The 71461-nt window shown below is 41.7% G+C and overlaps 2 protein-coding genes across 8 annotated transcripts; one reads left to right on the forward strand and one right to left on the reverse strand.

Annotated features, from left to right (window-relative positions):
• Positions 1-7667: 7667 nt before the first annotated feature.
• TBPL1 (TATA-box binding protein like 1) lies at positions 7668-22125 on the forward strand. Of its 4 annotated transcripts, XM_041469699.1 has the most exons (8): positions 8384-8489; positions 10150-10249; positions 13585-13771; positions 14399-14481; positions 15426-15489; positions 17237-17340; positions 17440-17534; positions 20440-22125. In XM_041469699.1, the coding sequence occupies exons 3-8, from the start codon at positions 13637-13639 to the stop codon at positions 20508-20510; spliced, it is 552 nt and encodes a 183-aa protein (XP_041325633.1). In that variant the 5' UTR covers positions 8384-8489; positions 10150-10249; positions 13585-13636; the 3' UTR covers positions 20511-22125. The 4 variants fall into 4 exon arrangements, with proteins under 4 accessions (XP_041325631.1, XP_041325634.1, XP_041325632.1 ...); XM_041469697.1 differs by lacking the exons at positions 8384-8489; positions 10150-10249 and adding an exon at positions 7668-7872; XM_041469700.1 differs by lacking the exons at positions 8384-8489; positions 10150-10249 and adding an exon at positions 7889-8018.
• Positions 22126-27522: 5397 nt separating this feature from the next.
• Positions 27523-58162, reverse strand: SLC2A12 (solute carrier family 2 member 12). Of its 4 annotated transcripts, XM_041469693.1 has the most exons (5): positions 57893-58162; positions 49165-50481; positions 31450-31572; positions 29120-29252; positions 27523-27814 (listed from the first exon to the last, which is right to left on the reverse strand). In XM_041469693.1, the coding sequence occupies exons 1-5, from the start codon at positions 58005-58007 to the stop codon at positions 27718-27720; spliced, it is 1785 nt and encodes a 594-aa protein (XP_041325627.1). In that variant the 5' UTR covers positions 58008-58162; the 3' UTR covers positions 27523-27717. The 4 variants fall into 4 exon arrangements, with proteins under 4 accessions (XP_041325627.1, XP_041325630.1, XP_041325628.1 ...); XM_041469696.1 differs by lacking the exons at positions 27523-27814; positions 29120-29252 and having other exon boundaries at positions 31522-31659; XM_041469694.1 differs by lacking the exons at positions 27523-27814; positions 29120-29252; positions 31450-31572 and adding an exon at positions 41633-42752.
• Between the last annotated feature and the right edge of the window lie 13299 nt (positions 58163-71461).

Below are 71461 nucleotides of genomic sequence, written 5' to 3' on the forward strand. Positions count from 1 at the left end.
GAAAATATTTTGTTTGCATTTTTGCTTTTCTGTACAAAGTGATGCATTTTATTATTTACCAAAATATACTTATACCCCTTTTTCATGTGGAAAAAAAGTTGACTTGGTTTATCTTTTTGTATCTACAGGGATGTAGATGCAGCTGTGTGAGTGTCTGTATACATTCCCTCCTAGTAATGTTTGAACTCATTGCCTGATTTCAGCTAGATTTGACAGAGGTCTCAAAGATAACTAAGTTACTATAATTTTTAATATTTCTCTGTGTGTGTGAAAACAGGCAGCTGAGTAAAGAAAAAGTCTATAAATTTTGCAACTGAAGGCAGGGTTTCAGCATGAGCTCAGCCTTTATTGGCTACAAGAGCATATAGAGCAGAGTGTCAGCTGTAGATGAAGCTCCAAATGCTGCTTCAGTCACAGGATACAAGTTCATAGAAAACTTGTTTATGGACCTACATGTTTTAAGACAAGAACCTTATAAAAGCTGTTTAGTTCCATTTGATTTTAATGCTAGTATTTCTTTGTTTGTTTCTTTGTAAAGAAACCAGTTTCAACCCAGCTACTTCATGACCATTTTTCAATTCAGCTAGAGACTAGCAAATCCTTTATTTGCAGTGCGGACTCAGTGCTCAGGCTCCTGGGTTTGGTACTGACATTGTGCTCTTTCATGGAAGCTTTCACAGTCTGTAAGGTCTTACAGAAAATACCTTTTAGGCTTATCTTATTCTCTCACTGGGATGGAAACCTGCGAGTCTGAAGCAGCATCGCAAGAATCCCACTTTGCAGACACCTGCAAAATGCCGGGCTACTCTCGGTGCTGACTGGGGCAGCGAGGCCACAGTGCTGGTCGTGCCCTCAAACGTCAAGGTGCATAAGGAGAACATGTGCAAGATAGCCTATTCTTTAAAGTGACTCCGAGATCAAAATTCCCAGCTCACCTTAGAAAATAAAAGACACAGAAAATCTGTGTGTTTTTTTCTGTAGGGAAGCTGGTTTGAATCCTAGAAATAATGATAAGATCACAAGCACAGCTTTGCTTGACGTATTTGTATTTGCAACCCCTCAGTTGTGTCTGCCTGAAAAAAGCTTGCTTCCTTTTAACAAATCACATATATTTTTCAAAAGGCAATTTTTGCCAAAACCCTGTTGTCTTTTCCTCTCATTATAATTTTTAGTTAAAAATTTTAAAATATGCAAAATACATTGGCTAATTGCAGGTTATAAACTTCCTAAGAGAGAACAAAACTTACACATATCTGGTGGAGTGGAGAGTATAATCTGATACAATTAATGGATATTTTAATTTTTGCCTGGATATCTGAATGCAGATTAGCACTCACAGTCTCCCAAAAGGGACAGGATTACAAAAGAAATTTCAATTACATTGACACAAATTTTTATTTCAATGAAATTGAAGTTTGTAGCAGCGAACAACCAAGCATTCTGTAATTGCCATGTATATACACACCTGGAAAATCCTCCATACAGAATTTCTCTAACAGTCAGATTCAAATTGCTTGTGTTCATTGCTGGCCCATGTAGCACTGACTATTCCCATATTAAGGCTGTGCTATCAAATGCAGGCCCACAGGGTAAATACCATCTTGTGCTCATTATTCAGCCATAGATTGCTTCATACTCTTCAGCCCAGCATAGTTCATGGATGGGAAGTGGCACAACCAGAAATAATGGCACTTTTCTGTTGCTAGTGCTGCAAAGCTACTGATGTGTTATCGCTTGGGGAATTTCTGCAATTCTGAGATGCCATAGGTCTGACCTAAGTTATGCTCCAAGAATTTATGCTCCAAGAAGGACGGGGAAAATCCATGTGTTACCTTTGAGAGGACTGTTGCCAGAAGACTGTGAAACCAGCAAAATTCTGCAAGTAACTGGTTTCAGTTTAGACACTGGTGTCTCCGAGTATAAAACTGACTTTGAGTAGGTCCAGGCATGGAAGTCATCCCATTTCCCAAATGCGGCACGGATATACCCTAGGGTCACAACAGTCCAGGGATGACGCATTTTCTTGCCTTAGGGTTTTGCCCTTAAACTGAAACTTGTAAACAGATGAAACGCTTTTTTAAGCCAACGCGCATGCGTGCACTCAGTTACACCATCCTCAAAGCCTCCTTGCAAGGAAAAAAAAGATCATAACAAAAGCAAGAAAATAAAAACCAGTGCAAATCTTTCCTTCACTTTAAAATTTAAGAGGTCCTTCTCTTTGAGCAAAGAAAAAACCCCAATCCTTATTTAGACCTCAGGCTGTTGTGTAAACTATTAGACCATATCCAACTGTAAATATGGATTATCTACAGTCTTGAGTTTTCTCTCGGTTGTTTACAAGTTGTTTAAGACACAAGGATCAGAAACACTAGGGAAAGAAAGCAAGGGTATAGCTACACAGCCAGGAGACAGGAAGAAAAGGAGAAAAAGGCATAGAATGATTCCTCTTCTTCTGATCAGTATAGCTCAGTCCCTGCAGCAGGATGGGTTCAGGAAGGGAGGAACTATCAGCAGCTCCATCACAGACGGGTGGAGCCAGACCACCGGGGAGATGGAAACCAGGAGGCTGAGAACTGCAGCTGCCTTTTCCTGGGAGGAACATCTGTGAAAGCCTGCACGGCAGCAGCAGGGGAGGAGGAGTGGGCACAGGCAGAGAGCGTTCCCAGGGATGTGCTCACACAGATAACTGTCCCTGGATGGTTTCCCAGGCTGCTGCAGCAGCACTTCCCTCCCCTGTCAGGGAAGAGGCAAAGACCATCGTGTGAGACAAGCAATCGAAGTGTCAGCATGGCCTCTTGCTGCAGCATCCTGTTTCCTGTGATGCTTTTTTGATGGCCGAGGTGACCAGAATGGGAACAGTTCTTCCTTGCTGATAACATGTTGTTTTTTTCTTACATAGGGACTTTTACGCTTTTGGCATCTCAGAGTCCATACACAAAGTACACAGCAGACAGGAGTCATCTTGCAACATTTGGCTGTCCCCTCATGACCAAATGTTTTTCTACAGGAGGCTGTTGCTATCGTTATAGAGATGGGAAGAAAAAAAGATGACAAATGACTGGCTGAAGGCTCACACCGAAGTTTGGAGTAGGTGCACAAACCTGTGGGCTGTTCTCCTAGGCACACTGAAATCAGCAGGGATGTTTGCTCTTTGAACTCAGTACAAAGATAGGAATCAGTAAGGTGTGAGGAGTGCTCCTCTCAGGCTGGATATCTATATCTATATCACTTACTAGAACAGATAAACCAGGTTATGGACCATGCTCTGCCTTCAGCAGTCAGTGCTGTGGCTGGGCGCACATTCACGCAGACCTGAGTTTTATTCTACTCACCAAAGGTTAAGAACAGTCCCTAGTATATGCTACCCCAAAACCATGCTTGGATACTTTGTGGGAAAAAGTCAGACAGGCCAAAGGCATAGCAAGGACCTTACTAAAACCCCAGCACAAAGAAAGATAAGCCTCAGCCTTGTTTTATTTATCAGTGTTACTGCAGCCTTAGAAACTACAGCAATTGAGATACTTGATGCCTTTTTCTCACTGTAGTCTCATGCTCTTCTCACTTGTTTTCTAGATCAAACTGCTTCCTTCTTTTATGGGCCAAAAATTATTTGTGGGGACCCTCTTTGCTATTTGTATTTCATAACTAATACACATGAAGACTAAAGGTCACTGGGAGCAAAAGGCCAAGTTCAAGAACAAGCATAACATGAGATTTAAATATTATACCCTAAATTACAACATTGAAAACCTCTGTTCATTTGTTACCTAACTCTGCAGTACCTTTACTACCTGATCTGTGAGTTGCCTGACATCAACATTTGAATATATGCTCTCATAGTATCTCTTTCTCACCATTGCCAATTAGCATCAAGTTAAGCTCATTCCAAGATCTGGAATTGAGATATTCCTCTACTTAAATCCATGGGAATAATTCAGAGAGCAGTAGGTGCTGTCTGCACATGCTTAACATCATTCTGCTGGGGTAGGAAGCAAGCTGGACAGGGGGAGCAGAGGCCAGCACCCTCAGTTTGGCTGCAGATAGACATAGCACTGTAGGGAAGCTGCTGAGGAACCAATGTTACTGTCTTCCCACAAATTTTTCTTCCTCATTTCCCTCACACTCCGTCTTCTGATTCTACTTTCACCACGCTTCTCTCTTAACTGCCAGCAGAAGTCAGCATGCATAATCTGTAAATACCATTCAGTCATAGAGGCTGAAACGACAGATATGTATTAAATTATTGCAAAGTTTACTAAAGAGAAGCCTCATTCTGATACTTTGACTTTTATGTTGAGGTACTTTACTGCCATTTTCTTAATATGCTTATTTTATATTTAAAAGTATACCTAGCAATATGCAATTATGCAATATACAGATATACACACTATGCAATACATATATACACTATATAAAAATGTGACATAAATATTTACATACTATGTAGTAACTATACTTATCTCTTCTATAAACAAACATAAAATAATACATATTGTAAAGTTAAACAATGTTTTAATATTGTGGCACTAGTATAAGTGCCACTTACAGCAGGGAGGTAACTGTTCAACAGAGCTGGCATGAGTTATCATGCTGTACATCATCAGAGAGGTGTGAGAAGGCACAGGGGAGTTTACTGTTTCACCTGATAAACTAAGCCCTGGAGCAAAGGATTCCCTCCCTGACTGACTTCTTGCTCATTCTCTGATGGCTGCCAGCCGGGGAGATAGCTCATAATTAACCTGCAGTATCACGTTTGCAGCTGATGACCATTTCACACAAGGTCATTTCCATGGAACATCCATGACACTGGTTGCTCCTGGTTACTTCCTCTTCAAACACCAATACTTTAATGCAGTCTTCCACTGACACACCACAGTATTACAACACAGCTGCATAAAACTCTCCAGCCAGCCTTCATTGTGGGCTGCCTCAGGGGGCCATCCAGCTTTCTTCTCTCCTTCCTACACTTTTCCATAGTCTACTTTGCACAGGATTTTATCTGATTGAAAGTTAATCCTGTAAAAATAGAAAAATTCAGATAACGAAGCATTTGCTTCAGTCTGAAGAGTGATTTCCTTTTACAGGAACCTGAAAGTACAGCTGAACAACAACATAATGAAAATGCATCTTCATTCAGCCTCACTGCTGTAATTACTGAACAAAAAACATGTGCAGTGTCCTAAACTACCTTGGTTTTACTGCACTCTTACTGATAGTACCAAGCAGCCCACAATTCCATGCTGCAGATTGTCCAAGCACAGGAAACACCCTCCCCACATCACCATCTCCTCTTCATTTTCCAAACAAGAGATTGCAAAATAAAGGCATAGGAGAACGAAACCATGTAGTAAGGAAGTGACAGTATCAGAAATGGCCTCAGTGCCTTCTCTGTCTGATGTCATACAGCATCTGGTAAGTTAGAACCGCATGAAGATCCACATCCTTGGCATCTCAGTCATACTAGTGAAGGAAGCCATGCAGCCAAGTTAGAGTTGCCTGGAGGAATGGAGACCAGGAAGAGGAGAAGGCAAGCAGAGGACAACCAGTTTTGTAAACTATATAGGTATAGAATAAAATTGCAGCACAACTGATAAACTTACAAGTCAGGTGCCAAATCACCTTATTTGCATTCCACATTTATGTGATCATAGCTACTTGCTTATATTTGCACATTTGCCAAATATATATCTAAAGATGCAATCTTCAAAACATGTCCTAGTCTAAACAGGAAAAGCTCAGGCTGACAAAGCAGTCAAAACTTTGAAATGATAAGGGTTCATCTCTTCATCAGCAAAAATAATTTTCCCAACATCCAGGAACGACTGCACTATTCTGAGGAGTATGTGCTAGAAAAAGTCATACCCTGAAAAGAGCAAGCATGTGAAGACAGGCTGTGGTACTGTGTGCTTGCAGACATTTTGTTTTGAATTTCTCTGGACCTTTAAGGTTATGCTGAAAAAAACATAAGCTTAATCAAAATTCAAGCAAAATCAGGGTTTATAAAGATTTTCTCCATAACTTGCCGATGTGATCAGATATTCAGAAAACAAAAAATCAGCATCTGTTGTGATACAGCCATCCAGATCCTGAAAGAACTGTCAGAGCGAAGACATCACAGCACTCTACCCCACTTTTGCTGTGTGATTGTAATGACTCAGAGCCTGAAACCCATGAAGAACAAAACCAGCCTTAAGGCACTCTGTAAAAATGCTGGAGATACCGTGCAGTTATTGAACTATGGTAAATCAGAGAGCCCTGGTTTCCAAGACCATGCCTTGCTTGCCTGTGTTCACCCGAAGGCGGGGGATCGGTGTCTGTAGGAAGCCACAGGGTGGCAGCGCTGCCCCACACCGGAGTGCAACCAGCCTGGGAACAGCAGACAAAGCATGTCCTCGCAGCCGATTCGAAGAACTTGAAATACTTATTTTTGACAAGCGAATCTAGTCATGCATTTCAAAGATTAAACTGAATCTAGCAGAAGAAAACACGCCAACTCTAAAGAATTCAAATTTTAAATTTCATAGTGTTCCTTCCTTCTATCCTAATTAAAGCTATTTTGCTACCACGTCACATAAGCAAAGTACATAATTACAGAATCTCAGTTTCAGAAAATTTTCAATTCAGTGAATACTCTGCAGGTCACCCATATAAATATACAATTATATAATTTTCATATAAAGACCAATATTCTTTCTAAATTTGAAATCAACTTGACATCTGTTTCATTTCTCAGCCTGGGTGGTGAGTCCTAAATGGGCCACATTGCAGGCACATTCCTGGGCTCCCATGTGAAGCACAACAGCTTTTCCAAGAGAAAATATAAGTGTAGCTGAAAGGTAGCTCCTCACAGGCTCTACTCCCTACAGACAGCACAGGTGAGACAGTGCCAGGTTTAGAGGACTGTCCTGGACAGAGAGAACCAGTGCTATCCAGGCACGCACACTGCGTCCACATGTCCCATTCTGTCCGTTCTGTTCCTCTAAGTGTGCACCATGCAGTGACCAGAGTCCTGCTGCAGTGCAACGTGCATGTTCGGAGCAGCAATTGCTGCAGCGGGCCCTGCTGCCTGCTGGCTCCTGTCAGACCAAGGCTGACCGCTCGGGTCGCTCAGGGTGTGTGCAGCGGCCAGGCCAGAGACCAGGGGGCTGCAGCAAGCTGAGGAGGGGCCAAGGCCAGAGCCCACAGAAATGCCTGGTGCGTGCCACGGGTGTTCACAGCGTCTGAGCCGAAAACTGCATCAGCTCCCCCGCGGCTCCGCTGGCAAAGGCGCTGCCTCGGACGTGGTCGAGCCGAAGCCTATTATCAGTTCTACAAGCTTTAGGGCACGAGACAATGGCGGAAACTGATGCACAGTAAGTTCCAGCTGAACATGAGGAAGAACTTTACTGTGCGCACTGGAACAGACTGTCCAGAGAGGTTGTGGGGTCTCCCTCACCGGAGATACTCAAGAACAGTCAGGACACAATCCTGTGCCATGTGCTCTGGGACGACCCTGCTTGAGCAGGGAGGTCGGACCAGATGACCCACTGTGGTCCCTTCCGACGTGCCCCGCTCTGCGATGCCGTGCGGAGCCGCTCACGGGGGGCCCGTCCCGGGGCGTACCGCGGCTCCGGGGGCGGCGGACGACAGCGGAAGCGCTGCAAGCGCGGCCCCCTCCGTCCCCTCCTCCCTCCCTCCCTCCCGCCGCCGCGACTTCCGGCGGCCGCTCTAGCCGCGCCGCGTCTATGCCCGCGGCGCTGGGGGATGTTTATTGTCGCGGGGAGTCGGCCCAGCACCCGGAACGCCGCCGGGCGACCGGCACCCACTGACCGGCACCGCGCCGCGCCCTGCCCTGCCCCGCCCCGCCCCGACCGCCGCCCGCCCGCCCGCACGGTAACGGCCGCCGCCCGCCGACGGGCCGCGCTCCTCCTCCTCCTCCCCCTCGCCGCCGTCTCGGGTCCGCGGGCCCGGCCGCAGCCGCCGCCGCCGTTGAGCCCCCGCGTCCCGTCCCTCTCCGCCGCCGCCCCTGCCCGGCCGAGGTGAGGGAGGCGGCGCGGGGCCTCCCCCGCCTCGCCGCGGCCCTGCCGGTGCCTCCCGCCGCGGTGCCGATCGCGCCCGGGGCAGGAGGGCGTGCGTGGCCGGGGCCGCCGGGGCAGGGAGAGGGAGGAAGGGGCAGGGCATCCTGCGGGAGAACGGCCCGTTCCCCCACCAGCCCGGCCGGCCCGCGCCCGGCCCCGAGGGCTTTGTGGCGGCCCCGTGCCCTGCGGCGGCCGATGCCCGCGCCAGCCGGCGCTGCCGAGCGGCGGAGCTCGGCGTGGCCAGGCCGCCTTGCTGCCTGCGCTTTGTTTGTGCCGTGCTGGCCGCAGAAGTTTCGGCTGGGGTTGAGGGGGGAGAAGAAGTAGTTGTTGGCCAGAGCGTTGTGACGCTGGCGCATATAGGGCTTTGAGCGAGATTCCCAGCAGCGGGAGTAGGAAGGGTGCTCGTGCTTCTTCAGCTGGGACGCGCAAATGGTAAAAATGTTTGACTGGGAGGGAGCGAGAGGCTTACCCGTTGCCGTAAAATATTTTGTTACAGCTAAACATTTTTACTTTTCTTACGACGTTTTATCATGTTGGAATGGCCACCGAACTTGTTGGTTCCGACTTTTGTCGTACTTACGATGATTTTCCACACATTATAAAGACCGAAAGGATTCTTCTTAATGCCTGTCAATCAAGTATTCCTGGATGTTCTAAGGGAAAGATGGCACAAACTTGAGTTCAAGTGCATCTTGCTTTGAATATGAATGGACCTTTTAATGAGAGAAAGATTTGAGGAAAATGGCGTGTAATGAATTATTTAAAATATGCTTTCTTGTCTTGCTTTATATACTCTTTGGTTTTATTCTTGCAAATGGATTTGTGTTGGACGACCCTACGGAGATGCAGTAGGCTTATCCAAGAGCAGGATTGATGTCCTACTTGCTCATGGTATAGCTGGTATTATCACTCTGTGCATGGATCTAATTGAACAAATCCCTGCTTTGATACTGGCTTTGCACATATTTGAAAATTTTCTCCCCCAAAATATAAATAATTATGACTGCAAATCCTGAAAGGTGAGAATAGTAGCTTCAAGATGGCCTTTTGCTTTAGGCACAGTTTAACTTGCCATTGCGACAGAAAGTAAAAGCATGCACCACTAGCTCAGTGCCTGGATCGAAGAAAGTTTTTTGGAGCAGAGGATGTTCTGCACAGACAATAGTAACTATGTTGCTCTTGTTTTCGGGGAGTCATTCACCAGCTGTTGTGACCTTACTGTGTCTAAGGATTCAAGCAGATTTCAGAGGTGTGTCACCTCCAGCTTTCCATATGGACCTGTTTCCTGAGGGGCTGAACACAAATCTTTAAAATTATATCTTCAGTGGGAGGATGTAATCATCTCTCCCCATTCCTACTAGCAGACTTTATTCATTCTCATATGAAAACGTCCTGTAGAGGTTCATGTTAGCGTCTTTAAAGATGCCTTTCAGGCATTAGTTTGATAAATGTCTACTGACACAGTAGTGGCCAATATCCCTTCAGCTGGGCTGTTGGAATTGTTTGTGGAGTTGGTCAGTTTGTGAACTGCTTTGGAGAAAGGTTAAAAATAACCAGTAAAAGTTGCTTATACTTAGGCTGATGGTGAAAAAGGTGTTTATTAAACTGTTCTGACACTAACATAACCATTGTTACATATCCCCCATCTACCTTTATAGCTCTTGAGTTTCTTGGATCAAAGGTAGTCAAGAGCTTAAAATAATACTTTGTTTATATTCCCCATCCCAAGTGCCTTTCCTTTTTCTTTGATGATGGTACTGTGGTTGGTTTGGAACTTTCTGAAGATAGACTGCTGGCTGTTTTAAGATTGTAAGATTTCTGTGCAGGGTGTTTTGTCTTCACGTGTGTTTATGGAGTATCTAAAATAGTATGTCTATGATTCTAACAGTGGATGTAGAGGTAATGCTTTAAGAACTTGAGTGTTCATTCCTCGTTCCAAAGTATTTCTTATTCTGTAGAGTTTCTCTAGTTTCAGTGTAGGATACATTACAGTGTCAAATATCCTTGCATTAGCTTTTGTTGTTGTTTTTATTTTTGTGTTATCATGCTTAATCTATCTACTGTTTTTTTCCTTCATTTTTTTTTCTCTTAGGGTAATATTCCAGATATATCCTGAAATCTATGTTGAAAAGAAAGAACAATCCTCTAAAATTTCCCTGATAAAACAAAATAATGCAAACTTCTGCAGAGAGGTATTTCAGCTTGTTTCCTCTGTTGGGATAGATTGTGTTAAGCTGGAGAAAAACAATTTGAAATCAAAGTTAGCTAGTTTCTTGTGTTGGAGAAAGTCAAGTGAAGTACATAATCTAAAAGAAATGCTGTACATGTAGACAAATTATTTTCAAATTTAGCCTATTATTAAATTAGCATTAGCTGGCAAAACATAATTTTAGAAATGAGTTTTAGACTGCCAAAATTCTACAGTTCAGATGAGAGAACCTTCAAAGGACAAAATTAATCAACAAAACCTAAGATGAGCTCAACTTAAGCATTTGCAAATCCAGAACTGGAAAGAACCTGTTGTTTGGTTTCTACTCAACCTCTCTGTTCTGCAAGTGTAACTGCATAAGTATGGAATATTAATAGGCTTATAAGTAAGGAGCAGTGTTTTCCCCACTTTGCAGAAAAGATATGGAAATGCAGAAATTCAGGTTTTGGGAAATAACAGTCAGTGCTATGGTAGTGTGTATGAAGAGCAGAGAATACAAGAGACAGCTGGGAAAGAGGAGGATCAGAATGTTCCAGCTGGTCATGCTTGCTGGAGATATGTGTAAATAAGAGCAACATCGTTCTTTCTTGGACACTGTTAGACCTTTTTTGCAAATATGTCCTTCAGATGATATTTTTTTTTTATGTAGCCCACGTATTTTTATTTTTTGAGAAAGTTTAAGTTGCTTCTGTTCTCGTGGTTCCTCTGAATTTGAAGTTATTCAAGGCTTCCAAAAGAAAGGTAACACAACATCGTCTCTGTAAATTATTTTTTCCTTTGTTGTCAGTAAGGTGTGAGACATTAATATGAATGCTTAAGTCAAAGATTGTGATATGTTAACACTTGCTTGCTGCTTGATCACAAGTATCCAAGCCTAGAAACATTTTGGTTATCCCAATCTTTCCAAACAATGCCTTGGAAGAGTTTAAACATTGTATTTGTATGCTTAATAGGAATGGGTGTGTTCACAATCATTGACATAATATATACAATTTCAAATTAAAAAGCCCCTCCCTTCGTATCTGTTGTCTTGAGCTTTCAGAACATGGCTAATTAAAATGGAGGCACACCACTGTAATCTGTGTAATTTTTCTTCTCTTAATATCTATGCAAGTAGATTGTACTTCTAACCAAGATACATTGTAATTGCTGGAAACATCCTTACTGACATCTCCACAGCCGCCTTTTTGCCTTAATAATAGATCTTTTCCTTTTAAATTGTAATTTTCCTCTCTTTTCAACCACTTTTGCCTTTGTTCTGAATGAGCATGTGACTTTTCTCCCTGGATCTTTTTAAGATAAGCCATCTTTTATGGGGACATTATCATACAATACTATGGTTTGCTTAGATGTTAGCAACCTTTCAATGGTGTTATGCTTGACACTGATGTTCTTCCAGAATGTAGAGGCTGAGTGTGCCAGCAAATGCTTGCTGATAATTGGGAGATGCTGCTGATTGGAGGTAACTTGTTGACAATCTTTCCTGGGTTCCAGTAAGAGCCAGGAGCTGGAGCCAGGGTGGAAAACAAATGCCTCTCTGAAGATGCCACGAGTTCCAGCTCCGTGCTGGCCCTGCCTGCATGCCATTCAAAATCTGCACATGTGCTATCTTTGGATCTGGTGCCATAAATTACTTTCCCAATCTGTAGTAGTCCATCAAAACCAGATGGGATAAGTAATTTCTAACTTTGAGGATTCATGTAATTTTTGGTTCAATAAAAAAGATTAAAAAAGGGATCTGGGAGTACTAATTAGTCACTGTTTGTTCTCTTCTTTGCCTGCATTCCCTCCACCCCCACACATAACCTTTGGTTTTTATGTTTTCCTATTGCTGTTTCTTCATCTCTTTTCTGTATTATCATCCATCTTGCCTTTTCTTATATTGGACAAGCCAACAATTACAGAATAATTCTTTCAGCAGGGAACAAGCTGCAGAGTGTAAGCAGTAACCACCACATGTACTGACGCAGTACATGTGCACATCTGCTGGGTAGTTTGTTACTTCTGTGTTGTCAGTGAGTGCTAGTCGAAGATGTACCTTGAGGTCTCCATTACCGACTGTGTCATGATGTTTAGGAAGGCATAGTCAGATGAAAATACTGATAATAGCATTAATGTTGTGTCTTGAAGATTTTTAATATAGAACATAAGGCTAAAACTTTTAAAGTGATATAAATACATCATAGTCTGTTAGGTATGTTACTGTTCTTGATGCACAGTGTCCTGCTTCTTCCATGGCAATGACCATGTGGAGCATTTCACATACGTGACAGTTTTTCTTTGGTTTTTTTCTTTACTTTCATTTATTTTGGATGAAATACTGCTAAAAGATTTACATAAAGTCCTTTCCACTGTATACCAATGATTTTGCTCTTGTCCCCTCTCATTTCTTCACCTGAGATCTGTTTGAGATGCCTGCTGTCTTGGCTTGGTATGGTTACAGAAGAGATGTCGGGTGTTCTTGGGCTGGGATGAGTGGTAGCCCAGCTGCTGGTGTTAGGATTCTCTTTCCCAGCTGAGGTGTGTGTGAGGAGTGTCACCTTTGATGAGCACGGGCAGCCTGGATGCTTCCTGGGTGCCGTAGGTTTGCAATGCATGCACTGGGCAGCCGTCCTGTGCCGTCACAGTTAGCCATGCTTTTCCTCAGGAACATTCCATCTCACTCTGCCTGTGCAATGCCTTCCTGTGGGCAGTGCAGACAGTCAGCCCAGGCTGCTGCTGCCACCAGGACGTTTTGTGTAGTTTGCTTTGAGCTATTATTGGGAGAGATAGGCCAAGAGTGCTGGATGAAGATGGGAAAGCTGTGGTAGCAGGCTGTCTACTGACTGCAGTTTGTGTAACTGGTGTTAGTTCAAAGTTACTCATAGGCTCATCCATTCCAACACAACTGTCAAACTGTTCAGAATGATCAACTTCAGCAGTCAGAGAAGTGTATTTTCCTGAGGTGTCTAATGACATCCTCAAATGAGCTGAAGAAAGATTATCCACTGGAGCTATGGAAGAAGTTTCAGTAATCTTTACAATGTCTCAATATACTTAGTAAGCATTGTAGCCTATTTAACTGGCAATTTAAAAAACTCTTGTATATGTGTGTGTATATGCACTTCATTTCTCTTAAGTCTGGCAATGTGGCTTTGAACAAGTTACGTCCTATTTTCTAGCACAAAGGATACAGACCTCCCCCTCCCCTCACATTGTTAAATGAGTCAGAGTGTAGTGACTTCTGCTTCTTGTGTCTTTTAAGGGGCAAATGTATACAATGGCATTAACAGGCAATTTTCTATTGGTATGTTTAATTTTATCATTTTTGCTTCTCAGGATGTGATCTTCGTGGTGAGCTGGTGGGAAAATTGAGTTGTAAATCACCCCAATGGATGCGGACAGTGATGTTGCACTGGACATTTTAATCACAAATGTAGTGTGTGTTTTTAGAACAAGATGTCATTTAAACTTGAGGAAGATTGCATTAGAGGGAGCAAATGTGATATACAAGCGTGATGTTGGGGTAAGAGATTCAGCATACCTCAATTATCTGGTTTTAGAAAGGTTCCTTAAGCTAAACATTCTTCTGCTTAATACCTGTGAATGGTGGATAGAGAAAAGCAGAATTTTCTTTCTCTATTTCTCTTGCTGTAGGTATTTAGTTACTAATACATTACTTGTACAGAAATAGGAGTGATGAAATGCTGTCTCAGGAGACAGCACTTCGTGAGGTGAATATTGGGTACAAGGTATGTGATGAGGCTTCTTATACCTCAGGGTCTGTTTTGCCTCCCAAAATTTGATGGCTTTGTCAAAAAAATGTATCTTGATACAGAGTCAGCAATGTCAAATCACTGTAATAAGAAAAAAAACAGCATGGTGCTTGTAGTTTTCAGCTTTTTATTCAGTGAAAAATACCTTCATTTAATCTATTTTGTGTACACTGAATCATTAGCTATTTCATGCTTATTTTGCTCTTCTCAGGAGCTAGGTTTTTTAATTAGTGAAAGAGATGAAGGAGCAGTTCAAGCCTATCAAAACTAAAGGGATTTTAGTGTAACTTTAGTTGATTTGGGTAACAGGTATTTTTTTTTTCAAGTATGAAATTTAATTACTGCTAATTACCAATTTTTCTACTTTTCTTTTTTAGAAGGTTTTAATGAAGCTTAGGAAACCTAGGATTACGGCCACAATTTGGTCCTCAGGAAAAGTTATTTGCACAGGAGCCACAAGGTGAGTTCATGAAGATTCTTTCTCTAGCTCTAAATCCTTGTGTATTTTAAAATACAACATTGTAAATGAAGAAGAGGTAAGTACTACCTCTTCTTCATTTACAATGTTGTGCTTAATTGGCGTAATTGTGCTGCTTAAATTGGCTCACACTGGATCACATGCAGATCCTTGTCAAGCTACGTATTTGGGAGGAAGTTTGCTATGTGAAGTTTTTGTGTGAATCAGTGTTGAAATCTTAAACAACATCAGTTTAGCCTTCTTGTAACAGCAGCAGGGAAAACTGCCTTGTTAAGAAAATCCTAAAGAGATTTGAGAAGCCTTTAAGAATTCTGTGTGTTTAGCTAGAAGTTGAGACTTGGGAAGGGATGACCTTTCCTGAGGCTATCTCTTTATTTTTTTCACAAAACCCCACCTAAATTTAATCAAGTTTTACAGTGTTGAGGGACTGGAAAGAAGCAAAAGCAGATTCTCAGTTCAGAGACATCTCACGCTCACTAAACTCTTAAGAGCTGAAATCCTTTAAGACATGTCTGCATTGCGAAGTAAGGATAAGGTAAGGTAAAATAGTAAATTTGCATACTTTCTGTGTCTGATCTCTGTTCCAAAATTAAAGAGGATTGTTCTGGATGTTAACTCCAGACTACCCATGATCTTATTTATCTGTTACGGGTACTTAAAATCAGGTATGATTAAAACATGTCTCTCACTTCAGCTTGAGCCAAGTGCCAAGATATTCTGCAAATAGGCCATGAAGGACTCCATTGGAATGTCTATCTAGTTAAAATGTAATACTTACAGTAGGCTGTCCATGAGATCATGGTTGATGTGCTACATTATATAATGGTTCATTTTGTAGTCTGAGTAGCTGTTGTGGTGTGTGTGTGTGCACACAACTATATACTCTATTTCTGTTAATGCTAGATCCTTTTCTTTCTCCTTTATAGTGAAGAAGAAGCTAAATTTGGTGCCAGACGACTAGCTCGTAGTCTACAGAAACTAGGTTTTCAGGTAATTCTGATGGAAAAGGACTTGCATGACTCAAGCAATGCTAGCAGTTTATTTTTTAGAAAGAAACAAAGAAGAGGGAGTATAATGATTTAGCAGTTAACGTGTTTTCACTCAAATAGCCCTTTTGTGTAGGAATACATTTTCCAGATGCTGGTTAAAGAGAAGCTGTTTTGTTTTGTGGATTTGAGTTTTGTTTGGTATCCAGCTCAAAGCAGTGCTTCTTCACTGGATAATGAACAACAAAATTAGTTTAATGTATGAACAGATGTGTCTTAGATAGAATTTACAATATCTCCAAAGATTTATTTGGAAAATGCTGAAACTTTACTGTAATTTGAGCATAATTTTCACTTGTTTCTAATGGAATAGCAGATACATTTCCATCTGAATAAGGGCAAGTTTGAGCTTCTTAAATTAAAGAGAAAAGTGCTCCTGCACTGTCATGTTGCACAGCTGGAAATATGCCAAATAAAATACTTAGGACAGGAAACACTCTCTTTTATCTGGGTTTGGGTTAACATTACCAGTCAGAAACACCACTTGCATTTCATAGTAAGGGTTGAAAAACAGCAACATGAACCACTTAAAATTACACGATTTGGTGCTCTAAAACTTCCTGATAGTCTGTTGTGCCGTTTACACACAGGTTCAATTTAGGGACAGACAACGAAATAGACACAGTAGCTGTCTTTTTCAGGGAAAGACTATTTTTGATTATAGTATATAAAGGTAGTGGTGACAGCCTATGCTGGTAATGCTGAATCAGACCCCAGCAAAAGTGTGACACTGCTACTGTCACAAATGTGTACTTTGAACACAGCCCTTTAAAGTAGGAATGGAATGTTAAGTCAGTAAGGTGCACAGTACTTCCAGCGTGGACACAACAAGTTTTGTCATAAAGTGAGCAGTTTGTATTTTGAAGGTTAAGTTGATTTAAGGCTGAGTTGCTTCTTTCTAGCTATCTTTCCAACTATCTTTCTAATATCTTTCTAAGAAGTGTAGATTGAAGAAAAATGGCCATTTAAAGTTCAGGCAACCTGAGAAAATGAGCAAAAGTTTCCCCAGTGACATTGCCAACACTGTCCTGTCAGCAGTGTGGTTTCTTTGTGTAGCAGTTATCTGTTGGGTACTTTGTTGTCATCTAAAGTGTCTGTGGTAGAGAATAACTGAGTTATTCAAACAGTTTGACTGGGGTTTCAGAAAGTTACGGAATAGAAAACCAGTTTCCTCTACTGGCTGCTGGACATTTAAAGCAAAACAGTTGTCATCTTTTTTCTTATTCTTAGCTTTAATACAAATGGTATATAGCAACAAGGCATTAAAGAAGTTTGCAACAATATTTAAGCTTTTTATCTGCTTACTTTGATATTCCATGAGCTCTTAAATTTAGTTTATTTTCAGTGGGGAGGCGTTTAGTACAACAGTTTCAGTTGTTTCTGTGTCTCATCCTTAAACTGTACTCTAACCATACTGCGATAGTGACCATGATACAACTGTGAGGTATCTAGTTCAGCAGATAGTCCACCACAGAAGGATAATGTAAATGTTCTGAGTCCATTAAGTACTCTTTAGATGCCTATTAGAAAAGCATCAGACTCAACATTCTAATTTTGACTCATCAAATCATCAAAATATTCTATGTAGTAGCGTTGTTTTTTGTTTTTTTTGGTGTTTTTTTTTTTTGTAACCCATGCATCTGACTTGATGTAAATTTCTAATGTCTTTTTTTCCCATCTCTTTTGAAAAGGTAATTTTCACAGATTTTAAAGTTGTGAATGTTTTAGCAGTGTGCAACATGCCCTTTGAGATAAGATTGCCAGAATTTACGAAGAATAACAGACCTCATGCAAGGTACGTAGGATTTTAAAGAATTTTAGTCCTGGAATACTTCTTAAGCTTTTATTTTTCAGTTCTAGATCTCTCTTTTTTACTTTTCATTTTGTTTTCTAGTTATGAACCAGAACTTCATCCTGCCGTGTGTTACAGAATAAAATCTCTCAGAGCTACCTTACAGATTTTTTCCACAGGCAGTATCACAGTTACAGGTATTTTAATGTCAAAAAATAAATATTTAACTTGTTGGGAATATTTAACTTCAGAGCCAGTAGGTTTGGGAAAGCAAGATTTTTAAAACAGTCAAACTATTATGTTGAAAGAATTCAGTTTCCCCGTGCTAGCACCTAGTTTGTTTTTGAGTGAAAGTGCCAGAAGAGTTGTAGAGAAAGTATTATTATTGGTAGGTTCAAAAAATTAGTTAGACTGAGTGTACACAGTCTGGTTTTTTTAATGAAGCCAAAAGTAAGGTGGCACTTAAGAATGCAGGCAATTATTGTTTATTTAAATATTTGAATTTTCTTACATTTTTCTTCTGTTTGCAGAGATGTTAACTACACTGCATTTAGTATTAACATTCCTTCCATAAATACCTATTTCCAAACTGCAGATTTATGGAAACTCTTAGGATATATAGCATTTTGTATAGTATAGCATAAATGAAGCTGACCAATATTTACAGTTCTTCAGACTTGTGCTCTCTTCTGTTAAAGCTCAGCTAAGAGAACCACCACTGAATCACAGGCATCAGTGATTTTTCCCATGTAATCAGAGACATGGTTGTCCTGGGTCTTGGAGAAGCCAGTCATTTTTTTCTTCTCTCTTCATCATTTTCATTTTTCATTCTCTTTTCTGTTTGCTTGTGAGATGTCCACCACCAGTGTCCAGATACAAGAAGTCAGTTTTTCAGAGCATACATGTTAAAATGCTATAAAACCAAAAAAATAATTTTGTATCACTTTAGCAGGAATTATGTCTTGCAGTTGCTAGAGCTCAGCTACTGGTTCAGAAGCTGGGTGAAGATTTTTTTCTTTTCACATCTTAATTCAAATGCCTGTGTTTATGCAGAACATTTCCCACAAGATATTGAAAGCAGTGTTTTCTAAAGAAGACAAACTTCCATCAGATTCAGTAATCTAAAAATGAAGGGGTAAAAAGTATTTCAAGATTGCACTGTATGTTTGAAACGTGCAACTGGCCTAGCCAAAACTAGAAACTAAATTTAAAATAAATAAGAAGCAGTATCACTGCAGTAATAAAAAGCTCTCACCATGTCTTGTGAGACTCCTAATGAGATTCAGCTTCTCTCTAAGATTCTTATTATTTCATTGCTTACAAAATCACTTCCATATTTTTAGAATTTTCCTTTCAAATAGGAAGGCAAATATGGTAAACATAGAAGTTTCACATCCTTCTAGTTTAGTTGTTGCAGTGAGTTTGAAAAATTAACTCAGACCTCTGTTGATTTTCTAGGCTTCTGCTTTGCCTCTCTTCTAGAGGAAAAAAATGTCCTGAGTCTTATGCTTCTTATTCTAAAAATTATTTAAATTACTTTTCAGCCATAGTGCACTCCTTCTCAAATGTGTTCAGATGAAGTTTCCTTTAAAGATTCATGTTTCTGTAGTACTAGTACTTGTAATACCTCTGCCTCAGAGAATTTTGAGATACATAATTAGAAATGTTACAAAAAACCCAGGAAGGTGAGTTCTTCTCATGAGACAAGTATAAAAAGATTTTGTTACTTTCGTAAAACATAATAAAAATCACTAGCATGTAATAGAAAGAATTATTGTTTCTTTGACTCCGAAATGAAAAACGAGGGGGTTGTTTAGGGGGGTTGTATTGTTTTGGTTTGTTTTTTTCCTTCTCTTATATGCCCTAGAATGAGGATCCCATTTTTACATCTCTTCAGCCTTAGAGAGAGTTACTTTTTATTGCTGGAACGATTTGCCTACTCAAAATCTCACTATTTGAAGGCTCCTCCTTTCCTGACTACTTTCTTTTCTAATAGCGGCCAAATTTAAGGAGGGTGCAGTATCTACCCAGAAGACAGGTATCTTTCACTAGGCTTGTTTTAGCTGGATGCTTCACTCAACGAGTTTGAAAATACAGGAAGAATCCTATTCTTGTCCATTTGCTTTCTGACTGAGCACGTAAAACAATAATTACTTAAGTATTTTATGCTTAAGTTATTGGTTTTGGGAATAATTTTGAACAGTTCTCTATACTTGGAAAAAGCTTTTGAAGTCTAAAGTGAGGTTACAAAAACCCTGCGTTCCTACTCATCAAAGCATGTGAGAAATTGCTGTTCTCCTTTACCTGCATCACCAAGCTTCTATCCAGAGTTAATATCTTCCAGCATGTTACTGCTCACTTATTTGCAATCTTAATTTTTCAGTGTGTGAAGTGGTCTGATACCACCAGCAAGCATTGCTAGGTCATTTTTCCTTTTCTTTGCCTGGATGCTCACAGGTCATGTTAGATAACCTTCATATGCTTCATCCTGAGATGATAAAACCATTCCCTGGCTTGCAGGTTTTGTCCTCAGATCAATGATGAAGCTATTTGCAAAACCCGGGATAGAAAGTAATAGTCTGTAATTTTCAAACCTATAATAACCTTGCTTGAAATGTACTTCAGTTAAATCCAGCATTATTTAACAGTAGCTTTTGTTGGTAGGTTTTTAAAGCAAGAGCGATAAGTGGCTAGGCTTGAAGAAATACGAATTCCTAGAAGATTGACATAAGTAAAAGAGCTAATTTTACCTCTGCCACTCAGCCCCGTCTCTGGGCTGTTTAAGCAAGTAAATTGAAAATCAGCCAAGTTGTTATGAAATTAAATTACAGTATTATTTAACTGTAATCTGTCCATTGACAAATGTAGAACATCTTGCAGATTTACAAGAAAAGACCTTCACATGAAAAGTGATCAGAGAAAATTTGTTAAGTTAGGAGAAATGGGGGAAAACTTGTTATTGTCTGTGGTATGAAGTTGTGATTGCTAATAATATTAAGGGTTTTTTTTAAAGGTACTGTTGTTATTTTAATTTCTAATTCCCTGAATTTTCTCTTCTTACTGCCTTTTTTTTTTTTTTTTTTTTTTTAAACTGTGTCTTAGGGCCAAACGTAAAGGCTGTTGCCAGTGCTGTGGAACAGATTTATCCATTCGTGTTTGAAAGCAGGAAATAAATTTTGTAATTCACCACTTGATGGTTAGGTTCCCTAACCAAGCACCTTCAAAGACTGCTGCACATTGGACTAAAAGCAAAAAGGAAAACTGGACCAACCATAGCAGAGGAATACAGACTCTTGCACTTGCTCATGGCCACAGTATAGACTCCAGTTCTTTTGGATTTTACTCTTAACAGTGCTGTATTGTAAAAACGGAAGTTTACAAGATATGAAATTGCTGCTTTTAAAAAGACATTCTATTTATTTTTGCAGTAATTTCTGTGTATTCATAAGCAAAGCTGTCACGATGTGCACTACCTTTAAGACATTTTTTTTTTTAGCTTGAGCTTGTGTTTTATTTGTGAATAGTCTTTTACATTTTTGTATGCTGAATATTGGGCACCAAAGAAGCTGTAAAAGTTATCTTTTTCACCTGATGAATGTGCACAAATAAAAGTTTGGAAAATATTTCTCTTCATACCTGTTCTGTTATATTCCTTCCCTTTTTATATTACAATTAAAATTGTATAGTTGCAAATTAATTTGAAACAATGTAAGAATAGTCTTTTGCTGATACCTTCTGTTTCTGTTTGTAGTATGTGTAAAACTTTGTGCTTGGGCTAGACTGAAATCTATAGTAAATCTATGTTTATCTGAGGATGAAATTTGGTTTGTTCCCAGTTCTCTTAACTACATGCCAGACTTGAAGTATTTTCTTGTTGTTACATGAAGAGATGACATTTCTAAATATAAAGGTCTACAGCAAGTGTTTTCCTGTAGATGAATATGCTGAGTTGGAAGGGAACCATCAGGATCACCGAGTCCAACTCCTGGCCCTGTGCATGACACCCCAAGAGTCACACCCTGTGCCTGAGAGCATTGTCCAAACGCTTCTTGAACTCTGTCAGGCTGGTGCTGTCACCACTTCCCTGGGGAGCCTGTTCCAGTGCCCAACCACCCTCTGGGTGAAAAACTTTTTCCTGATACCTATCCTAAACCTCTGACTCAGCTTCACGCTGTTTCCTCAAGTCCTCTCACTGGTCATGAGAGTGAAGAGATCGGTACCTGCCCTTCTGCTTCCCCTCGTGAGGATGTTGAAGACCACAGTGAGGTCTCTCCTCAGTTTCCTCTTCTCCAAGCTGAACAAACCAAGTGACCTCAGCCCCTCATAAGGCTTCCCCTCCAGACCCTTCACCATCCTTGTGACCTTCCCTTGGATGCTGTCTGATAGCTTAATTACGTTATCAACTTATGAAGCTACTGTAGAAAAAACAACTGCCTTGTCCACCTATTCAATGCAAAAGAAAAAAATTTAAATGTGAACTTCAGGAAAATTGTTGTGCTTCAACTGGAGAAGATGTTGTGGTCACTCTAATGCAGCCCCAGCCTATTGTTGAATGATTAACACAGACCTTTTCTACACTTCTTAATGTATACTGTTTTGATGACAGGAGCTGCCAACAAGCAGTGAAGCTTGATTCTGGCATGTATTATTATTGGTATTAAACTTGGACTTGGAAGCCAGTAGATGTTTCTCTCAGTAAGTGCACATTTGAAGCAGAAGAGAGGTGAATGCTTAAAAGTAACTGCAAATGCTACTTTTAAAAAGATACAATAAATATGTATAAATGTATGTATGTCTTTTTTCCCTATCTCACTGAAGAGAAATGTAACACTGCTCTTGCATGCTGCAGGTAATGTTCAGTTCTAGGGGGTGCTAAAAATAGTAAACTGAGCTGTTACTGTACCAGAAATCACAGCTTCCAAAGAAAGGCGGAAGAACAGCTGGAGGAAGCAAATGCCTGGCGTGAGGGATTTCATCTGCCTGATGGGGTGATGTAGAACTTGGGGCTGTCCGTAGTGATTTTGTGCAGAAAGTATGTAAAGGAAGGAGTAGTATGGGAAATGCTTCACCAAATCCTCTCAGAACAAAAAGAAAGAAAACTTTGCCATAAGTTGTAAGTGGTATGTTCATAAAGGCCTTTTGGAACTGTGTAGGTGTCAGAGAATGGTTTGGGTTAGAAGGGGCCTTCAGGATCATTAGTTCCAACCCTTCTGCCATGGGCGGGGACACCTTCCACTACACCAGGTTGCTCAAAGCCCCATCCAACCTGGCCTTGAACAAATCCAAGGATGGGGCATCCACAACTCCAGGCAATCTGTTCCAGTGCCTCGCCATCCTCACAGGAAAGAATTTCTTCCTTACACCTAATCTAAACTTACCCTCTTTTAATTTAAAGCTGCTCCTCCTTGTCCTATCACCACATGCCCTTGTAAAAAGTCTCTCTCCATCTTTCTTATAGGTTACCTTCGGGTAGTGGCAAGTTGCAGTTAGGTCTTCTCTTTTCCAGATGAACAATTCCAATTCTCTCAGCCTTTCCTCACAGGACCTTTCATCATCTTAGTGGCCTCTTCTGGATTCTTTCCAGCAGGTCTGTGTCCTTCCTGTGCTGGGACCCCAGAGCTGGATGCAGCACTGCAGGTGGGGTCTCACCAGAGCAGAGGGACAGAATCCCTCACCCTGCTGGCCACGCTGCTTTGGATGCAGCCCCTGGCCGTACAATTGGCTCTCTGGGATCCAAGTGCCATTGCTGGGTCACGTCCAGCCTCTCACCCACCAGAACCCCCCAAGTCCTTCTAGGCATGGCTGCTCTTGGTCTGTTCATTCTCAGCCTGTGTTGATACCAGGGTCTGCCTGGACCCAGGTGCAGCACCTTGTTAAACCACATGAGATTTGCATGGACCCACTTCTTGAGCTTCTAAGAGGGCTTATAACCATGAAATTATGAGGTTGAATTCAACAGTCAGGGAATTCAATACAGCACGCTATATGTAGAAAAGCTTGCTACACCTAAGTTTTCCAGTTTTTGTCAAATAATGTGGACCTTGGCACTCCTGACGTAAATAAGGATTTTTGTGCATAGTCAAAGAGCAATGAACAAGCCACCATTAGGGAACACTAGTTATTATATTATTACAATCTTAAAAAGGGAAAGGGGAAAAGCAGCAGATATTTGAACAATGAACAAAATTGTAATGGGTTTTGAGGGACAAAATGTAGTCCCAAAGTGATGAATGAGGATTTGGCCATTACAACTACAATAGCTGTCGTAGATTAGGCTTTCCTCTTTGAATCAAATTACAAAGCTCTTGAGTGCTACCAGTGAATATATGGAGCTTTTATGAAGCATATGTGTCTCCTAAATTTATCTGTGGAGAAAGAGGAACATTTTGCTTTGTTAGTACTGTCACGTAGTGTGAAATCTGTCTCTTAGAACAAAAATGAAAGCTAATAATGAGCTGCAATGTATTAAAATGGGCACTGGTTCTTTTGAAGTGCTGCCTAGATCCATGCTAGCAGTTTGAAGCCTTTGTAACAATCCATAACAGAGCCAAAAAGCACACTACCAAACTTGCAGGGTAGTTTTGAAGAGAATAATAGCAAATAAAATGTGTGCCCACCTGTCCTTCTAGCTCTAACGGAGCCTCAAACTATGAAAACTACATTTGAAAACCTCTGATGATGAAGGGCATCTGCTGGTGTATGCTTATTCTCAGGGATATCATTCCTTTTCCTACTGCTCTCAATAGGTAGGTCCCCACCTCAGTTTGGAATAGGCTTTGCTGCTGATGCTTTCTCCTGTGTGCACACACAGCCCCCCTTTCCCATCATCACCAGTTAGCATTTGCTCCTTTGCTGTGTTGTGCTGCCTCCACCCAGGCTCTTGCTACCAGCACCTGCATGCACAGTAGGAAATCCAGGCCAGACAGTGTGTCCCAGCAGAATGGCTCTCACCTCCAGTGTGGGGAGCAGTGTTCTGGATAGACTTACCTGTCAATCAATCATCTCTTCCTCTGTGGCCATGTTTCCTGGAGCACTGTTCATCTGTCCCTGGTTTCTCCATGTGGATCCCATGCAAAACTCCCCACAGTGCTCAGCTGTACCACTGGCAGTGACATAAAAAGTTCATTTCACATTCTTTAGAGAGAAGGGTTGGTTCTATTTATACACCCCACTAAGGGCAGTAGATTGATAACTCTGACTCATTGCTGGCTTGTGGGTTGTCACAGCTAGTGGAACTTTTCCTGCCATTTCTAGCACCATTTTATCATTCTCTGACTTGCAGTTAGTGTTACCAGAGAAATTTGTGCTTTCATTTTCAGAATTGTATGCTGCTTTTTTCACATATTTGCAAAGTTTTGAATTCCAACCCAGTCTTTCCCAGCTTAGTGTTGCCTGCATATTTAATAAGCATATTCTGTTCTGTAATCCAGTCCATTGATGAAGATACTGAGTAATTTTAGATCTGGGACAAATTTCTTTGTGGAGCGCTTCAGAGATCCAGGGATGTGATTTGTGAAATGTATCCCTTTTTTCCCTTGTATTTTCATAGTTGATGAAATGGTGAGTGCCAGCTCTGTGTCATCAGATGTGCAGGCTTTGTTATAAAAGACTGTACAATTATGGCTACGTTTATAGGTTACATAAGGCTAAATCTGTAGGATTACAATTGAGACTGCAGCTATAATGATTTTAAAAATCCTTGACTACAGCATCATCACTTGTAGGAGTTATCTGAAGGTCTATCACTGTCTCACTAGTATTGAAACTATTCCTTCTTCAGAAATATGGCATTTTTATTTATGTGTTTCTGCACTAAATAGGTCTGCATAGGAAAAGTTTAGAAGAGTTTGCAATGATCCCAAAAACTGTAAACTGGGGAGACAATTTCAATTGTACGTTCTAAGTTAAATTTGTTTTTGTAAGAACATTCAGAAAATTTATTACAGCAGAGGTTTGTCTGGGAAGCTGCAATGCTCAGAAAGATTTTGCAGAAGCTCCTTTCACTAAATACAATGTAATAGAATTTAAAAGCCAGTACAGGCTTGGACTGTGTGTGCAAACGTCTGTTATCTGGAGGCAGCTATCAGAAAACAGTACCAGCCATAGCAAATGGGGAGGCAAAAGGAAATGCAAATAGTCCACTACCTGGTAAAGTCCAGGATTAGGAAAAAGATTAATTTCCTGCAATATAGTCTTAAAATACAGTAATACTAAATATTACTGGATTTAATCCTAGGCTGTTGTTAGTATAAGAATTATGTTATTTGGAAGCATATTTGGAAGACTGCTCAGAGTCACCTTAATATTTCTTAATATTCTGAAGTTGACTCAGTAGAATGCATGATACTGATAACCGTCCTCCAGCATAAACATGAAGCAGGTAAAGAGATTTCCATAGACATCAGTAATATAAAGTTAAGGTTCTCATCCTGAGGTAGCTAAATTTTCAGTGACTAAAGGCAAATAATGGCCTTGACTTCAATAGGTTTTTTGTTTTTTTCAGGTTTTGAACATGAGCTCACTGTCTTGACTAGACTTGTGCATATAAATTTGTGATGTCAGTATCTAGAAGTGCGACCATGTGAGAATCTGATCAGAACCGATCTGCTTTGCTAGGAAGTAAAACTTTATTTGTGTCAGTAAGTCACATTTCCTTCAGTTCAGAACACAGTCAGATGGTTTTAATGCTATGAGACAGCAAATAAAGTGGGATCATGTGCTTAGTTCAAACAAGCATCTGCACTCCAGCTGACTCTGTCAGTCTTCCCGCTGCCTCAATGAAGAAATGCCACTTTGTGGCTACAGAGACAGCCAACATGCTTTTAAAGCATGCTTTGGGGTTTTTTTCTTTAAACAAATAATCAATTATTTATCTGCTAAGATATATTTATCTACTGATCACTCTAACATCTATTAACCCACTAAGAAAAAAATACCCATGTTCTTTAATGGGAGCCATATGGATAACCTTTGTAGAGACTTGTTGAGTACTTCAGGATACACTTGCTAAGCAGTAACCAAGAATTGGACATAATTTATGATCTGCAGTGATTATGGTTCCTTCCTGAACTCCCTGTGTGCTGCCATGTACCACACAATTCCCAGTTTCTGAGTCCAAAAGCCAAAGTCTAGTGTGCCCTGTGTTAAGAAATAAAATTATTTTGGCATCAACTCTGGTACCTTCAGTTTCCAACTTCCCTGGAAATGAGAGGCCAAAGAAATCCTATCTCCTCTTCTGTAAGGCCACCATCAGTTTAGATTAATTTATTATGCAAATCATAGAATCAATAAGGTTAGAAATGAGCTCCAATATCGTCGAGCTCAGTCTTTGACTAAACACCACCATGCCAACTAAACTACGGCACTAAGTGCCACATCCAGTCATTTCTTGAACGCTTCCAGAGATGATGACTCCATCACCTCCCTGGGCAGCCCATACCAATACTTAACTGCCCTTTCAGTGAAAAAATTCTTCCAGATACCCAGCCTGAACCTTCCTTGGTGCAACTTGAGGCTGTTTCCTCTCAATCTGTGACTGATTGCCTGAGAGAACAGGCCTACCCCCACCTGGCTACAATGTCTTTTCAGCTAGTTGCAGAGTGATGCATTTAATGTCCCACATTAAACAATCTGACAATGTTTTCTGAGGAGTATTTCCTAGGTCACTGAATCCTGGCCCTATGGAGAAAACGTATGTAAAATTCCTCTTACAAGTTGACTGTACTCTGCATTACAAATAATTAAGTTCAGCTGAACAAGATAATTTTTCAAATCTTGTTAAGCTGAATCCTTAATTAATTTATAAAAAGTTTATATCAGTAGCTCTGCACTAATGTCATCCTTTGGATTACATAGTTTTCCATTTTTTGGACATAGCATTGGACATAGCATTTTTTCCATAGCATTGTTTTCCCTAACTTACCGAGAGAGAGTTGTTCACTCTTTTCAGACCCATTTTTGCTAGCTTAAACAGACCTGTCCTTGGTAGGCTCCTCCTGCTGAGACTCTTTCTTCTCCTTGGCACTCCGATTCTTCTTTGCACTTCTTCCAGACTGAACTGTCATTGAATATGAATAGGAGAATTGTGTGCAATATTCCAATTTCCATTCACCTCCTGTATGCAAGAGGTAATCTCAATGGGTCTGAGGGATGCTAGTTTGAAACAGACAGAGTCTAGATTTCCAGTTAGTTGTAAACTATAACAACCTTTAATGTTGGCTGTAAACTGCCACTGAAAGAAGTTCTACCAAGAAATAAAAGAGAAAATATCCCGTGTATAATAACAATACCGCACGTCCCATTAGAGTGTGATCATCACAGGGCATTTTACTTTTTTTTTTAAACAGTCCTGTGGTGAACGCTGCTTTGCTTGCCCCGCGTCTAGTAGAGCTGCTCTTTCTCTCTCTTGGCAAGTTCCACCGGCACCAGTTTCTCTCTGCGCTGGCTCACCCCGCACAAGGGCGTCCTCACGTATTTCCTGCAGAAGCACAAAACCCCGCACGCGTTGGCCAGGGCAGGGATGGGGGCGCGGCAGGACGGCAGAGCGCATCCCCGGAGAACCACCCCAGCGCCCGGGATGGCCCGGGGTACCCCGGGATGCCCTGGGATGCCCCGGGATACCCCGGGATGCCCCGGGATGCCCTGGCGGCTGCCGGCGCTCCCCCGCCTGCCCGCGCGGGGGCGGCCCCGCCCGCAGCGCCGGCTCCGGCTCCGGCTCCGGCTCCGGCAGGGATGGGCTCCTTTCCCTAAGAGGAGGGGAAGGGACAGCCCGAGGGCCAGCGGCAGCACGGTGGTTAGTCCGTAAAATAATTAGTCTGTAAACAAGGTCCTTCAAGCCTGGCTGAGTTGCAAATATTCTCCTGTAATCTAAAAGATACAAATGCAGGATGATACTAAGATGCTCACACATTAATTACTTTTACTGCCAAAATAACGTATCTAGACTCATAGGTTAGTTTAGGGCAAAAAAGGCCTCTATAATCATCAAGTCCAGCTGTTAACTGAACACTGCTATCTTCACCATGAGACCATGTCCCTAAGGACCAGATCTAGATAATTTTTGAACATCTCCAGGGGTGGTGATTCCACCACTTCCCAGGGAAGCCTCTTCCAACCCCTTACCACTCTTTCAGTAAAGAAATTTTTCCTAATATCCAATCTATCCTGGTGTAATTTGAGACTGTTTCTTCTTGTCCTGTCCTTGTTGCTTGGGAGAAGGGACTGACCCTCATCTGTCTACAGCATTTAGTAAAGATACAAGAAAAGCTCATCTACAACAGCTATCAAAATCCACATGGAGCCTTGAAGTGACATCCAGAACAAGCCAGTTTGAAATACAGGATCTCTCCTTCCCATTTCCTGCATGCAACCCAAAACACACAGTCCTAAATGCAAGATCAAAGTCACCCACCCATCCAGGAATGCCAGACAGCAAAAGTGCTGGGGAGCCAGCCTTGGCTGCAGGTGGACCTCAAAGCTGTGCTCAAAAAACCACCTTGCTTTAGGGCCAGTCCTTCAGCACCAACAAAATGTTTGGTTGGCTGCTGAGATCAGCATGTGCAAGCTCAAGCCTTGAGAGAATCAGAATTTTCTTTAGTTTCCTTTTTTTTCAATAATTTCCTTTTTCCCAATAGTTTTGGGTTTTTTTTTTGGTTTTTTTTTTTTTTTTTTTTAGTTGTTGGGTTTTTTTGGGTTTTTTTTTTTCTTTTTTTTTTGATATGTGGTGCTGAAAGGCTTTGTCCCTCTGGCATTTGGGGGATGCAGTCCCATGCTTGGTACTTACTGTTTAGCTAATTCCATGGATATTTGCTCCAAAGAGCATCCTTTTGTCTCTGGTATAAACATGATAACAAAAGCCAGTGATGCTAGACTCATTATTGTGTAAATGAAGCACACCCAGGACAAGCCAATGAGCTCTACAAAGGAAGAAAACGTCTTTTTTAATTTTCAAATACTGACATTCTTCTTCCTGTTGCTGTATTTTATAGGATACAGCCCCTAATGCACAGGAGAAGTTAGAAAGAAGCCAGGCTGCTATTCTTAGCTCAAATATATTGAAAAAGAAGAGTGGCTTTGCTTTTTCTAATATGCCTTAAGAAAGAAAATTAATGAGTTCCTAGTGGTCCACTTAGCATGAACCTATTGGTTTCTTTTATTTGCAATCACTCTGGATGAAAACAGTGAGTAGCCATTGTTATTGGTTTGTGGGAAGGCAGTGGGGATCATGAGTGCCTTGGATTTTTGCCTGGGTCTGGTTTTGGTGTACATTCTTTCTTGGAGTAAATCCAAGCATTTTTCACACTGTTACAGTTGTCTCCAGCTAATCCTCCCCACCTGTCAGTGCCCAGCATTTCCACTATGAGTCACGGGTGCTGTGCCAGAAAGTGATCCAAGAGCGAACTCTTAATGGGGCCATCCAAGAACTAGTGGCTTTCTGGGCTTACAGTCCAGGGCCAGGTAGATCCTCGGGCTGAGGGATGCACTCTGCAGCCCCTGGAAAGTAAAGCGTGTACAAACCCAGCAGCGTGCTGCAGCCCCCTTAGCCCTTTTCCCTGCTAAGATAAACCTGGGCAGCTGAGACATTTGCCAGTTGTGTCATGAGCTGAAAATTGCAGCTGAAGCTCCTGATCCAGCTGGTACCTCTGCATCAGTACCTAAGTGCAGATGCTGCTGGCCACTGTGACCTCCACGTGTATTCATTTGACAACAGAATTCCCAATCCTGCCTTTCCACCACAGACGAGGAATGCATATTTGCTTGTACTTACACTGTCATAAATCCAGATTAGACCCAGTTAAACCAAGTGAGTTACTGGGGCTTTACAGTTTTTGAAACTGAGACCAGGATAACAGAGGAATGTACATTAACAAGTAATGCTGCATGACAAGAGGGGACCTCCCGGTGAAACAGCTGACACTGAGCACCTGAGGTGTGCACCAGGTGGTTTTGGGGATATTTCCTTAGGAATAACTCAAGTCTGGTCCAAGGACTGAGCAAGTGTTGGCAGCCAGACTACCTACAATATGCATTTTCTTGTTTGGTTTTGTCCAAAAGCTTGTGCAGTTCAGGAGTGCAGTTCTGTGATGCAAAATGATGGGCAGTGAGTGGGAGTAACTGGATGGTTTTCTTTTGAACAAGACCCTTGAGCCAATTAAAGTGAGACTGTGAGCACAGTGAACTTTACCTGTCATATTTTTCCTAGTTTTAATCAAAATAGTACTCAGGATGGAGGATGTGGGTTTTTTCTTTCTCTCTCTCTTGCTTTTTTTTTTTTTGGAAAGAAAATGCAAATGTGAAACCCAGTTTAGTTTTAGTTTAGATCACATTCATTTTCAAATCTGTCTCAAAAAATATCTAATGGGATAAAAACTACCTTGACTTTTTGCGTGTTGATTGTCTGCCTCTGGAGGAAAGTAATGTAGACGTAAGGGAAACCTGGAATTTCTGCTCTCTTATATATTTTGATTTTCAGCACATATTTTCCTCACAATAAGACTGAAAACTAAAATTTACAAAGCCTCATATAATTTAAAATTAGAGAAACAAATTTGCTAATCAATAATTTTCAGCATCAGCATTTAACCTTCCCCTTTGATTATCATCAAATTAGAAGTCATACATGGTAGTCTTCTACTTTCTTGCATTCAAATGTGAAGTACTTTTACCTCACAAAGACATTTTTTTCCTAAAGAAAATTTTCTGAAAGCCGAGACATTCTTGTGAAAAGGAATTAATTAAATGGGATTGTGTTTAAAAATGTCTGATCAGAAAAGCTGTGGTCTGATCTAGAACAGAACTTGCATTGATTTCAGAAGATGCAGGACTTAATCCTAAACATTATGTCTTTTCAGCCTACCAAGGCAATGGTGTTTTTAAGGCCTGAGTTTCACAGCCTGTGCAGTGGATGTGCCAGCTGGCCTGACAGCCAGCACTGTGGGGCTGAAGTCACTGGCACAAAGGTGTGGTGAGAATGGTGAAGTTACACCAACACCTAAACAGAGATCTTGTCTCCTGGGCTTTCACAGCTGCAATTTTAGCAATGCTATTGTATAAGAGAGACTTATTTTGCCCACTAGGAGAATATCGACTTGGAAGGATACGGAGAAATCTTACCAGTTACAGTCAAAAACGTCAAGGAGATGAGGAGGTTTATACCCCAGTTCATGCTAGATGTCAAAGCCATGGCCCGTCCTCTGATCCCACCAGGGAAAATTTCACTCAGGACCAACCAGGACACTGAAATACAAGGAAAAAAATGTTTCTTTGGAAGAATGGCTCTCCTTGCTGTAATTCTAGGTAGTCCGTGGATTCAGGCGAAGCCACCTGAAAGAATAAGTTGATTTTCAGGGCGTTAGTTTTGAGAGGATCCACACTCTGCAGGCAGCACGTGCAGCAATCAGCACCACCTGGGATCACCATCCCTTCATCCCTGTCCAGTGGGTGCCTGAGCCAGTGACAGGTGGCACTGGATGGGGAGGTGAGCTCTGACTGCACATCTGGGTATGAAAGCGAGTTCTGACTAAATAACTCTCGAGTGACGTAACACTAATGGAAGTGGGGCAGCAAACCAAAGCAATCTTCAGCCTCAGAGGGGCACTGTATGTTTATGCCACCTTATAAATCAACCTGCCACACTGAACTATGCTTGCTATTCCAGCTCTCTGCTCCACATAAATGAGATTGCTGAGGTATAAATGAAGAGAGAGAGACTGATTTTTGACTTCTTCATATCATGCCACACCACACCACAGGTGATCTAAATGCTGGTGCTGCTAGCTCCCAAAACCAAATTCAGACATGAAAAGCTGGCTGTGTAATCACCTTGATAGCAAGAGGAGGGGAAAAAAAAAAACCACATATTTTTGTACTGTTCCTGATTATCAGAAAACAAATGAACAAGAACCCATACACAAGCAAACCCAAAGCCCAGCCAAAAACCTGCTCCACCCTCTCTTTTTGTTGACAAGCAAGATGCATTAGCAAGAGGTTGCCATGTGGAGAGGTTGTGGGTTGGCAGATGACTGGCACAAGAGCAGCAAGGTACACATGGGTGAGCTGTGTCTTCAGGCCCTTGGCCATTATAAATTGCTCATCTGTGCTGTTATTTCTGCAAAATGACAGATAGGAGTTTACCCAGAACACTTGCACTGGGCAATCTAAAAGATACATTTTAAAACCAAGCTCCTGTATGTCCAAGTGTGTTTCACTGGTAAAGGTAGGGAAAAAAAAGGTGGTCCAGGAGGAAACTAAAAAGGACTAGCTTAAATGGGGAAAAACCCCCTGAGTTTAGTGTCAACACAGCAGATTTGAGCAAATTCTAGATTTCTTAGTACCACAGATTTGAATTAATTTTTTTTTGTGGACTTGGCCCAGATTTTTATATTTCTTACAGAAAAATGAAAAAAGCTTCACTCCCACCATGGGAGTAACCCAGAAGAGTGATAATTTTGTAACAGAGAATCAAGACCACTCTTCATAATGGCCTAACCCTGCTGGGCATAGTCAAGTGGCCATAACACAGCCGCCACATCTAACAGCAGCCATAGAGAGGCTTTTGTTTCTTTCTTCTTTTTTTTTTTTTTTTTTATGACTTGGATCACATCAAGCTTTCACACACTTGCTGCTGACAAGACAAATGTTGGTGTAAAGAAGCACCCTTGGTGCATTCTGTGGTGTGCCTACAGACAAAGAAGGAACTAGAAGTGAACTGACTTCTCAGGCAGAAGGCATCTAACCCTGAACCTGAGCAAAGTCATGGGGATGTCATGATTGTATTCAGCATGCCCTCAGCACCAGGGCTATTGAAACTAGTATTGTTAGTCACAACACTTCAGGGCCTGAAAAGCAAAGCAGCAAGTAAGCAAGAGGCAAAGGAGCCGCTCTGAGGTGCGCATTCACAGCCCCTGCCGTTCATCTCCACAGGACAGCCTGCCAGCCAGCACACAAGCTCGGCTGCAAAAAGTGTTACACATCAAAAACTGGCAAAAGGGATATTTACAGTCACATTAGAACTAAAATAAAGGTTGAAAGAATCCAAACCCACTTTCTGCTGGGCATAAACCAACATCCAGGAACAAAGCAGTGCTCTGGGCACTGGAGGATGGCTCATGCTGCAGCTGAAACGTGTGGCATTGCAGCAACTCCAATACTCCAGTGCAGTTTTCTGACGACAGACTGGCCCTTTCAGCCTAACTGATAATTTGTCTGGAGGTTTGAATTGTGTTGCTTTCCTGTTAAGAAACCAAAATAAGTACTTGAGGATCTGCATCAGCTGTAACAGTGGTTAGCTGCTTTTATTGCAATCACTTATTTAGTTTAGACAGATGCCACCAAAGCACCAGGACTGTTCTTCATGTCTGCTGATGGTAGCTACACCCGCTGGCATGGCCCTGACCTCTGCTTAGCTGGCAAGCAGTGGATAGGCTCGTTCCCCCAGGAGAAAGAGCAGTTGTAGAAATCTGACACTACAGTCTGTTTACTCCTTTCCCCAAGCTGAAATAGCAATGACCATCGATTCTTTGCTTTTAGCACCTCTCTGGGATTGTGTTTACTATTTGTACCTTTGCCAAAAAGCAGCAGCTGCTGAAGGTGACTTGCTCTGGGGAAGCCAGCAGCTAGTTTCAGGCTCCCATTCATAATGACTGCCACTGCCTTCTGTGCTGTGCACACACACTGCAGAAATTTAACCTTCATGCTCCCAAAGTCGCTGCCAAGCCACCCTTGTGCTCTGCCTTCACCAGCCTAAGCAGTGGCATTCTATAGGGGAAATCAGCCTGTCCTTGAAAAGAGGATCCAAAGACCACCCCCCACCCCCCATCTGCTGTGTAATCCAGCAGTATTTCCAAAGGATGCTGCGATAGCAATCACGCTGCACACACCCTGTAGGTTTCAGTGTCTGCTCCGGCCACCCCTGGCTGGTGTCAGTGGAATGGATGGGAAAAGAGCTGGTGATCCTCAGGTGAGATGTAGGTAAGAGATGAGGCTATGGGCTGGGCAGCATGATTCTCTGTGCTGGATTCAACAACTGTGGGGTTTGTTGCTGCAGGCAGTAACTCACCTTTGTTGATCCGCAGTGTGTTGTGTGCTGACAGCAGTTAAGAAAAATTGTGCAGCTTAATGGTCCTTTATTATGGTACAATACAGAGAAAAGAACACACACTGCAAATGCAGAAAGGAATACTGCATTGACTCAGAAAGCTTTACTGTTTAATTAAATATCACAGAAACTAGATGGCCTGATATTCCTTGCCCAAGTGGAAAGAGAAGAGGATCCAGATATAATATACAGCCCCATGACCAGGATGGTGACATCCACCTCTAAACAAAGTCACAGGGGCTATGCAAGCAGGAAACAGAATAGTAATGGAAGATTTCAGCTAGCCCCATTAAGATTGAATAAATCATGCATAATTGAGCACAGTGCTGGGAGTACATTTTACATACCAGACATGATGGTTCCTTTAAGCACTTTGTTGGATATTTAATGAGAGAAAAAAAGGCAAATCGTGCTTCAGTGCTGAGCCTGGGTAGTTCAAGATGCAACCATGAGCAAGATGCTCTGTTACACTGGTTGTAACATTTGAAATTCAATATTCTTGTAGAAAGGGAAAAGCCAAGAGCCTACCACATTTTGTTTTGAAAGGAGAACAATATTAACATAAGCCTCCTTTCTATAAAGATCAGGGTAAGGGCTTCTGTGGTGCTTCAGAGGATGTTTAAACTACATGGTTGAAGGCTTAAAATATACATACAACCAAATGAATGAGAAGTAACTCAGCACAGATAAACTACTGAATGGAGAAAACTGTTAGAAATAGGAAAGTGCCTTTAGAAAAGGTGTGGAGGGGACTTTCTTCAAAAAAAAAAAACAAAACAAAAAAAAAAAAAAAAAAAAAAAAAACAAAAACAAAACACAGTATGATTGCTGAAATGTTACTTGCAATATCATCACCAGGCAGCCAAGTGTTTTGAATGTTCTGGCTGAGAGGATGAGAAAAAAAAAAAAAAAAAAAAAAAAAAAAAAAAACCCACAGTATGATTACTGAAATGTTACTTGCAATATCATCACCAGGCAGCCAAGTGTTTTGAATGTTCTGGCTGAGAGGATGAGGGGCCAGGGATGGAGGCAGTGACATCCCAGTATTAAAGAAACACTCCACTGGGATGCAGGAAGGGATCACTCTGCTAGACTGTACCAAGATCCTAGCTGGAGCTAGGATAAAGCCGAGTAATATCAGCTGGAAAGGGGATGTGTACAGTGTCTTGAAGAAGAGTCCTAAGGAAAATCATGTCATTTGGAAAGAGTTAAGGAACACAGTGTTAGAAACATATGAGACGCTGTGCTTTTCAGTCTCAAAGAGCTTTGGTGAAGTGTTGTGGGATAGAAGAGCAGTGGGCTTAGTCACATTTTAAAAGATACAAACCAAGAGAATCCAAGTGAAATTACCAGATACAGCAGTTAGGTGAGGCAGAAGGCTATGCTTTTTCATACAATGTGTATTTCAGCTGTGGAACTCACTGTCACAAGATACTTCCAATATGAAAAATATTGGTCAGTTAAATCATTAAATGCTGGGTGTCAAGCATTATTTCTCCATATGTGTGAGAAAAGATCCATCCACAACTATCACTCACAATAGTAAAAATAATTCCTCAATATTTTTCTTGAAGTTTTCTAAACTATAGATAGGCAGAAGGACAACTGTGCATGCTGCATTGGCCTCTTCTTCTGCATTGTCTCTCAGCACTTGTTATTCGCTGGAGGTTATATGGGTGGAGGCAGGGTAACACACTGATTAAGTGGACTTTTTGTTTGAGCCAACACAGCCCAACTAATGAACTTTATACCTGGGTTGTAAGCAAAGAAACATCTTAAACTTCATGTGATGTCTTTCTTCCTTCCTTACTTCCTTATTTCCTTACTTCCTTACTTTACTGCTATGCAGTAAATAAATTTTAAAAAGAGAAATTAACATACTCATATCAGAGAGGCAGAAATATCTGAGAATAACTGAGAAGTACCATGAGCTTGAGGGTGCTCAATATTCAAGTGACGTACATGAATGAAAAATGTCCTTGTTTTGATCTTTTCCTGCCAGGAGGTAGAAGCAAATTGGAAGCTGCTCAGCAGCTTTTATTAGTGAAATATTAGATTCCCTTGGTATTCATTTGTTCTTTAGCATTTTTTTTCCTGTACCTGCATTGTGTGAGATCAAATTCTTTATGGCGAGATTCAGAAAATGGCCATTGCAATACTTGAAGGAATTCAAGTTTCTGAGGTATATAAGCTCTGGAAAGTGATTAATTGGACTTACAGCTTAGGAGGGAAGTGGGCAGAAGTACTTTAGATTTTGAAAAGGAGGACTGTATTGCTAACAAAACAAGGTCCAAGCGAAGATAAGGAAGGGATTACCCCATGAAATAACAGACAGACCATCTAAGCGTGTGTAACAAATGATCAGTGCTCGGGAAGGATGCAAACAAGTCACTGCAAAGCTGCCATGAGATGGCAGGACTTGGCCAATGACTGGCTTTCCCAAGACTAGATTTTTATTCCAGGTTTACTAAACCCAACAGGCTTTTCATTTTCCTGGCTTCTGGCTTTTCTGGGTATCACCAGACATAGCCAGGTGGCTACCACTTCCCACTAAAGGCCAGGTTCAGCAGTAGCTGATCTTGATATCAAAGGGCACGTTGTGCATCAAAGGGGACGGCAGGAGCCTTCAGAGTATGTGGTGGTGGTGAGGTGTGTGCCTGAGAGGACACTGGGACAGAGCTGGGCTTGAGGGACACATGTGATGCTGTCACACACCAGCACTGTCCCAGCACGGCTCCAAGCACCCACATAATGTAACTCTGGCAAAGGCTTGCACAGAAGATCCAGTGAAAGTCATCTGGGGGGCTGGCAAAAGTGAGGGATGCTTAAACTGGAAAAAGGAGAGGGCAGGAGGGAGCTGATCCTTTTCCAAAGCACATAAAGGAGATATGATACACAAAAAGTGGACTTACGCTCTGCCCCACAGTTTTGTGCAAGAGGACAAAGGAGACGATTGTAACTGGCGTTAAAAATCTATGACCTTGCTTAACAAGAGACAACTTTCTCTCTGGCTCTGCCCCATAATATGAAAATTAAATGGCTGCTCAAAATTAATAACTGGCAAATACAGAGGAAATGTGCAGCTGTATTGCTTTGGAGAGCATGTAAGCTGCCAGCAGAGAGCCAGCCTGACAGGGTCAAGTCCTACCCTCTGTGTGCCCATCAAAAGGAGTGGAATTACTGCATTGCTGAGAGATGGGGGACTCAGGAGAGGCCTCAGCTAGTCTTACACCTCTGACTGCATCCTGATGTCTGCAGAAGAAGGCTATAAATATGTACTTTAATTCTGTGGCTGCCAAGGTGCTTCTCTCCAAGCAGCAGACGACTGGCTGCAAGATATCTGATGCCATTGATGATCTAGAAGGAGCTGATGTGGTGCAGCAAATTTAAATTCTTTTTCTTTTCTTCTGGTACACCACAATTCTGTTTCTAATGGTTAACCCTTTAGGCTGACTCCTTGGAGTAACATTACTAGGACAAATGGGATTTAATCCTTTTTTTCTCTGAGGCTGTATCAGAGTACATAACAATTGTTGCCCACTGTTTGTACTATTTGCATCACTATCTAATAGACAGGCTAAGCACTCCCATGTGTTTTTTTAAGGAACCTTGTGGTGAGCCGTTGAAATCACTCATGCCTCCTCCACTTTATGATAGAGCAGCAGGAAGGGTTTGAGGGAAGACAGTGATTCCAAAACATTACCTCCATCATCTGTGCTCTGAGAAGGAGGGCAGTGAGATGCAATTCACATCAGATTTTCCTAGTCATCCTTCCTCCCTTAACCTTCTCAACACTGTAGGGCTGCATTTTAATGAGTTTTTTGGTTTTGTTTTACTATTCAAATTTTCATCTTCATGAACTCGAAAGAAATGCTATGGATCATATGGGCTTTCCCTTTAAATGCAAGGTGTTCAATATATTCTTAAATCTGTTTTCAGTGGTCCTCAATTGCTGTCCATTTTCATCTGGAAAAAATAGTCACAAATGAGACTTCTTAGAGGTCATCCCCATCTGAAGGATTACTGGGCAAGTAGTGATAGATACATAAGGATCTAGAAATGGTAGAATTCTAGTTAACGTGATTTGTAGACCATCTTGCCCAATAAAAGTGCTCAGCAGAAAATCCATCAGTAGAATTGTCCTGATTCAGCTGGTAGAGAGTCCATTTTCTTCTGAGTACCTGGTACAGTGCTGTGTTTTGGATTTAGTTGAGAACAATGTTGATAACACACTGATGTTTTAGTTGCTAAGTAGTGTTTACCCTAAATCAAAGACTTTTCAGTTTCCTATGCCCAGTTTTCCATTCCCAGTGAGCAGATGCACAAGAAAGTGGGAGGGAGCATGGCCAGGACAGTTGAAAGGAACTGGCCAAAGGAATAGTCTATACTATATATAGAATATATATTCTATTCTAGAGTATCATACCCAGATTATAAACTGGGAAGATTGGCTGGGAACCACTGATCACTTCTCAGGAAAAGTCTGGCCATCAGTCAGTGGGAGGTGAGCAACTGCGCTGTGCATCACTTGTTTCTCTTGGGTTTTATTCCTCTCCCTCTCTGCCTCTTCCCTTTTCATCACAATTATTGGTGTTACTGTTATAATCATTGTTAGAATTATTTTTTGTTTGTTTATTTCAATTATTAAACTGCTCTTATCTCATGAAGTTCAACTTTTTTTTTCCAATTCTCCTCCTTAGTGGGCAAGGGGCAGGGGAAAGTGTTAGCAAGCAGCTGTGAGGTACTTAGTTGCCAGCTGGAGTTAAAAAAGAATGCATCACAACTTTGCTGTTGGCAGATGTGATAATAGTCTGTACCTCTTTTCAGGTACCCTAAGGAAAGTTGTTTTGAACTGATGTGTGAGATGACAATTTTGTTTGCAACTGGACATCACAGTCACCGTTTTTCTCACCCTGTTTTATGTAGACACTCAAATTCTCCCATCAAGACAGAACAACGTGCAGAGTGGCAGAAAAGATTAAAAAAAAAAAAAAAAAGGGAGAAAAAGGAAAAAATTTAAAAAGCTTTAAAGGGAGAATATGCTTACTATAATAAAACACATACTGCCATCCAAAAAAGGAATTTTAATTAAAACCTGAAATATGTATTACTATTTGTGTGTGTTTATTTGTTCAGAATATTGAATCCAGGATAATCCTTTGAGGCATTTGCAGAGGAATGACTGCAGAAGCCAGAAGCCCTAATTCATGAGGAAGTTTTGTGTGAATTTGTTCAGCTTATCACATATTTCTCTTCTACAAAGTATGCAGAGGAGAAATTACTCAGTTGGGTGGGATAAGTGAACCTGTTTTTCCAGTACCCAAGGGCTACTGGTGGTCCTTGAGGGGTGGCACAGCAGAAAATACCTGTTGTGACACAGCAACTGGGGGCAATTTAGGCATTTGCTCTTGAAAAACAGAGATGTTATTTGTGCACATGCCTCACAAAACTCCCAGTAGAAAGGATAAGCAACATTTTACAACAGTGACTTATTTAGTGAGAAGCCTGTAGTGATCCAGGTTTTTTTTAAGTTCGTAGTTGGAAATGGCTGTCCATGCTTGCTTTGGTTCCTGCTGGAGGAAGGTGTGAAGGCTCTGGGTTTAACCACCACAAAGTGTCTTTTAGTTCTGTATCTTCCATATGAGTTTTCTGCACTTAGGGTTGATTTTCCAGGGCAGCAGAAGCTGGGTGCCCTCCTGCACGCCCTTTCCTCTTGAGAAAATCTTTCTGGCTTTTCTCCCAGAGCTCAGTGTGGCACAGGAACTTGGATGCCATGGGAGAATCAGTCTCCTGACTTTATGCACTGACTTACGGTGCTCTCTGTGCTTTGGCTGACAGTCTCACCTTCCTCAGCAGAGCCATCAAGTTATGTGATTGATTACACATTTTTACCTTTTGGGCAAAACTATTTTCTCATACTTTATAATACCTGTTTTAGTTTCATGAACTTTACAAGTGAAATAAAAGACTGACTTTGCACTTGAAGTCCTACTGACAGTTTTAGTTTCTGCATAAAGCTGGTCCAAGATCATCTTGCCTCTAAAAAAATTCTTCCCCAGCCCTCTTTCATAAAGGAAACTGGATTTTAAGAAGACAGATGACCTGCAAACATTTTACAGATTTCAGTATCACAATGGTCTTGTCTCCTAGAACATGGTTACAGAAACCTTGTATGAGCTAAACTTTAAAACTGTGCATAAGTTTAAGCACAGGCTCCATTTCTGTTAAGCAATTCCTTTGTGTCAATGGGTTTTCTAATACAGAACTCTTAGTAAAGAGATATTAACACTACACAGAGCACCAAGCTCAGGATACTGACTCAAATCCCTCTTTAAGTGGAGCATAATATGCCAAACCACAGGAAGTCACCTACCTTTTCAACAGCAGATTGAACCACTGTCATTGCAGAGACACAGGAAGAGTGGCTGGGGCATGGTGTGGTCTCTCCCTCTTTTCACAGTAGCCAGGGCTCTGTCTCTCAGAAAGCAAAGCCTTTGGCCTGATCCACCAAGACTTTCCCTCATTAACATGTTAGAGTTACAAACAGGAACATAAATGTCAGTGAAAATCATGTTTCTGATTTCAGGTGCATTTCAATATATAGTTTAAATTCAGTGTTGGGGTTGAAATGCAATAACATAATAAAACAATTAAGAAGCTCCCACTGACATTCCCATGTCTCATTCTCACACAAGCAATTTTCCCTTCTTATGACCTTTTTGACACTTACAAAAGCCCTCCAAGGTTTTATCAAGTAAGATAAGACAAATCTATTAATCTGATATTTTAGAAAGCATCTCCTGCAATTTGAAATCCTATAATTAATATCCAGCTATCCAAAAATATCTTAAATTGGCTTGCACTTCACTACTACCAATCAGCCTTTGAAAAGGCAAACCTATTCCTGGGATAGCTCGATGTGTTAACAAGAGGCTTCAGATGAACTTTATCTGGGGCAAGGAAATAGGGAGAAGTGGGCAATTTACAACCCTTGCTTTATTTTTCATTTCGGTATGCCTCGTCTTTCTACTGCAGCTGGGTAGTACAGACACAGTGTGAAATAGAGGCCATGTGAGGCAGTATTTGAATAGCACAGGAATGATGAACTAGATAAGCACGTGGAGTGTCATATTCAAACCACATGGATGCATGCATTAAAAGACGATTTAGTACAAATAAACAGTGCTAGGAATCTTGTCATAAAACAAAGAATCCAAGATAAACTTTTTTATTATCTGAAATAGGACTTTCTGTACTGTTTCTCAGTGAAACATGCATATTCCCAAGGTTTATTATCTTCATTAAATTCCAACATAGCATTTAAGCACTATCCTATTTTCCAGAGTAAACCACAAAAAATCATAAAATTGAAGCTTCTAATTTCTGTGAATTTTAAGGTCAGGCCACAGCTGCTGGGAAAATGTAGAAACTCAAAAATAAAACATAGTAAACAAATATCATGCAAGGCAATGTTGAGCATGAATGTCTGTTAACATTAGATTCCTGTGCACTACAAATTAATACAACATGCTTTTAGAAGCCTGAAATACTGCTTTAATGTAGGAGATATTGAGGCAAATTCTAGGTATCTGATTTTTTTACCGATGTTTTCCAAGACAGTGCAAAACCATTAAGCTTACAATATTTCAAAACACAGGAACAGCCAACTAAGTCCATGGAAAGTTCAGGATTTCCACAGGGACAGTTCTCATTCCCGCAAGATTTTCCACTTTCAGGTCAAACATTTGGTGGCCGAGATTAAGCCCAAGAGCATTAAGGGGCAGGGAAAAAGCATCCTATGCAATCTGGATTGTCAGGATGGCAAGAGATGACCTCTGTGATCGAGTCCCTGGGCTGTACAGTGTCATGTGTCAAACCAGCTGTTCTGGGTTTTGTTACACATGCATTTAATGACTGAGGTGAAACACACGTAAAAGGCTCCCCCTTTAACTGTGCTAGTGAATCATGCTTTAACTCAGGTAGCCAGTTAATCTAACAATTACAGGACCAAAGTCAAAGGAACTATATTTGCCTCCAGTATAGTTTTCTGGGCCTTATAGCAGTATTCCAGCTCTGGGTCTTGCCTTGACTAATCCAATAAAACACATAGAGAGAGACCACCACAAACCACTCAAGATTGTATAAGAAAGACAATGATGGATTGAGGATGGATGTACTTCCTTCTTCACCTCCATGGATTTCACTTTTCTTGTGAACCCTTCAGCTTTCATCCAATCTCCTTGAGCTTTCTTGCCTGATCCTTCTTCCTTCTTCCCTGCTTTCTCCAACACTGCTTTAAAGCTGCATTTAAATGCAACGGCTCACAATAAGACGCAGAGAAAACAAATGGATTTTTAGATTGGAATAGAATAGAATAGAATAGAATAGTTCAGTACAGAGGGACATACAATGGCCATCTAGTCCAACTACGTGACCACTTCAGGGCTTACCAAAAGTTGAAACATACTACATGTGGAATGCTGTCTAATTTAGTTTCCCGGTCATCCTAAAGTTCCTTTAACAGCCAGTAACGAAGGGAGCATTTGTGCCAAAGGAAAGGTCACAGATTTCACAGGTTTCACAGAACATGCTGAGTTGGAAGGGACCCACAAGGATCATTGAGTCCAACTTTTGAGTGAGTGGCCTGTACAGGGATTGAACAGGGGTTGAACCACAACCTTGGTTTTATTCACACCATGCCCTGAGTAAGAGAGTGGGGATCTGAAAACCCCTGTTGGTGGAGAAAATATTAGCCTTTTAGTTGATAATCTGAGGAATCTGGCTCCTGCATCAGTTGGATTCCCAAACACATTGAAACATCTGTTCCATTTTAGGTACAAATTATCTCAGTTTTAAAGTATTCATTCAAGCTGATATAAATTTAACTCAGATATACTCAATATGGCAAATCTGCATAGATTTAAACTAGAAATGGACATCTATCACCCTAAACTACACTTTCATCAGTAAAAATTTGCTCTTAAGGTGTGCCCTCACTAGGGACTTGTCATTACCAAATTCTCTGCACAGGTTTTGCTCCTCCCAGGGCTGATGATCCACACAGAGAGCTCCCACAGCAGCAAGATGGTGCATCACAGTAAGGCTTGCTGGAAACCACAGTCCCTGCACCATCTTGGGGGAACCCAGCCTGGGCACCACAAAGCCAGAATCCTGGGTCTTTCATGTGGGAGGAATTTAACCAGTGTGAAACTAGTTAAACACGAAAACAGGCTTGGTGGCCTGCCAGCCTTTTCTGCATCAGGACAAAGATAAAGGAAGTGTCTGTAGTGACCACAAGCCCCTGGTTTGTTCACCTGTGTCTGTCCTCTCTTGTGCCTGCTCCAACAACTTTGAATCTGCCTGCTCTAAGTGCCTCTGCATCCACACAAGGAGAGAAGGGAGATGTTAGGGATCCCCAAATGCAGAAGGAGCATTAGTCTGAGGTGGCTACGAGTGGCTGAGAGTCCATCAGAGAGACATCCTGAGGGGAAGCACTGTCCCCAAAACTGCAATATCCCCATTTTGTGGCTCACCCTCCCCTTGTACATGGCCTGCAGACATGCTTTGCATCCACTGGGAGTCTGGACCTCACAGTCCTGGGCACTGGTGTGCTGCTCCCAGGAGTCAGCTGGTCTCTTATTTTGTAGGTAATGTGAATACTTCAGGAGCTAAGAAGAAAGAGTGATGAGCACATAATTTTTTTCCAGTTTTCCAATCAGAAATGTTCACCTGGTGGCTGAGGCTAGCAGATGGCTCAGAGGCCATAACATCCCAGCCTGAGAAGGCTTCCCGTGGAGATTTAATTTAATTCTTTAACAGGTATTTAGCAATACCAAAGTACTGCCAAGCCTACAAGCACCCACTCATGGGAGCTATGATTCAATGGGACTGCAACACTGACATGGAAAAACAGGGTTTGAAGTAAGCTCTAAACTCCTCCTCCAAGACCTGGTTATGCACTTAATATGCTGACCACAAGTATGTTAAAAATTTTTTTTTATGTTTATATCTACATGGAAAGGTAAAGGCATTTCTTTGTGCCAAACCCTGAAACCCAGGAAACACTTCTCCAGCTGCAGACACTGACTTGCCTTGGGTGTGTTGTGGCCACAGCAATCTGTGTGTAAAGAAGGCTCTAAGTGCTTGGGTCTGGGGCATCCCTGCAGCTCTGAGTTGTCACCTGAAAGAGGAGTTTGTCTCCAAGAAAAGAGCTCTAGAGTTTATTCCTTGGCTTTGAAGAGGCACAGAAAGCTGGCAGCTGCTCTAGGACATGAAGTAATAGAACATCTTTGTCCCAGGTTGGCAGACATATAAGTACCTTTGGACTTTATACAGCTACATTTTGGAGTTTTTAGGATGATTCATGTCACAAAATTGCCCCTCAGTCTCACTTTTAGGTGTTTTTGTGGATTTTCATCTGCATGCTCAGCATGAAATGCCATGAAGCCAGCAGAGCTGATGTGATTTGCTCCAGCAGATTATCCCAAAGTTCACTGGCCAACTGCCTAAATGCTTTTGCAGTTACACAGAAATGTGTTTAAAGGACTCACAGGGGAAGAGCTCTTGTGCAAAGCACCAATGCCATACATGCAATCCAAACGCATACATTTGACATCCCTCTCTCATTAAAGGTTTTCCTCATTCCACACCAAAAAATCCCTGAGATGTTAATGGATTCCCTTGAACTTCATTCCCACAATATGTGCAGAGGTACTGCCCAAGTCCTGTTTTGCTCACTTGCCTTTAATTTGCAAGAACAAATTCAGACTGGGAAAACAGATGCTCTGTTTGGTCCAGGATCAGTCTTCGTTACCTGCTTCTCAGCCTAGGATTTCTTGGAGCCACTCTGACTTCTTTTTGATAAAGAGCATTGCCCCTAGACCCCATTGCATCCCTGCATACCTGTGTGTGGTGCTACTATACTTCTTCCAGCTACTTACTGATGAGAACACCTCACTCAGGGGGATATGCAAGAAATATCAGGGGAAGCTGTCCCTGGTTAGTATTTGATCATAAATGGTGCAAAAGGAGAAGGTCAAGGCAGAAAAGCAGATCTTTGGTAATGGGTGCAATCTGACATCTGAATTTTGTTCATCAGGTCTTTGAGGAGAGCAGCAGAGCTCTGGGCACCCACTCTGTTTCAGAGAGGCTGTAGCTGCCCTACAGTTGCTAACCTCTTGCACATGCTCTATCCAAACACAGGAATCCTATACTTACAGCCTTATTTTGGAAAATAAGTCTGACATCCCAGGAGCATGGCTCTCCTTGTTCCGGCATCCCAACATGTCATATCACACACAGTGGTAAATGAAGGAAGTGACACCTCTTTTTGAGAAAGGACCTCTAGTTTTTGCCCCTCAAATGGTTTGAACAGAGCAATTGGCAAATGAGATGCTCTGAAACTATCAATTCTATGCCATTTAGTAAATGTTCATGCATGGTCATAGCCCTGACTAGATTATTTCTGTGTTTCCTTTGTGTTAAATTAATTTCCAAGGTCACACTGAGTGATCACATTTTAGCTTGGGTGATCTACTGCCACACCACACTTGTCTCATCAGCCTGCACTCACTGATGCCTGTGAAAGGCATAGCAGTGCTTCTGCCAGGCTCAGGCTTCTCCTGTCCCTCCCCTGTCCACATACAGCAGGTTCCAACGCTTCCCCTCACAAACATGTGCTGCAAACAACCAGGAGCCCCTCTCACACCCCTCACCCTTCACATGGCAGCCGGGAATGGTTTCTTTAGGGCTCTGCAGGCATCACTCCCTCATGAGAACTGCTGATCCTTGTTTGTCCTTTCTGACACACAGACAAAGGGTAACCCAAGACAAACAGGGGTGTCAAGCAAAGCCCCTTAGCTAATGACTGAATGCCTTGAAACGCCTCTGCAAACACCCCAAGAGAAATGGCATGTGCTGTTCCATGGTGTGATGCAACACTGATTTGTTGCATCTACAAAACCTCCTCATAATTGTGTGAAATTGAGTGTGAACAAGCACTTGAATTGCAGTTCATCAGACATAATTAAACTGAAACACAGCAGCAGAAATACCCCTTTTATCTTGTGTAAAGGCTGATAATATAAATACAGAGCACCCCAGAATCAAAAAATTGACTAAGCAGATGCTTGCTAGTCTGTGAATTCTTTTGTAATGCAAAAATGACTTTTATCTCTCACTGTCTATTTTTGAATGCTCATCACTGTGCTGCCTGGGTGTTTTGATAAAAGGCAATAAATATATTTAGCATATGCTTAGTTCATTTAAAAAAATCAATCTACTTTATGTAATTTGGCAACAAAAGAGAAATCATTTATAAATATCTGCTACACTAATCTGGACTGTAACTCTCTTTGACCAGAATAAAAAAAAAATACTAAAAAGGGGAAAAAAAATGTACAAAGTAGTTAAAAAGAAGATGATAGAGCTCAGATTGTGTGATCTGTCCTGTGAAGAGTGTGTCATCTCCTAATGGTCCCACATAAAGTCTCCTTTATTCCCACAGAACATAGTGCAGCATGGACTCAAAATAACATGGGTGAATTTATTCCAGAAATGGCCTTGTGGTGTGGAAGGAAAAGAGCAAGATCTTCTGTGCTCTTCATCCAAAAGATGTCAATTTGATCTACAAAGACAGGCGTCCTCAACACCACCTTCACCTCAGCCAGCCTTTGCATGGAGGCAGGCTCTCATTGAGCATGAGAGTTTCCCACTGAAAATTCAGTGGTGCAGGTGTTACAGAGCTTCTGTGCCCAGGTGTCCCAGGCACAGCCTGGACACAGCAGCCAGCAAGTGCAGCCTCAATGCCTCCTCCCCCACAAGTAGAAAATGGAGAACAGTCTGGTCCAGACCACAGGCCAGATTTACACTTTTTCTTTACACTAAGAAAGATCACTGAGGGAAAGAAATCTAGGCTTTGAAAACACATTCAGGGACTAGGGCTCCAAACAGGAGATGTTGTAGGCTGTACATGAAATACAAATTATAACCTTGCATCCCAATCCAGACTATTCAAGCATGATAGATCCTTTGAAGATTCCAGCAATCTATTGGTTATCTAACCCTTGCATTTTCTACACTTTTTAACTGAAATTTTAACTGAACAGTGCACTTTCAAAGGCAGGAAAATGCCTTGAAAGGATTTAGTTGCAACATGAAATGCCTGTATCTCTGCTAGATCTGGCCTTCACTTGCTAGGCAAATGCATCTGTCAGCATAAATTGCCTCACAGTGGCTTTATACATGATTTCTCCGTGATGGAGCTGAGAGGGTGCCTGTTCTTTCCCATTTTCTGTTTGAAAGCATTTGAGCTCTCAAGTCAGGAAAGAGGTCAAAAAACAAGCACTGGCCTCAGAGACTTCTCAGATCAGCCTGGAAAACACATCAGTTTTTGTAGCCCTCAAGAAAATAGACACTGTTCTCATTAGCTGTACATTAGGCCAACTCAAATGACTAAGAACCCATTTACAGCCAGGTCACCAGGAAAGCAGATTTCAGCAGGAGGCCAAGACTGAACATGTGATCCCACTCTAAGGGTCATTAAATATATGTTTGAAACGCCCAAATAAAAGTTCAAGCAACATTTTCTGTTTAGGGTTTCATCCCTGGTTTTGAATCTATGTCACAGAAAGCAGAATCCAGCCCAAGACAATCTTCAAGGGAAGGAATAATGCTGTAATAACACAGTCAAGCTTGCAACCCTGGCAATGAATGCTTATCTCACACTGTGAGCAATGTTTAAAATAAATAAATACTGCAGGGGAGTTGTTGTTAGTGCAATTGTTGGGTTGTATCCTTGTGGCAAGCTTTTTATCATAATAGTACAGGAGAGTACAGTTTGTTTGCAATGCAAGTTTGAGCCAGAGTGCAAAAGAACATGAAGTCTGTTAATAAATAATGGACTGGGCATGTGGGTTTTGCAGAGTGACTTAAAAAGTCAACCCCTTCAAAGTACAACATTGTGCAAGTGCTATTGAAACAAAACAAAAGAAAACAGAGAGATTTAATTTCTAGTCCCTTGGAATGACAGACATGCTCTCCTCAGGAGAGAGTGAGACCCGTGCAGGGGTGATGGCAGGTGCAGCAGTACAGTGTCAGCTGTACAGGAACACACCTTTGTGTCTTCCCACTTGTGCTGTTCCACCCAAGCAGTGGCAATGGAGCAGCTTGCTCATGAATTATGGTACTTTGAATGTGTTTTCTATATCTGAAGACTATTACACAGTAAGAAGGACAGATCCTCAGCCAGGTTGGTATTTTGTAGATTTGACAATGTCATACCATACAGAGGTCCAGACTTTATTATTATCTTGGGTTTAGGAGCTAGCAGCAGCAAATGCCTACATCCTAACCTTCCCAGTGGAAGGACACAATAGACTAGAAAGAGGAAAGATAGCTGGGGGCTCCATAATTTTGCTGTACAAAGCTAACAGCAGTTAATTACTGAAGAGGGAGAAGTTAATTACAGCGAACAGAAGGGAGGTCAGGTCATTGGCCTTAAGGGACAGGACCTCTTCCTAAAAAATACATGCCACATTGGCCTTAAGGGGCAGGACCTCTTCCTAAAAAGTACATACATACCAGGCCTACCAGGATGGTGTGTGACAATACCAGTGCATATTGGCAGAAACACTGCTTTGCCCGACTTAAGAACTGCCTAATGCCAAGCCAGGCATGTCATCCCAGCACTTAATAATGTACATTACAAACAGTTAGAAAAATTAAACACTTACTTGGTCCAAGACCTATGGAAAATGCAGCAACATAGACAAGCAGGCTGGCCAGTGAGAGCCATTTCAGGACAACAGGAACCTCCCCACTCTCCACGTGAGACCCTGTTGTGCTTTTGCCTCCTGCCGGGGCAGTCCTGTTCAGTTCTCCTGTCCTGGCAACATTGGGGCTTTGTACATCAAATGACAATCTTTCTGTTGAAGCCATGCTAGCAAAGAGGTCTTTGAGACTCCCATTGGTGACACTGAAATTTCCTGATCTCTGGAGAGAGAAATCCTCTGGAGACTGGCTTCTGCAGACCTTGGTTAAATTCACATGTATGTTACGGTTCACTACGCCCATAGTGACCAATGATATTGCCATAACAGAAGAACCAATACACAGAAAAGTTTTACTTCCAACTTGATCCACAAAAAATGTGGCTGGGACTGTGCTGACCACTTTAACCAGTCCAACTCCAGTGGAAGCCAAGCTGGCAGCTTCATTGCTCTGGAACCCAACTGACTTCAAAACAGTCGATGCATAAAATAAAATGTTGGGTTGCCCAGTTGTTTGCACAAAAAACACTAGAGTGAGTCCTACCAGCATTCGGGCCCTCATGTTGTTTTTTGAACGAAACAGGTCCAAGAAACTATACTGATGTTCATCTTTCAGGGAAGACTTAATCACAGTAAGTTCTTTAGTAGCATCTGATGTTTCCCGTAGCCTCTCCAGGACTTTTCTCGCCGCTTCATCGTTATTTTTCATCACAAGAAACCGAGGGCTTGGAGGAAGGAAATACATGGCAATAGCCTGCAAAGCACCTAATGGAATCACCAGGCCAAACATGTACTTCCACCCATGAGATATGCTGGCAAATGCATAATTTGAAATATAGGCAAAGAGAATGCCTATCACAATCATGAGTTCATTTAATGATACAAGGAGGCCTCTTCTGTGCTGTGGGGCGATCTCAGCGATGTACACACACGTTGCAATTGATGATAATGATATGGAAATACCTATGGCAATCCGGCCCACAATGAGTATCTCGTATGATTCATAGGGCAGCAAAATCAGACTCCCCAGCACAAGTAAAGAAGATGCAATAATAATAGCAAGTCTCCTTCCAAATCTGTCTATAAGAAATCCACCAGTAAGGGATGCAAATAAGGCCCCAAAAAGCAGGGAACTTACAATGACTTCCTGCTCTTTGCAAGAGAGTGTTAAAATGCTGCTCATCTGAAGAAGAGCTCCGGAGATAAGGCCCAACTCATAGCCCATCAGAAGTCCACTTATGGCAGCAATGGCAGAAGACAGAAAGGTGAATGTTCCACAACCTGAAATAAGAGGATAAAACAAAAAACCTTGAAAGAGTGATTTCTGCAACATTCTGACAATTAATAATAACTTTGTTTGATCTACCAGTTTAAAAAAAATTCTCTGTAACTTTTAGGCAAAGCAGTTAGGTACAATACACATCCAGCAGCAGTGATGACATGGAAGCTATTTACATAAAAAGCTATTTCTGAAAAGAAAAAAAAAAGTAATGAATATAAAATCTTTAGTTTTAATGCCTTTGTGTCCCATATCTTTCTGATCAAAAGTCAATAAGGTTTTGATCAGGTCCTAAGTAATTAAACCTTCTGCTTCAGAATATTATTGCAAAAAGAAATGGTGAGAAAGCAATTTTTACCTTGAGATTTTTCAGTGTTTTTCCTAAACTGAGAATGACTCATCTATCCAACTAGACTACCATGAGCAAGGAAAGCATAAATTTCTTAGCCAAACTGCTTCAACCTTGAGTCAAATAAGTAACAAGTTTTCCCTCACCACTTAATATTTCCTTTGTTTTGCCTGAGGACGACATGCAGGCTGCTGGTACCATTGTTTTTACTTTGCCAAACTGGAGACTTATTCAGTGAGCATCAGGCTGATGCAGGTATCCGGGATATTCTGGGGAAACTGATCTTTGAGGTAAACTCATGAACTCTCTGGGCTTTGCTCACATCTAAAGTCAGATTCTTTGGAATATCTTGATCAAATATTTTGCATTGCTTTTGACGGCCATAATGTCAGGAACAAGAAACAGATGATGAAAACAATGCAGATCATATGCCTTTGAATCTCCGCTCTAAAACAAACTCATTTTATACATTTGTGATTCATTATTTATTGTTACAAGATAGATTTGACTGATCATATTCTACTAACTGTGAAGCCTTTTGCACCCTAAACCTTGAGGAATATATCAATTTGTTATTGTTGGTCTTGTTCTTCCTCCCAGCATGATTTTCCTTGCATCATGATGTTGGCTGCCACACAACTAGGAAAAGAGTAAATCAACTTCTGATTTTGCAGTTAGTTAGAGAGATGGGATATGTTGGAGGAGAGGTGGCTTTTGCAGCATAACAGAGTCTGTATTTAGTTAATTCTCCTGGAATGAGTGGTATATGGTCTAATTGGAAATGATATACAGAGTTTGTTTATGTTTAGCTCATTTTTCTAAGGCGTTAAGGCTCTTTGATCACACTGGCTGCTCAGAGTTCTTTGCCAATAATTTTGAGCACATTGGTGAGGATCAGCCCCATTTGATAGAGGATATTACATTTCAAAAGCAAATGTTGAATAGAGAAAAGGAGAGCAGCCCTAGCAGTACATCTGCACTGCTAAAGTAAACAGTGCCAGAGCCCAGGCCCAGACCCTGGCATGTGGCCACATACCCTACTAAATTGCTGGTAGGATCCCTGCCACATTTGCAGCCCAAGCTACCTTGTGTTGTCTTAACAACTCCCAGAAGCAAACAATTCCACCACCCCACCCTGCAGCCACTCCATAGGCAGACTGGTTATTATGGAGCGTAGCACAGTACAACCGTGAATATAAACAATGCCTCGGGGGTCAGGGGAGATGTGTAAGCCCATTAAGTCTCTTAAGATAAGTATCGCCTATTAGCTCTCCTAACTTTGAGCCAAACAGCAGAAGCCAAACAGCAGCAGCCCTGAGATACTGCGTGCAACAAAGGCACCTCAACTCACTCAGCCACTGAGCTGGTGTGGCTGGCAAACCAGAGATAGACAAGAGATAGGGGAGAAGCACATGGTTTTATCTTGATGGGCTATAAGGACACAGGGGGAATGGGATTATTGTGAAAAGTCTTTCAGAAGGTGGGCGCGGGTGGTAGATTTATTGGGAATGGAGATGGGACATCTTGAAGAAAGTAACAGAAACAAATACACAAAATGCTCCAGTGATGGAACAATCTTTTTTTATATTGTTGTTGTTCAGATCTGTTAATATTTCTAAAGCTTTTTCTTCTTTTATATCTGCAGTATCTGAGACCACTTCACTTATTTTAAATAGAAGCATGGGTTAGGTCCTGTTGTACTTCCTTCACCCATTGAACAGTACTTCAGTGGAAGTTCTGCTGACTACAGCTCAGCTGCTTTGTGCTGCATCCTGCAATGCACACATGCAGTATTTGTTTTATCATTGCAAAACATAATTTCTCCTTCCCGTTTATACTTTTGAGTTGCCTGCTTACTGTATATTATTGTATCTGGAGAATATACCGTTCCAATGAATCCTGGCAGGGAATCTGGGCTGATAACAACACAGTGTTGTGTTGAAGGAATGAGCATATCAGAAACTAAACTGTTAATTTGATTGCAGTGCTCTGCCCAAACTACACTTCAGGACTGATGTTTTGCTTTCTTGAATATCTCTTGAATATTTTACATCACTGAGGCACATATATTTAATGTAGGATTTTACCTCAATTTATATATTATGGATAGAGAGCACAGTGTTCATCCAGTCTCACACTCACAAACAGAACAACATGATCCTTCTGACACACTGCAATTACATTTTATCTGAACCAGGTGATGTAAAACACTCAGCTTTGATTTAAAAATGTCTAGTGATTGAAAACCAATGACTTGGAGTCATAGGTCATCCCAATGGTTAATTGCTTTCACTGTAAGTTATCTGTAAATAATTTCTAGATTTAATTTATACAGCTTCAGCTTCCAGCCATCAGATCCCATTCTCTGTTTCCCCACAGTTAACTGTGTTCACTAAGTACAAACTTATAGCCTGTCATTGGGTCATCTCACAGACATCTCCTTTTTTAGCTACTTACCCTGTGAGGCTTTACAAGTCCCTTAAGTATTTAAACCTCTGTTCTCTGAACTTTTTCAGGCCACCAAGTTCTTCTGTAAATTGTGATCTGGACCCAGTGTTCCTGCAGTGATTACACAGTGTCAAAGAGAAACTTGACATAATTTTTTTCAGTCCTGGTGGACACTTCCCTCTCTACTTGTCCAAGGATTCTCACAGACATGTATAGAAGCTTATCTTCTGGTTATCATTCAGGAAAACCTACTTCTTTTCTGACTGGATTCTTTCCAAGGCACTGCCTTGCCTTTAAATATGGCCTGCCTTGTTTTATCCTAATGAGGAATGCAAATCACTTTACATTTGTCTGTATTAGGGTTCAGCTTACCTAACTGTGAGATACCTACATCATCTCTAGATTTCTCTTGTAACCACTGGAGAAAAATAGGCACTTCTAGACGTCTGAATTAGGGCGGATGCCGACTTCCCTCCATTGCCTATAAAAGGCAACTCTGCGGCTTGCTCAGATGCAGATGTCTAAAGTTAGCAGAGAGGAACCCCAGACAGCACATTCACTTGCAGTCAGCAGGCCAAGGCATCCAAATTGCGTTCAGCCAGTGGCATGTCCCATTTATTGATCACCCATCACCTTTATCACCCTGTTAAATAATCTGCTATTATTTTCTTCCAAGAAACTGAGAACAGTAAGTAACAGAGGGGTAAAAACTGAGTTTAAGGCTCTCCAGCAGAAACACAGCAGCGTGGACAGTGTACTCTATTGATACTTTGAAGTCTGTGTCCTGCATAGTTCTTAATTCTTAAAATGTTGGGAGTGTAATTTTTCTTTGGTTTCAGTTTCTGAATGAGAGTGTCATGTCAAATATCTTGATAGACTCCACCACCAGCACTGTTCTTTACAATACAAACTGTGCTCACATCAGCCTGTGGTCCTTAGATCAGAGAAACTGAGATGGTTATTTATTTTTAGTCTGACAGTCTGTGCAAGCTGGATGTAGAGCTTGGACACCTGGGAATTGATAGGGAAGCATTCAAGCCCATATATTTACTGCTTCTCCAAGTAGAGCAACTTGATCAATGTCTTCATGTTTATTTATTTATTTTTTTTTTACTGGGTCAGCTGATATCCTTCTTCATGTGTCCAGTGACACATACCCACAGCTGTACAGAAATAGTGGAGGGCTGTAACTAGAGCACCTCCGAATGTGAAGCAGATCCTGACGTGATGCAGAGGGAGACACATTGTCCTTCTGCATTAGCAGCAACAAAGTCAGTATTTAACTTGGTGTCTCTTGTCCCTCACAGGCACTATTCCACTGAAAAACATTGTTATATCACCATGAGGTTTTGTTTTAATTGGGGTACCCAAAACTTGCCTGCTCACCACTGCCTGCTGAGTTAAACCTTGAAATCTGCTCAGTTTCCCTTCATGACCTTCCTCTAGGCAAAATTCCCTCTGACTTCAGCATATGTTTTGCTTTAACATTTCCAGATAAAAAATGTTGCAGTAGTTGTACTCACAATCCTTTTAAGTGTCACTTTGAATGATGCTGCTGGCACTTCTTAGGCATTCCTTGGTTTTTTTTACAAAAAGCTTCTTTATATATTTATACTTATATTTCTCTTATTTTTATGAGATGCCAACAGAACACATGGCAGTGTACAGCCCAGGGGAATAAAATATTTTAATGATAGCTACCAGATAATTTTCTCCTTCTGTCTGCCACTAACACCATGGCTAATGAGTGTGTGGCTGGTATGTGACAAGTGATTGGAAAGTCTATTCTCTAGTTTCCCATGTAAACAAAGTGGTTTCTCACAACTGTTGTTCTAGTCAAAAGCAGCCCTACTTGGCAAACAAACCTATCTTTAAGAACATTTGTTGGAAGTGTTTATGCTTGGTTCCTGAAAAGGAGACCAACTGCAGTTGTAGTACAGCAGCACAGTGTACTGACGATGAGGCTGGACGGGGCCAAGTACTAAGGGTGTGCCCCTTTACTCACTTTCAAGCACATATTTGGGAAAATACATTCATTCCAAAGGCACAGTATTTGGTCTGTGCATGTATTTTATAGGCATTATGGATAAATGATCAGGGAAGATATGCAAGCAGGCTGATTTGGGAAACAGCACTCTTCACCCACCTAATGGGAGAGATATGGGAAAGGAGCCCTTTCCAGCTTAGTTTGGCAGTATCATGCTCCATGTTAGTCCAGACAGAGATTTCTATGATGTAGTTTTTCTTTGCTTTCTCCCAAGAGATCATTCAGGATGCATAGAGAAAACTGCTGGGAAGGGGGTAGGGATATTACTTTATGAAACCGGTTCAAATATATCTATTTTGATAGGAGGAGACTCAACAATCTGTTCCACCATGGTACTTTCTTCTGTTTATTTTGATTTAATCTGAGATGAGAAACTCTCCATTTGGAAGGGAAGGGAAGTATTTTCCTGTCAGGAAAGTTCTTTAAATCCTTGCAATTTATTTGATCTATTTAGACCTTTGGAAAGTGAATTCAAGTTCTGTCAACCACGGGTTAATAAGCACAGGTTAGAAAACCCTAATGAGCTGAATGCATTGCCTAGATAGAAATCCACAGCATGGAATATCTCTTTTTTTCAATAGAATGATATCTACTTTTATCTACAATAAATTTTAAAACTACAGCATCTGTATTTTAAAATTTTAAGCTGTCTCTAATAACGTATTTGATTTCCACCTGAGTGCTGCCTGACATGCAAAAAGTGTGTCTTTCAAGGGATATAGTATTTAAATTTCCCAAATTGTCATGAAATAATATTTTGCTGAAGTGTATAACATGAGGATAATTTATTTTTTTTTTTAGGATAAATGTTTGATGGCATGTATTGGGAATTGCCGCATCATTAAACCATGGTTTTGCTTCTCATAAAAGGTAATTTTCCCATTTTCATGTTATCATGGTCTTTGCTGTGCTGCCACAGCCACTTTCTCTATCTCATCCAGTTGTTGGGTATAAAGAGATATATCTTACCCTGTTGCTCTATTCCAACACCTGAGGTTTCTTTAGATCCAGTAGCTGCTCAGTAGGTGCACTTCTCCTATTAGCTAGAATACATCTGACCTACCAAAAATAATGTCAGGGCCATGTGGGACCACAATCACTTGACAAATGGGAATCCTCCCACCCAAGTGTGAAAGGCAAACCCAAAACAAATACTTTGTAAATTGAACTAAAAGAGAAGGTCAAAGGAAACAAATGTACCACTCATCTAAACTCTTCCAGTGGTGGGAAGCACTGAATACTTTGTACAGTATAAGCCATAATGTACTTTGTAAACAATATTCAAATTTCATGAACAAAAGCCCCCTGACAATGATGGAAAGACAGGGAACGCAAATCCCAGACAGACCCACCATGGCCATGTCCCCTCTTACTGCTCTGCTATGTAATTTCACTATATCAACAGGCAGCCTGTCCCCTCATTACATGAAATGGCATTTGGGTTTTGTTTTGTTCATTTCTAGTAAGAATCAACAAGTTCTTTTAATTTCTAACTATGTAATTATATATTCCTCAGGTTACTGCTTTAATTTTTGAGGGTAAGGACAGATGTGCAATTTGCATGTACTCTTCTAACCTTAACCCATGTGCTGCAGAAACTTTGCTATCTGTTTATTGCTATCCTATAACCATCTGCACTGCTGTCCTCAGTTCCAAAGGCAATGTTAAAAGTGTCCGCACACCTACTGACTTTCTGTTCTTAGCTAACCTCTGATTCCAGTATCAAGAGACATTGCTTGACAGATCACTATTACACTCCAACAAAGCTTTTGTGCCTATGGTTTCTGAATATTCTTGTGTTAATCAGTTCATTCAGCTCAAAGTGAACAAAATCTCCTTGGGACATTGTCATTTCTGGCTTATTACCATGCTGTCCTGTTTGGGTACAGCTTATAATAAGGTATAATAAGCTTTGTAGCTGAGAAATATCATGATTGTGGGGCATTATCCCCTTCATCTTATCATCTAGGAAAGAGTTTGAAAATGCAAAACCATGCTGCAATTGAAAAAACTGGCTGGGTAGGACAGCAAAGATGAAGAGCTATGAAATTCAGTTTCTGCACTTAAAAACTTATTGCAGAATAAATGTTACAGCTGATTTTTGAGGGTGTCAGCACAGAAACCCTGTTTCTTCCTGAAATGCTAGGGAAATAAAAACAGGAGGGAGACCCTGTCCCCCCACCCTGACCTGTTCCCCTGCAGGGACAGGTGCAGTGCTTGCCTGGACTCCCTCCACTCACTCCGGTGAAAGGGATGAGTGTGCAAGGACCAGATCACTGTTGTTAGAGGGCAGCAGGTTTTCCTATCTTTCAGATGGCTGATCTTCATAAAGGAAAATTATTTACACAACAGACAGCACCTACACGAGCAGTAGGACCAAGGCCTTTTAGGGCAAGTATCACACAAACCTTCATTCAAAATTCAAGTCCCCGTCCTTACTCACATGTTCCCCTCTCGCACTTTTGGAAACTGAGAAGGCACGTCCCACGAGTCCCTGGGCTTTGTGGGGCCGTTCTCCCCCGGCCCCGAGCATCAGCCAACAGCTGGCACTCAGCTCCTGCCTCCTTACCTGCTGCAGCCGGGAGCCGGGAGCAGCCGCAGCCCCGGCTGCGCTCCTCATCCTCCCCTGCGCTCATGGTCTGCCTCTGCTGGCTGAGGTCCTCCGTGCTCTGCCCAGGTACCATCACTGCCCCTTCGCACCTTGGGCGGGAGCACTTCACAGCGCCGCGCTCCTTCCCCGGCCGGACGGCAAAGGGCAGGTTGTTTTCCTCATGGCAACAAGTTCCTGAAGCTGGCTGAAACCAAATGCAAACCACAAAGTGGTTCGTGAACAACTTTGTTGCTATTTCAGAAGGCTTTGCCCTTTGCAGTGACACAGGCTGTTGCTATTCTGGGGAGCCTATTGCAGGCGAGGGGAGGGCCGTCTGTCGGAAGTATTGCTTTTGCCTTTGAACAAATAGTTGAGACATCAGACATCTATCCATGCACAGCTCCATGCACATTCCTTACCCATTCACTTACAGGGTCTCTCTCTCTTTTTCCTGTCTCTCTTTTCCTCCTCTCCCTGTGCTCATATGCAGGTTTTTAGCAGAGAAGGCACACTGAAGGGGAGGGTTTCAAGTGTTTCCTCTGTCAGCTAAAGTTAGGGCACTGAGCACACACACACTCACACACACACGGCATCACTTCATTCTTGCAACTTCTGAGCAAATTATGGTGAGAAGTAGTGGAGAGGAAAACAACCATGGCAGCCCCTTGCAGCCTGTGATAGTAGGAACCAGGAATTTACGTGGCAAAGATGCACATGATAATTTACAAGCAAATGCAGGGCAAGCCACCCTCTTTTCCATGACAATTATTTGAATCAAAGACTTGATTTTGATCGCTGCTGGGAGTCACTCCATCCTTGCTCGCTTCTGTGGCAGCAGTGGCTGGATGGCAGCGGGAGGGAAACTTTGCGCTGGGCGCAGGTGAGCTGCCTATAGAGGCTGCCTGCCCTGCTCTGTCCCAGTCCTGGGAGAGCCTCCAAGTGCTCTCAGCAGACCTGCTGCCTCCGTCAGGCAAGTTGTCCAAGTTACCCGCAGTGGGAATCCCTGTTGTATAATCCGGCAGTGCTGCAGGCTTCTTGATTGTGCTCTCTGATTGCTTGCTTGCTTGTTTGTTTTTGTTGTAACACACTCATGCCTGCAGATAGCATGGGAGGGAAAGGTAGACATAGAAACTCGGTAGCTTTGCAGTATTTCCAGACAGGAGAATTCCTAAACATTTTTTTCCTTATACAGAGCAGGCATAATAAGCCCTTTATCGATGTTTGCTTAAGAAGAAAAATGTGATGAAAGATTGTAACTGCTCCATCTGACAGCTGCCTCACTGTCAGCTTCAGAAACTGGACTGCCAGGGATGCCACAGGGGCATTGCTTCCATTAGGCAGTCTGGGCTTTGGCAGTGCCTTTTACATGTAGTTACACGAGTCAGCCTAACTCTGCTCTCACATGTTACAGACTTTCCTTGTAAAATGTCTACCTGTCAGTCCTTACAGGATGCTGTCGGCACTATTAACAATTTCTTAACACATCCACAGAGGTGTTGTTTCTTCATGGTTTATGTGCAAAAAGTAATGTTAACTTTTAAAGAAATTATTTGTATGTTTTGGGAAAAAAAAAAAAAGAGAGGCTGTTTAGGCTGGGGAAGGAAAGGAAATGTTTTCATAGATCAAACTCAGCTGTGATAAGATTCCTCTGTGATAATGTGGTGTGTAATCGACCTCCTCTAACAACCCACACCTCATATAACCCACAGCTCAGTTTCTCTGGAAACTCAGCTGACTCCATAGGTGCACAGCTGTTCCCACATCCCAAGTGCCTTTATGTGTAATGGTCCTGAAGGTGTCAGAGAATGCCAGAGGTGCCTGTGGCAACTTGACAGGGAGGAAAGAAGAGATGTAACGCAACTTTTCAAAAACCCCCTAAACTAAATGCCGTCTTCTGACTAAATGTGTTGACTATACACAGCCTGCTGGCACGTAGAGACTTTGGGAGGATTTAAAAACTTGTCAGGAACTGCACCTTCCCCTGAAAAAGAAGCATATTACCCCCAGGAATAAGTAATAAAAACACTGCATTACATTGAGTTCTCAAAACTTAGGATTAATAGATTTTACTAAATGAATGTTAAGTGAATACAATAGTGAATTTCTTTTTTTGTTTAATAGGAAGAAAAAAGTGTTTTAGGCAAACAGTAGAATTTCATGTAACTATTTGCACCTAGAGTTCAGTCCCCTCAAAAGCCAAAGCCTGCAAATATTTTAAATATTTACCTCCTGGTTTACTAAGAAATCTAGTCAAATAATCCATTTTTCCTTTCTAGTTCTGCCTTTATGTCATGGTATCTATGCCAGCTGCAACACAGCAGCTTTAACTTTGCCCCCTGGGGTAATCTCAGAAGGTATGTACCTCACTTGCACGGAGGGTAAAGCAGCCAGTAGACACAGTACTAACCATAATTGCCAGAGAAAATATGAAGGAACACATCCTTATTCTGAGGGCTTGTATTTGGGCTGCCCAAAGGATAGCCCACCCTTGCCATGCTGAGCTGTGGGTGCTGCTGAAGTGCCAGGAAGGTCCTTGGGCTTTGACCTGCTCCCTCAGGTATACCCAATGCCTGCAAAAACTGTATCGGTGTAATATGGTCTTTGGAAAAAAATGTTCCCAGTAAGTGGAAATATGAAGTATTTTAGCCTGAGATCTGCTGTTTGCATGGTGTTGTTATGAGGGATGGGCTGCAGTGCCATCAGTTTCAGCTGATAGTGAAAAGCCACATCTCAGCCAGTGTGAAGATATCTTATCACAACTGTGGCAAAAAATCTGAGGCATTGATGTTATTGGTGTTTACTGGTGCTAAATGGGAACCCAGAAAATGAAGGAACCGTAAAAAAGCTGATTGCAGCCAAGGAAAGCAAACAGAGAAAACAAACAGCCTGTGCTGGTTCTGCAGTCAAGCCAGTTGTAGAGGGATAATGTGAAATGCAGCAACTGAAGCCCTTGCTGGTGGCCACAGGGCCACAACCCCCTCTGTTTCCCACCAGAAATAAACAGCCAAGCAAGCAAGAAAAACTCTGGTACAACAGACATGACTGGGATAAGGAGGAAGAAAAAGAAGTGTGCTTTGATGCTTTTCAGTTCTCCGTTGTTTTCCTGTTACTGCCTTGCCTGTGCACAATGCTCAAAACAATGGCTTGGCTGGGCTCTGTGCCAAGGAGCAAGGTGTCCCTCAGAGCAGGGGCAGGAGCCTGCCAGGGAGCCTGCTCTGCCCCTCTCATGGCTACCCAGGAAGGGAACCAAAGAGCAGGGAGAAATGTTGCCAGAAGGCAGCCCATCCAAAATGCTGAGATGGGCAACAGATGAATGATGCTGTGAAGAGCAGGAGCCCTGGGCTCATCACTGTGCTCTGGGAGGCTGGGCACACGGTCACACCCTGCAGGAGTGGGAAACAAGAGTGGGAAAGATTTAAAAGCTCAAAGCAGGAGAGGGTCAGGAGGCAGGCAAGGAGTATGAGTGCAACACTCTCATGAGATTCCCCTGTTGGTTTTATCCACGTGCAGTTGGCAAGAAATCACCTTTTCTGCTATCTTCTCAGTTCCTTGCTTTCAAAATCAGCCAAACACTTTAGTACTAGAAACGTGATTAGGCTAGAAAAAGAAGATGATAGTCACATTAAATTGCTGAATAATCTGTCTGAAAAATCTGTGAGGCTGATGTGGGGATTTCTTCTAAAATCTCTGGTCATGGATTGTATTTGCATTCCTGGTGATCTAATAACTCAAATTTGGGACTGTCTAATAACTCAAATTTGGGACTGTGGAGAGACAGGGAAGTTGGTGATAAGCCAATAGAAATTAATTAAGAGTTGAAGAGTTTTCTGAACCAGTTTTCATAGACCACTTTTGTGAGAGTTGGAGTAAAGAAGGTCATCTTATTTCTCTGTAGATTTCATGATTCTTAAAAAGAAGATAGTGGAAGTCTCTCAATTAATTTTAAAATGTAGAAACAAAGCTTTTCAGCAAACTATGAAGAGCATTTCTTGACATATCAGCTTAAGTTTGCCTTCATCTTTGATTGTTGCTTTCATCTTTGATTGTTGAGATTTGTTCTCAGAACAAATAGTTTGCCATTTGCAGAACATGTTCATGAGATAGCTGGCTTGGAACAACAGGAGGAAGGCTGGGAAGATGAAAGAATGGAAGTGACATGGAGAGGAGAGACAAGGACAAAATGGAGAAAAACCGAATGAAAACCATACTATTTATTTAAAAAAAAAAGTGGCAATCTAGTAAAGCATGAGTAGCCTTTACCATTAGTGTTGACACATTGATACCCACACACAAGGAGGAAAATATGCCAAAATTCCAGTTACTGATCAATGAGAGCTGGATGAAAAAAAATGAGAGCTGCTTCAAGAAAGTAAAGTGATCTGTCCTTCAGGAACTTTGAATATAAAGATAATTGTTATTACTGTTGTGCAGCAAAATAATTCCAATTCATCAGTCAGTTTTGCAAAGATGCTTTTTATAAATGTAAGGTATATTTCATTAACACAATGTTTAGGCTATGCCTTTTGTGTAATTTTGCAACTGAATAAAGTACAGATGCATCAATAAATGGATAATACTTAGTAAGTAAATAAATAATATAGTCTGATGTCATATAGAAAATTCATGACAACTGAGAACACAAATTTTTTTCACTCTGAGTCCTGTGGTTTCTTACTAAGTCATACTCTTTCTGTCATGTTCTTACTCACACTCAGAGGCAATGATTTATACCAATATATTTTTATCTGCCTTTGAAAAACTCAATCATAGACATAGTCCAGAGCTCATCACACTTCTTGACTCCCTCCAGAGTCCCACTGACTCATGGCACAAATATTTAATCTTTTGGTCTTCTGTTAGTGTCTTCTTTAAAAGTACTCTTTAGAAGTACAGTGTGGCCTTGGTCAGCAACTCTGAGAGTTATGTTTTGGCAGAAACTTGAAATCAAAATGAAGGTAAGAACTGAAGACTGGAAAATACAATACAAATAGAACTGAGATGAGAAAACAAAATAAAATATAAATTTTAGTTCAGGTTTCCACATTCACGGCTGTGTAGCCTTTCCAACAAGCAAAAAGAAAGGTCTTTTAGCTTCTGAGTAATCCAAAGGGGCCACTTGTACTTTGTTGCTGAATAACATGTCCGCTGTTTGTCATCACACAGTGTTCTTTCCTGTTTGCTTCAGATATTTTATATTTACCTTTTCTTTTTTAACAAATCATAGAAACAGCAGCCCTCACATTTGAAAGAAAATTGTCCATCTAAAATAAAACTGGGAGGCAGTGCAATTTCCCAGTGTAATGACTGAGCCCAGAGAAGCCAGTTAGTAATGTTACCCACGGCTTGAAATCAGGTGGTTTCTAGGAATTTCCAAGTCGGTTGCCAAAAATGGACTCCTTTAAGATCATTGTACAGTGGAAAGGGGAGTTTGTTCTTTACTGTTGTGATGAATTGTTAAAAATGTGTAAGCTGAAATTCCCTTTGCCTGTTCCAGTTAAGGAAAGAGGTGTACATTATTAAGAAAAGTTTGAGTTGCTGAAATGTATTTTTTTTTGTTGCTGGGAAACATTTTCTCCCACATGGAATTTGTCAGTCACACAGGAAATGCAGTCATTTTCATGGTTTTAATTATTTCCACTGACAAAGTGTTTTGTTTTCTCCTGAAAATCTTATTGTTGCAAAAATAAACAACTAAATGTCTTTAATGCTGTGCTTTGCCTTCTTGCTGGTTTTTGACCACAGCTGGCAATCTGAAAGCAGTTTTACATGCACTCATTAAAACCAAATGTCTGGGTAAAGCTTTCCAAAGTCCATCCAAATTTTCAAGTCATTGCAGGCAAGCAGGAAATGAAGCCAGCCTCCAAAGCACAGGTCAGTTTGTGTTCACCCAGCAGTGCAGAAGGAATGAGCAGTGGGCACTCCCGCAATGCCACAAGTGCTTCAGGTCACTCTGTCACCTGAGTCCATTAACAGGTAGCAAAGGCAGTCTTCAGTGGACACTGTGCATCTAGAGGTGTCTCAGATTTATTTTGAGACTACCATTCCCCTTCAGAGGTGAAGATAATGAAGGTTCAGTAGGTGGAGTGACAGATCTGTTAGAAACCAGGACGATACAGGAGAGCCTCTTTGGAAAAAAATTGAGGGTTTCTGCCCCAGAATCCTCTCCTCTGCACACACCAAAATCCCATCGTTTGAAATACAGGTATGGGAAATGCTATGCTGGCAGCACTTTGACAGAGAGGGGTCAGTTTCCTTTCTCCTCTGTATGTCCTGGAGGCACAAGTAGGCACTTTGCTGGCAGAGAGAGGCCAGGGAGAAAACATCTCATTTGCTTCCCACTTAAATTACATTTTCTCCTATTCACCATGAGCATGGAGTGGATGCCCTTTAGGCACCAGGTCTCTGGCTCCTCACACCATGTGGTGCAGCTCCTGGAGGCAGGCTGTGCCTGTGTGGGCAGGAGCTGCCTGGTTATCCAACATAGATCAGTTGGGTGGGCAACCATGGGAGCCGCAGGGAACCTCATCAGGGAAGAAACCCTCAGCTGGGCTGGGGCCTCAGAGAGGATCCCTGACACACATCCTCCAAAAGCATTTGGTGGGGATTGCAGCATGCTGCAATTCAGGGGCTGGCATTTGCTCTTCTGGTGTCTGCATTTTTATTTGTTTGGGGTTTTTTTTAAAGACCAAGATACATATCACCTCTGGCAAATCTGATTTTGTGAAGAAAACCCTCTCTTGTAATTTTCTGTTTAGTTTACCAGCATGATTTGTATTGAAGGAGCTCCCTGAGCAGCTGAGAACTGCAGTCTGCAGGGCCTGCTGCTGCCACCCTCCACGCCCCTGGTAAAGGCAGGCAGCCTCACAAGAAGGCTGCTGCCACCTGTCACCAAGGTTCCTGTCATGCCAACACGGCTGCTTGGCTGACTTACTTCTGTGCAAGAGACTTTAGCAATAGGACTTGGGCCTCTCTGAAGACTACAGAAGTCCTGGTGCACTCATTTGCCTCCTACACGGCAGGGGCTGCCAGCCTATGAGCGACTCCCCTCAGCAGACACCCTCCTCCCGCCCTTCTCATTCAGATTCAGACTCTGTGCTGCTCAGCTTGGCTTAAACCTCTCTCTTGCAGACTAATCACTGAAGCATTAGTTGTTTAAATTCACACTGATGAAATAGGTGCTGGCAAAGCCCAAGGGACTTTCAGTGGTACAGCATGTGCTGTGCTGGGCACGCACAGTGTCCTGAAGAGCACTGCCTCTGAGCAGGAATGCCCCAAGGAAAGAATGTCTGAGATTGGGTTCACAGCAAACAGGGTGCACACAGTGCTTTAGCCTTCCAATACAGCTTCTAACTTCAGCTGGTCTTGTCAAACACACTATAACACACCATGTTTTGGAGTTAGCTCAGATAAAGTTTAGCTCTTGGAAAGGACTTTCCTACCATGGATATAATGCATGAGGAAGATTTTTGGGTACGTGGAGTCAATAGGCAGAAAGCTGCTGACTTGGCTGAAGGCTAATTTCACACCACAAAGCAGAGCAGCACTAGACTTGCTGCTTACTTGCAGCTACTCTTACGAGAGCAAGGAAACTTGCAAGTCACTTTCTGGCTCCTCTGGGAAAGTAAAAGACCTTTTTCCTTCTCCAACCTCATCTCACTGATTTTTAGGACAAGCTGGTGATGAGTTTTGGCAATGCCTTCAACTTCTCCCCCTTCAGACTGGGAGCTTTGAATGCATTTCTCATGTTTCACCTTCTTTTCCAAATCTTACCTTTCCTAGGTAGTTATCAATATGTACTCCACCTCTCAAAGGAAACTCTCTCCTTCCTGGTCTGTGGCTTGCCTGAGCTTCACCTTGGCTTTTTGCAGTGGGTATCGGCTCCTTCCAGATAGCAGCTCTGACATTTCACTTGTTCTCAGTGAATATGACCTCACACTGTCTACCACATACACACTCGTCATTTCTTACTCCAAGCTCTTTGACCATGTCCTCTCCTCTACCTGAGCCCACCCAAAAGGGCAAAGCAGTAAGAAAAGGAAATCAGGCCTTCAGTACCCTATTGAAAAAGGTCCTAGTTCACTGCAAGACATCTGTCTCCAAAATGGCTTTCTATGTTATCTAGAGATTTTTTTCCTGACTAACATGTTTAGACCTATATATCCATGCTTACCGCTGCAGGGTTTGGATCCCTTGCCAATTCTAGAAGCTAATACACTGGTGCCAGCTCTCAATCTCTTGGACACATGCCATGGAAATCAGAGGCAACATATTAAAGTGCTTAATTCCCAGAGTCTTATGATTATCACGTCTACACAACCCACCCTCTTAGCTGTAAAAACTTAAAAGCCTGAGTTAGTTAAGCTTCATTCATAGAAACTCGAGAGTGAGAACATGAATGAAATAACTCAGCACTTTCTACTTCTAAAAGCCATGTTTTCTAAGCCAGTATTTTGATTATGTTCTGAAAGGTATAACATTTATATGTTTAACATTTTATCTTCAGCTTGAACATACAAGACATTAAAATTGAGGAGAAGAATCAGTTTTATGAGTAGAAGACATTTAATCCTTCAGGTTTATGACTGCAGGATAGTTGGAACAGTTCAGTCCTTGCACCACTGATAAAGATGGGGCAGCAGTGGGTAGGTACCCTAAGGACAGTGCTGAGATGTACAGCAACACACTCCTGGTCCCAGTTTTGGCTTGGATAGAGTTGGCTGGGAGATGCTGATCACTCTCAGGAATGGGCTGGGCATCAGTCAGTGGGAAGTGAGCAGTGGTATTGTACATCATGTGGGGCTTTTTAGGTTTCACCTCTTCCTCTCTCATTTGATGATGATGATAATTATTTACTTTGTTTCAGTTATTAAACTACTCATCTCAACCCACCAGTTTTATTTTTTTTCCCTTATTCTTGTCTTCATCACACTGGGACAAGCTAGGAGAGCAAATGGAGGTTGCATGGTACATAATTGCTGTCTGGAGTTAAACCACAACACCCCTAAAAGGCAAGTTTTCAATTTGCCACTTAAAAGGGAGGGCCTGAGCACACCTTACAAATGCTTCATTCACCTGAAATTCTCCCTGCCAAGGGAAACACCTGTGCCAGTGGCAAGCTAGAGCAGTGAGGGCTGGGCAAGAGAGCTGCAGTGGAATTCCCCTTAACTATTTGCCTATGTCTTTTTGCAGGTGTTGGGAGGTCAGGGCAGGAGCAGAGCAACTTATCAAAGTCTCCACCTCTTTATTGGATGCAGTTCCTCAGAGATAATGACTGTCATGGAGCAAGTCGGATTTGGAAGGAACATTCTGGAGAAAAAGCAGAAATGTTACAGCTCTGCATGGTAACTGCAGCTGGCCAGGTGCTTGCAGCCAACAGATGGGTTTGCACCTTCTGCATGGACCCTGCAGTCTGCTGGAGCTGCACAAGCTGCTCTCAGATTTGGCAAGTGTACATTCAGACAGCTTTCAGAGACTTCCCACATCATTCCATCCCTCCAGCTTCACTTCCAAGTGACTGCCAGATCAAATTGAGGTTTGATCTCTGTAGGTTGCTGTGAGTTTAGACAGGAGAGATTTCCAGGCAGCCAAACAGGCCAGGGGCCACTTGGTTCCCTGCAGATGGGGCTGCTGCCTGAACTGTGCCACTCTAGGAAAGAGGAAGCTAGGGAGCAACTCACAACTATCTCAGCAACAGCTTGTGTTGTGCCTCCCTGCTTAACTGAGCAGGAAATGAACCAAAGAGCTTCCTCTTGAAGACAACGCTGGCTTGTCTCAACGAGTCATATCCCTGATAATCACAGATATTCTGCTTTGAAAGGAACCCACAAGGATCACCAAGTCCAACTCTAAAGTAAATGGCCGGTATGGGGATCAAACCCATCACTTTGGTATTATTAACACCATACTCTGACCAGCTGAGCCAATCTCAGGATCCTATAAATTTGTTTTCATGTTTGAGTACTGCATAGGTTGATTTCAGGCATAGGGGCACCTGGAAACACTATTATGAAAGGCAGCTGTGTGCAAGCTGGTAAATCCCAGAAGCAGAGGGTATTCATGCCTCTGTTACTCTGCACTTTTGTGCACATGCACAACAGATTGTTTAAAATCTGTACTGCATATGGGTTTTTTCACACACCCTCACCTTGTTCAGTACACAAAGAAGATAATTATTAGCTAATAATATTGTGGAAGTCTGTGGTACATCAGAACTCAATCTGCAAAACCACAGCTATTGCTTCTTCCTTTATAACCTACAGTGATAGCGAGCATTATGATGTTTGTTTTTTCCAGCCTGTGGTATTAACCTTGGAAATGGAGACAATCTGTCATGGAAATATAGTTAACAGTTTCCCCATAAAATGCTACATGGTACAGTAATAGATAAAAATTTCATAAGACTGAATTAATCCACCTTTACAACATGACAAAAAAATGAACGGATAGCATTAACTCTGCATTGGAGTTCAGGAACCAAAATGTGTCATTTTAAAGCCCAAAACATCCTTTGTATTTGGACACCCACTTTGGGAAACCTAGACTCTGTCCTTGTGATTTAGTATTAACCAAGCCTTAAAACATATAAAGGCAGTTAACGTTCACTTTGTTCACACTTGGGAGTCTGGAACACAGATGAAAATAAAGCTTAAGCATTTCAGATCATGCCAAGGGGAAAAATAAGTCTGACAGCGTCCCCTGTAGGCCGTATAGTCCATCTTCCTGCTCTAACAAAAGGTCAGCTATCTCAGTCTTTGCTGGTTATCTTTATCTTGGTTGCTAAATTTTTCCTGTCCAACCTGCTCTTTAAAAATGCCTAAAGACAGAGATTTCACTGTCTTCTGAGGCAGGTCTCCCAGTGCCTAATTATGTTCGTTGTTAGACTCATGTTTATCTTAAAACCTCTGTACAAGTGCTAGTCCATCTTTCCTTGCCTTGTCCCCAGGGGACATGAAGAACTGTATATTTCTCTGCTATTTGAAGACGCTGGATATCTGCCGCTGACTCTGACAAGACTCCTCACTGAATCACACCCTCTTTGGGGAATGCTGCCCAGAATGGGACATGAAACACCAGTGGATGCCTCAGGGCTGCTGAGTAAGGCAGAAAAATGTCCTTTTTCTTGTCTTCATGACTCTTATGTGTTACTTTTTCTGCTTATATGTCACAGACGTGATGCTCACATTTCTGCCCAACAGTGTCAACCCTATTGCTCATTAATAACATGGGGTATGCTACAACCTCAATTCCGTTTCTAAAGAACTATTAGTCAGCCTGCCACATCCCATGTCATAATTCTGCCGTAAATTACTCCTATTTAAATGTATAATTTTGTGGTCTGACTTATTACTCACACTTTTACAACTCTCTATACTAATTTGTCAGTCTTCTGCCCTCCTGTGTGCCTGCAGCTCCCCTCCCAGCTGGGTGTTGTTTGTGGTCTCCCACACAAAGTCAATAAACACATCTGCTAATGACAGGAGTGGTGGAAGAGGAACCAAGAGAAAAGAAGTAAACCCAGGAGAGACCACTGTAGAAGCAACCACAGATTTTTCTCCAACTTGACAATTATTTGTTAATAATTCTTCATATTTATTAAGAATTAATAACAAATAATTGTAGTGTCCCTACTGCAATTATTTTCTACACATTTAAGAAACAAGGCATCTACCAATGAACAAACTCACTTGGAAAGTCTGATGTAAGCAACTTCCCTAGAATCAGGTGCCAAACAGGCAGAGGTTGGAGCTCTACTTTCATCTACCTCCACCATGCGGCAATTTTCTTCACGCTGTTCAGTTCAAAACTCCCTGGGGTGGCTGGATGGGGGCAACTCTCTCTTCCTGAGGAGAGTGAAGGGCAAAGTGCAGCTTCTTGGGCATCAAAAGCTGGGAAGAAAGGGCATGACAGACTCCCTGAAGATAGCACCTTCAGAGACTTCAGCTTTTAAGCTCTAGCAAGCCTGTACATGCCCTAACTCCTGATTTAACCAAATCAGGGGTTAGGAGTTTTTTTTTCAAAAAGTAGGGGTAGGGGGTTTTTTTCAAGAAGAGGAAAGCATTCTTGGTACAAAGACTAATTGTCAAGCTCATTGGGTGTCCACTGAGGGTCTGCTTTTAAGAAACTAATTGCCTTTTATATTCTTCACCCTCTGGTGACAGGAAGAACAACAGGAGAGCTGACAGGGAATACATAAGAGGTTTGGAGGGAATCATCCATTACAGGTTCTTTGCCTTTTCTCAAAATCCACAGCTAAATGCATTATACCAATGTCATGTGCCTTCTTTATTAGAATCGTATCATGATCTTTGCATTACATAAATCCATTAGAACTGTGAGCTCACAGAAGCAGATTTTGTATGCAGATTTTCTATCTTGAACATAGACGAGCAAAATAAGCTTCTGTTTTATTGGTTACCGTTTAATACAGTTTGGAGGGGAGAAAATCCACTGCTTTTAATTTTTAATGGGGATTTTTTGGAACAATATTTAAAAAAAAAGTATATTTTTACTCCACTAGAGGTCACTAGCACTATATTTTTCAAAGAATACTACAGGAAAGAACAAGCTAATTTCACTTCAAGAACTTCACTTGGAACTTAGCAATTAACCAGCTAATCATTCCAGAATAGCTGTACCAAACTACTTTTGAGAACCACCTCACGCAGATTTCTGCTTTGGTAGCTGATAATTTTTCTAGGAAATAAACCCAAACCAAATGAAATCAAACCACAAAAAAAAAAAAGAAAAAAAAAAAAAAAAAATCCAACCACCCCTCAACCAACCAACAACACCCAGCACTTTAATTTTGTACTAGTTTGTTCACACCATAAAGGATAGCTTAGAAAATTAGATCATACCAAAATAAGTGCACTGAGCAGTTATTTCAAACTGCTGAGACCACAACTATAAAGGGGAATACTCTCTAACAGCAGTGTAAATTAAAATAAGGATTTAAAATTAGATTCTGTGCTCCTCCTTAGCCAGCTCAGTAAATGAGGACCAGACAGGATATTTTATGTCAAGACACATTAACCCAGACTTGAGACTAGCCCTGTGGTTACTCCAGAGTCTGTAACACCTTGCAGTAGGCTGGCTGATACCCCTGCCTGTGGCACTTCTGCTGCCTCCTCACTGCAGCCATATGGGGACCTAGTCTGGGGTCACAGCAACAATTGAACTCGTGAGGGACACACTCAGGTCAGGCACTGCTTTTGCTGCAGTGCTGTGCTCTCAGCTGCTTTGCCTCTTCTTGGGAGCTTGGAGCTGAGCTTAGCAAGTGGTTGTCACATCTCCATTGTGAGTGGAATCACAGCCGACTAATATCAAATTTGTTATGATAAGTTATACAACACCCTCATCAGAGCCAAGGGTGGCAGCAACAGTTATTAAACTGGTTCTCTGTCCCTTACATATCTGGAGATGGGAGTATCCCAAAGGGAGCACCAAAACTGGCCTTCAACTGCAGCAATCTGAGGCTTCTCACAGCTCCCCTCTTGTTTCACTGCAGCAATGTTGCATTCACTTTTCTTCCCCCTGAGGTGCTCTGTG

Source organism: Pyrgilauda ruficollis, unplaced genomic scaffold (assembly GCF_017590135.1).
Source record: "Pyrgilauda ruficollis isolate IOZ18807 unplaced genomic scaffold, ASM1759013v1 scaffold24, whole genome shotgun sequence".
NCBI lineage: Eukaryota > Metazoa > Chordata > Aves > Passeriformes > Passeridae > Pyrgilauda > Pyrgilauda ruficollis.

Coding starts and splice junctions, on each gene's coding strand:
- TBPL1 (XM_041469697.1), top strand. CDS start 13,637: ATGGATGCGGACAGTGATGTTGCACTGGACATTTTAATCACAAATGTA. Junction 15,490..17,236: donor TACAGAAACTAGGTTTTCAG/GTAATTCTGATG, acceptor TCTTTTGAAAAG/GTAATTTTCACAGATTTTAA. Junction 17,341..17,439: donor AATAACAGACCTCATGCAAG/GTACGTAGGATT, acceptor TTTGTTTTCTAG/TTATGAACCAGAACTTCATC.
- SLC2A12 (XM_041469693.1), bottom strand. CDS start 58,007: ATGGTACCTGGGCAGAGCACGGAGGACCTCAGCCAGCAGAGGCAGACC. Junction 31,573..49,164: donor TTCCATAGGTCTTGGACCAA/GTAAGTGTTTAA, acceptor CTTGTATTTCAG/TGTCCTGGTTGGTCCTGAGT. Junction 29,253..31,449: donor GACGTTTTTGACTGTAACTG/GTAAGATTTCTC, acceptor CTTCCTTTGTAG/AGCTCATTGGCTTGTCCTGG.